The 72,089-nt window shown below is 35.4% G+C and overlaps 1 protein-coding gene, 1 long non-coding RNA gene and 1 pseudogene across 3 annotated transcripts; 2 read left to right on the top strand and 1 right to left on the bottom strand.

Annotated features, from left to right (window-relative positions):
- Positions 1–2,068, top strand: part of LOC116146572 — a 6,292-nt pseudogene extending 4,224 nt beyond the window's left edge.
- A 12,856-nt stretch (positions 2,069–14,924) lies between these two features.
- Positions 14,925–55,587, top strand: LOC116146558. Of its 2 annotated transcripts, none has more exons than XR_004130525.1 (3): positions 14,925–15,059; positions 15,355–15,462; positions 55,261–55,587. It is a non-coding gene; the product is annotated as an uncharacterized LOC116146558 (long non-coding RNA). The 2 variants fall into 2 exon arrangements; XR_004130524.1 differs by lacking the exons at positions 14,925–15,059; positions 15,355–15,462 and adding exons at positions 29,575–29,613; positions 29,910–30,016.
- Positions 55,588–56,544: 957 nt separating this feature from the next.
- LOC116146557 lies at positions 56,545–57,452 on the bottom strand. The gene is made up of 2 exons (XM_031431979.1): positions 57,304–57,452; positions 56,545–56,927 (listed from the first exon to the last, which is right to left on the bottom strand). The coding sequence occupies exons 1-2, from the start codon at positions 57,361–57,363 to the stop codon at positions 56,583–56,585; spliced, it is 405 nt and encodes a 134-aa protein (XP_031287839.1). The 5' UTR covers positions 57,364–57,452; the 3' UTR covers positions 56,545–56,582.
- Positions 57,453–72,089: the final 14,637 nt, after the last annotated feature.

Genomic DNA, 72,089 nt, shown 5'->3' with positions numbered 1-72,089 from the left:
TGTGAATATTTTCTATTCTAATGAGAATTTTACTAATATTTTGTATACAACATGTAAACTTACATTTGCTAAAACATCAGGGGTTATTTCTAACTTATTTGTTGATAAAAAGCGCAGTCTGTTATGTGATACGTAGAATATTTTATGTTAATACATTTATTAAGGAAATGTTCTATATATTATTTTGGAATCCCTTTCATTCCGTTCTCTTTCAGGTACCTTCATCCATATATTATGGAAGTACCCCGAGTTATGCGCAAAGACTAGGGGATCGGCTTCCTGAGTTCACACAGAGAAAGAGTTGCTTAACATGCTGTAGACTTGGTTGGCCTAACCAGTATACCTCCAGGTTCATTGCTCATGCAACCAGTCCCGAAGAAGGTGACTATATAAATCACAAGAGATGGAGAGAATTGGTATATTTTACAACAACTATTGTCAAGTTTTTCATTGAAATTTATTTCCTCTTCTAATCTTCTTCCTTGTCATCAGTTGAATGGAAGGAGGTGAAATATCGGTGAGAAGGTAATGTTTCTCTCTCTCAAGACACACCTGTCACACAAAGGCTGATGGACATCTTTACTTGCTGTCTGCTACAAGTCTTATAGATGCTAACAGTCCACAAATTTTTATACATGGCAGCAGCATCAGAATGGCTTTAGTTTGTGCCTTGGGGCATTCGGAAGGTTCTTATACATTGTCAAAACATACATGTCCCCCTATTTTGGTCACTGAAATGGTAAGCACTTAACCTTTTCCTTTGAATTAATAATTCAAATCTTCCACTGTGAGTATCTGGCAACATGCTAAAATATTTTAATTTGTGGTATACTAATAAAAGCTTTTTTTCTTTTTGCCACGGGAATACTTCTTGAGTCATAGGATAATGTATGAAAACTCTAATCATTGTAAAGTACCTCTGAATGGTAAAAATTCTTAGGTTCAGTTAAAAAAATGGTAGTGTAGGACCTTCTGCAGTCGATTTTTGAGATATTAAATTTTCCTGACTGCCAATTCTGCTCTATTTATAAGGTATGGACGACGAAGACAATGACACATCCCCACCCATAATGCTTGATGACAAATTGAGAGTTCGGTACTTTAGGAATACCTAGCTGCAGTCTCTCGGGCAATTAAGTGATCACTTAACTTTCTACTGTTTTACAATGCTCCCGGAAGGTTCATCTTTTAAAGTGCTTATATTCCCAAAGTACAAACCTTGATGCCTTGTCAATTACATGGATGTCTTTTCTGCTTGACATTCACATTTGTGTAAAATTTAGCTTTTCTACAATGATTGATCATTTAATTCCATATCTCATTGCTATGATCCCTTGTTTTTTACCGAGCTAATGGGCAATCTGTCATTTCAATTGTACCTTTAATGAATTGTTCATGTTCATGTCTGAATTGCATTTATGCACCATGCATATGTTTTCTTAGTTTGGAGCACCTCTATAATATGCATTGAACACGATCAGTCTAGTAATGAGATCTACAAATTGTATCGGTTTTAGCTCTTGATTTCCTGAGCTCCTACCGTTCCGAACATAAGGCTTCAACATTGATGAGAGGACATCATTCACATGCAGGTGCATTATTGCATAATATACTATCATTGGAGACTTTTATTTAGGATATGCCAAAAATAGTTTTTTTTCCGGGTATTGTTTTGGTGCTCATTTTGCTTCGCATTTCTTCATATGCCCATAATTTTGCAGTCATATAGTTTTCAACGTTACAACATTTGAGACTGCGCATGCATTAGGCATGCTCGTGAGTCAACTTGTATCTCGTTTTCTAAATGTGGAATTGGAGTAAATGATTTCCGTTTATTGCTTTCGTGTGCAGGGACGGAGCAGATGGGGGATACTTTGCATGGTCATTGTTAGACAACTTGAGTGGGCTCAAGGTTATACCAAACGTTTTGGGTTTGGTTTATGTTGATTACAAGAATGGTCTTGCCAGGCATCCCAAATCTTCAGCTTACTGGTTCTTGCACTTTTTGAAAGGCGGTGAAGATAAGAATGGCAAAGAAGAAATTGACTGTACTTATTATTACTGCTAGTCACCCTACTGAATAATTTGTCTTGACCAAATAAAGCCTATAACTTTCTTAGCTTTATTTATGTTTTCTCTTTAATGCCTTACCAAGTCTTTCATTTCATCTACTTCCTTCCTAGGCTCTAGCTATTGAAGTTGTTTGGTATATTTGAAAGAAGAAACCAGGTAGAATAGAGAAGTGCTTATGTCCAAAGCCCAGGAGTCATCGAGCGAGCAGTCATATCATCTATATGTTCAGAGTGTAATGGAGCACGTCTTGAGCATGCTCTTGATTTTGGCATAATCATATTCAGTGTTTACATTGTAGTAGTGCATCATGAACATGGTACTCGATTGAGCCTAATAAAAGTAGAGCGAGTCAACACAATCATGTCCATATGATAAGTACCATTTTAGTAGATTCGAGACCCAAGACGTCGTTGCTAGAGGTCAAGTATAAATCTAATCTCATGAAAGATCAATTGAATAACCATTTATTTTTTCATAATTAACAATAATTCATCCACCAAATGCTAATCCTATTTTGCTGTAAAACTAAAATACAACAATTTCATTTGCTTTGTCAAAGTCATGTCATTCTTAAGTCGTCCATAAAAACTTATCGTGTGACAACTGTTATCGAACAAGCACATAGATGACGTATACACTCGTCTTTCCAACAAAATCCAATAAACAATTTATCTAGATTGTATTAGTAATAGTTCTGGTTCTGGGAATCGAAAAATAATGTAGACAAACAATAATCATCTTCATTGAAACTGTTAAATATTATACAGATATATACATATAATTTATCATCCTATCATCCATTACAACATTTTGGCTACAATCAACAGAACAAAACCAAAAAAAGCGTAGAGTGAAAACCTGTGGCACTGATATGCTGTAAACCTACATACATCAAATAGGCATAATTAGAGCAAAAAGGAAAAAAAAAAAAAAAATAAAATCCAGTGAAGAATAATCCCGACCCAGATCAACGTCAGCCGAACTACAACTACATAATCTTTCCAGAGTACTGCCTTTCCTAGTGAGGATCAGAAATCTGTTTTATAGCTTTGCTCGCGGCTTATATTATGTTCTCCAAGCCTTCGGCTGTTCTACTGGATGAATCCTTTGTTTTCAGAACCTGACATTTGGTTAAACAGAATTCGTTATGAACGATGAACTTATCAGAGTTAGCTGTGTATGGCTAAGGAATAAAATTGCACCTCTGCCAAACCCTCATATGACTTTGCAGTTCTCTTGTCAGAAAAAACAGAGTCCATGAAAGTTTGATGACATACCAGTGTTTCGAAAAAATTCTCGAGTGCTTCCTTACAGAGTTTTACCAGCTATAATTTGTCCACAGGCAAGAACCTTTCTTCCTTGTACAGGTTCATTCTCAAATAGATGTTTGCAAGTACTTGGCACAGCCCTACGAAAGAGTACAGATCCAATAGAACAAAGTAGCTCCTAGTAAAACGGCAACTATAGCAAATATTCTAACCAATGAATTATTAATTTAAATAAAACAAAATAAAATTGACAACCCCAATAAACGTGGTGACTCATTACCTACTCAATCATCTATACAAGGCAATATTGATTTAAAAAAAACAAAAAAACAACATTGAGGGCCATCCTGGTTAAATCAAATCAACCTCATTGGAAAGAGGGTGAGGACGGGAAACCAACAGGAAAAAAAAAAAAAAGGCAAGGGATGGAGGCAACAAACAGTAAGATTCCTTCCTAGTAGTATACATGAACAGGAGAAATCAACCAGAAGACGTATACACCCTTGTGCGGGAGACCATCCACTATTCTCAGAAGGCGAGTCTTCAGGACACCCATCCCCTCATCATGATCTTCACTACTTCTCATCATCTCACATTCAGAATTCTGAAACAAAATGAAACAAAATCAGCCAACAGACTCAGCACAAACATGCACTAGAACTAGAAGACTTTCTTACTATCCTAGATCACGATTTTCAACGTCCATCACACACAGTGTCAGAATTTAGATGGTATTTCCAGTCCCAGCAAAAATGAAGCTTACAATGCACATAGAGAATAAAAACCTTTGAAAGATGTAAAAAGCCACACAATTATTTGGTTTCAGAAATTGAGAAATTATACAGGTGTCGCCTATCCCTACTCAATATTCACTCAATAAGGTAAATAAAATTTTCATAAAGCATGCACTTCATTCAGCCAACAAACTTAATGGATTTCTGTTTAAAGCTTCTCATGAGAAAAATAATTCTAGAGACTCAGAATTCCAAACAATAATTAAACAAAGAACGAGAAGCAAACCTGTATCATGCCCAACTGTGATGCCTTCAATTTCCTGTATCACAAAGCAAAGGCAATTAGGAAATACCTCAAAATTATCTATGGACCCCTCACTTCTGTCAGTAGATATAAAATTTTACAGCCGTCTTTACATCGATACGAAAGAGATTCAGAAGACCACCTGAACAAATGCATACGCTACAGAAGAAAATCCAAAAAGAAAGTCATTTGTCCACTTACACCACGATCTTCAGCAGCAGGAGGTCAACGTCTGGAAAGATTGGGTTTTCTTCCATCATCAATGAAGATCCTTCAACTCTGTATCATGTTTAACTGAATTTGTAGAATCTATTAGAGGTTCTTCACCATTCACACAGTTAGTGTTGCGTCCAACCTATCACAACCACAAGTCCCCAGACAGAACCCATCTTCATTCACACACCATTTGCAGTAAAATCTGTCAGACCACCACCTCATTTTCTACAGACACACAAATTTTGCCTCCCTCCAAAGGAAGTTCACCTTGCTTTCAATTCACTATCAATTGCAACAGTATCTTCTCCTTCAGCAGCATCAACTACTTTCCCATTGTTTGTATCCATTAAGTACACTGTCTTCAATAGATTGAAAATCCAATTTCTGCTCGTGTAGGCACGAAGCCCATCTGCAGAGAACATCCACACCATCGTTTTATGTCACTGGGCATGTTCTGATTTCTACAGGACGTCAATCTCAGATGATTTCTCAATCCCATGAACTGCAGAGCATTAGTTCTCAGCACTTCACCAGTAGCTCTGTCATGTCATTTTCAGTTACCTCGGCCAAGGTTCATTTGCACTGTTTCAAGCTCAGTGCATCAGTATAGCATTTGTACCCCCTTGAGCATCAACACATGAAATCCTAAAAGGTGGTCACTAATGGAAGTCCCGCGGCTGTGCTTCACATGAACCACAGGATCTTTGCTACCTCCTCTCCACCTTCAACATAGACCTAAAGGAGCACTCTGCATTCTTTGCTGGTTCAGAAGAACCATGATTTTCATCAGTTTCAGAAACCTGCTTTTGCTCAGATCATGTGTTTCACAGTGCAAACTCATTATTCTGCTGACATACCTGAACAATATACAAAGCCAACTGATTAATCTGAATGGATATGTTTAAACTCCTTAATTACCTGACCAAATTTGTTTCAATAAAAACAAAATGAAAACAAGATATGAACTTAGTAGAGGTATAAAAATTCCTTGGAAATTGATATTACAGTCAACAACTTTGTCACATGAATTGTCTGAATGAACTTGAATCCCGAATATCAGATCTCACATGTTTCAAGAACTATGTCAAAATTCACAGGTAGAACGCATGACGAGGATAACAATCATATTGCAAACTGTAAGTATACACACAGCAGAATGTTGAACCAAAGAACCCACTTTGTGACAAACCCTATGGGTACCATCGATATTTTTCGTCACAAATTATCCATTTTGGTATGATTCATATCAGCAGATTCCATGACACTAAGCTATCAGATATGTCGAAATCACCCCCACTAGGAAAGAAACAAGTATAAAAGAGAGGGGAAGGGGGAGACTGAGAACCCAATATCATTCAAAAACACAAATAAAGATTCTTCTATGTCAATACATTAAGCGGAAGCAGGGGCAGGGGCAGCCAGACTAGTAAACTTTTAGTCACTACCCACCTAATACAGGTTCACTAATAATTTCTCTCCTCCAAGAATGTATCTGAATCATCAAAATTTCAGGGCAAGTGCAAGGAGCTTTTTTTCGTATCCGTCGTATGTCTTTCAGTTTTTGTCATTGTTGGCGTATTATACTTCACAGATCAATGCAGATAAACTCATCAGTAATTTATCAAAGAGGCAAGGTAGCATAAGCGATAACTAAGGAACAAGCGATAAAACTCACCAGCTTGTATTGACAAAACTTTAACATTTGGATTGAAAACATTTGGAATGTACTTAAGTTATAGAGGTAAAGACAACCTAATCACTTCTTTTCCTCAGCTCCTATAAAACCACCTAATTGATATTTTTTTCTCTTGTTGGATATCCATTCTACTAATGCACTATCTCTTCTTTTTTATGTTTCTTCAAAAGTGTTAAAACATGTTTTCTTATCAAAAGAACAAAGCAATGTTCATCAGCAATTTGCAAGGGCATTGTTAAGCCAGTAATAAAATAAAATTTTTTGCTCTCCATGAAGACTGCCATTTACGAACTAAATTCCTAAACTTAAAAGCAGTATGAATAAAAAGACTTTGAAAAAAAAAGAACATATAATATATATATATGAACTCACATAATGAGAAACAAACATACTCGCCATGCAAGACCTGGTGTCATCCATAAGCACCTTTTCTCTTTAAACACTAGTGATGCAGAACGGGTTCGTTTTCTAGATGCCCTTCAGGGGCAGGTGGAGTGGGCTTCATTTTACAACTGAAGGATCTTCGTCCAACTGAAACAACATAATTCATTTCAATCATAAATTTTATTTTTTTTGTAGAGCGCATATTTACACGACATACATTGCCACAACGTACTAGTAAGGAAGGCATTCAATAATCGCCCTCTAACAACCACAACCACACCATGAATGTCATGCTCTATAATGCACATAGAACCAAATGATACCTAAATAGATGATAAAAATCATCCTCCCCCATCACAGGATGGATTCTGAGTTTCTTAGAATCGTGCCACCCCAAGGATCAGATTAGTTTAAACCTCTACGTTAGTGTACTTCTGTGTAAACTACGCTTTTTCGTCCCTGACATAAGTTGTTTTTCCGCAATCAACCCCATCATCCTCCCCTGCTAAAGCTTCTTTCTCTGGGTGTAGAATTCAACTAGCAATCATTGGGTTTTCAAACGCCCTTCTGGTACAGAAACGTACTTTTCTGGTTCGGCAACTCTGAATTGTGGAATTTATTCAATTTCTAACTGTGATAGAAATCACATTGTCCAAAAGCTCATCTGACTTATTTGTTATCTGCATGCCATTTCTCCACATACGAATAGGCCCTGATATTTGATTTTTCTCTTGATTGCATATGTCGGTCACATGGCCTCGTCACCATAAACATGTAACAGTTGATCTGGGGCCAGTCAACTTTGGCACACAAGAGAATCACTTAAATGACATGCTAAAGATCATTCTACAACCTGCACCTCAACACCCTCCCATCCGTCTGGATGTCCCTGATGAGTGCGCCTTCTACATCCTCAGATTGTAAGTTTGTAGCCAGTTGCATAGTCTGTCCTATCCATGGAGAAGACACATCAGGTTGACTCAGGTGTGAGCTGCATGGCTTTAACACGTTTGTACCACCTGGATGCATCTTCATGATCAACCGGCTTGTTGTGAAGTCAGGACTTAGACTCCTGCCCACATGGCCTTCAGCCATCCACAATCCGCAGTGAGGCAACCCAGGACATATCAGCATTTCAGCATCACTTTGAATTTGTCCCTGACTATATCTTGACCAGTCCACCAACGCCTTCTGACACGCTCATTGGTGCTATCAGGATCAAGTTCCTATGACTGCGGTTTCCTGTGCATCAGAGGTGCATGAGAGCAACTAGGGGCTGCAGCAGTTTCTTCTTCTTGACCTAACTCTTGTTTTCTACAATAACAAGATTGGAACATTCCCGCTTACACCACATTTTGCTGTTTTTTATTCTATTCTGTCTTCATCTAGTCACCAATGGTCCCCTCAGGAACACTCTGATCATAGGCTCATCTTGACAGAGTTACCAAGTGCTTTGCTTGTTTGACCTCCAGACTCTGACATGTGGCCATTCTCCTGAGGAAGCTGGCACTGAACATACACAATTTGAATTATTTTGCAAAGACAATCCATGATGCGATCTGCATGTGCAATCCCAGCTTACTTAAAGGATTTTATTGTGCTCACACGTAGCCACTAACTCATTAGAATTGCGATCTCGATTCCAAATGATCATCACAGGCCATACCTCCGCACGCAGGACCATTTGGCTCTTGTACCCAGTCCTGGAGGTAGATGGTGCTTCAGCATACTCAACAGATTCCACACGGACACCGAGTCTTTCAAGCTGGTGCACAATGGAGAGGTAGTACCTATGAGACCAAATCTAGAACACAATCATCCCGACAATATTCCAATATAGCAAGATATCTAAGTACAAATACAGAACACCTAAGACATAATATTTATGGAAATATTAAATTACCTGATTTGCAATTGTCATTCATGTTGTGGCGTTCTGAATTTCATTTATCGCTCACGTAATATTACTCGTTCCAAGCGTCATGTTTGACAGATCCCTTAGGATAGCACTGTGGAAAAAGTACATCAGAATTGTGTCCATATAATTTATAGATACATCACCATCCCCACAATCACTGACAGCCAATTACGTAACAGCCTCTCACTATCCATGATAAAATTATATCTTGCACAAAAATGAAAAGGACAAACCTTAAACTGTCCACCAAATCCTAAGAAACAGCACATTTAAAATATGTGCAACTCCGATAGACTCACACTGCATCATTTGGTGGAGTAAGTTTTCACAAGAGCAAACCTTTTCTTTCTTCCTCAAATATATAGTGTTTCTCTGTGTCATTTCAAAGCATCACCTAGCAGTACGGGGATCAATCCACGCAACGGACAAAGTAATCTTTGATATTCATTCCTTATCAGAAGCTATGTATCAAACATGCCAAAGCAATCAAGGAGAAACAGTCCGAATTGCGCTTAAGTGTTACTTATGCACACTTAGCAGTTAGGATAATTGAACCTTATGACTAATAGTGATAGCTTGCACAGACCACAACCACATACAGGTCCCACCCCTTTTCATACATAAAAATCCACTAAGACAATAGTGAAAACCGCCTATTGAAAAGAATATGGATTCTCCAACAGTGATGCATTACATAAACAGCTTACAAACAAATAATCATCAAACTCATGTAATCCAACACAGGCTACCAATGAAAACCCAAAGTGCAGCTATAGGATATAAATACTTCTTTTGAAACCGCACTATGCCCTGCCACTGTAACTTTAAAGCTCCTGTTTATGAGTAATCAAACAATATATAAATGCCAACACATAAAGTAGAAACTAATACTAGGCCAATTTAGAGCTAGTTAAAGAACGTTATCTACTACAGCTCACAACTGTACCAGGAGGCATATGAAGTATTACACCTCCATCAAGGTCTACAACCAATCTGAGATGGCATCACCATCACCAACCGCTCTGAAACAATCATAAAAATTTTTAACAAGCCAAAAAATATATGCCAACAAACAGTATTACTAGCTCAAAGTGCCCAATCCAAGCTGTGATGGGGCAGAAACAACACTACAAAAATTTTAACAAAGCCAAAATAAATTATGCCAACAACACTTATTAACTAGTTCAAAAGTGCCCCAACCAAGCTTGATGGAGCATAACCCTCCACAAGTCTGCACGCAGAAGTCCTTCCATCCACATCCAAACTGAGATGTGGATAAACCACGCCTCCAGTATGTGCAGGGTAATTTGCTCCCTTGTATGACGTGATGATCAACAATAGTTACGTGCAAAAAGATTTAGTTGTAACAGGATATAATCTTCCACTGGCACTTAACACTAAACCTTTACCATCATATAGTTACTCAACTTGCAAACACTATGATCCCTCATTAAATATACTGATCTATGAGAAGACACTTTATCCTTGGGGTTATTATGGTGCTACAACCACACATAACAGTTTAAAAACCGTCTCTCTATGCAGAACAGTGTGTTTCTTATGCAGATTAACTATTACAGAATTAGGCTCTAATTTGGAAAATCCAATGAACGATTGAAAACAAACTAGAACATTTTTGGAACAAACCCCTAAAATATCAATTATCTGGCAACTCAAATCATCAAGATCAAAGTCTCTGGCAAGGTGATGAGTGATATGGCGCAGTCGATTCTTTCTGTGCGGCAAATCACTGCATTTAGCGAAAAGCTGGCTTTTATCTTAGCAAAGCCTCACTGCAATCATCGCAAAAGTATATCTCACCTTCTAGAATATATCCTCACACCAGCACAAAGAGGCTGGAACCCTAAGCTAATCAATGTGGGACTGTCCGAAGGAAAAGAATTGAGTCTCTCAAATGAACAAAAACATTTATGCATTGATAACTATGAAAACAGTTTTTGTTAGCAGATACGGGATAGAGAGCAGAATTTAGATTTTGACATAAAAATGATTACATGAATTATTGCTTTATTTTTTTCGTGATAAAACATTCCCACAATGTGAATAAACAACAACATTAATGAAAGATCACCCTCAACTTTTGCAGCAGAAGTAACACAATCTAGAGCGTCTCTAAATAGCCATCCAACTCGTTTTATATCTTGTAGAGATAATTACACACATTACTACTTCATGATGTACCAATTAAGTATATCCAGATTAGAATCACATTTTGTATCTTTGATTTGACTGTCAGCCATCAGATAAATATGTGTGTAACATCATAATGGAAATAGAAAACAACAAATCTTTTGATCTAAGAGCAATGGTGTGTGGAAAATGAATGTAATGCTGAGCATAGTTAGGTACAGAACCAACAAAGATCATGGATTTAAACCAAAAACGCATAGCAAAATGGTGAAACTCAATCAGAATTCCAACACCTTGTGCCTGTTAATGATTTTGTCACATAAATTCATTCTATACTACTTCCAAATTCACAACTTAATTCTCGTTTCTTTTAAGTTAAATGCAGTAAATACTTAATACAGCCTAATATTATCTCTAAAACAGGAGCCATTAACAAATTCACAACAGACAATTTCAATCTGTCCTTCCTTATCTTATAAGTGCGAAATTAACATATACCAAAGAAGTCCCATAGCTGAAAGAAAATTAAAAAAAAAACAAAAAATACTAATAATCAATCATATGGCATCTTACTAAGTTCATCAGGGCACACACTAATTAAGTATCAACCATGGTTATTGTTTTCCTTCATTTTGTTTCCCGCATATTCTGCACCCTCTAGCATGAGTTTAACAACCTAGCCGTAGAAAATATCCTGTTTTCCCTCGTCCTTCCTTTAAAAGAATGAGGAATATAAAAGGAAACCAATAATACCAACTCAACCCTTAAGTAAGTCACTATCTTACACTCGTACAAAATAAATATTGCAGAATCCGACATTTAGCTTTAATGAGATAGGATTCCTTACAAAACAACAAAATTCATAATTTAGCAGACCAAAAAAAAGGCTATCAAATTGCCATAAAAGCAGTAAATTTGTAATACTAACCACTGATACGCCAGCTATCAGTAGCACCACCTGTTGCTTTCGAAGCTTCCTTTCCAAATGGTCCCAGCTGATCCATATGTTCCTAAGCCCTTTCTTGGCCAAAATACAACGTGAGTAAAACATTTCTCACCCCACACTCAAAAAAAAACCCTAGCTTTCATACACCAATAATAACCTTTATTATAAATTTAACCCCAAACGCCAGCTTCCAGCTAACACACTGTATTACTTCAGCCAGCTTAAGAAACCCCCAAGATTTCTACCTTTAAGCTTCAATTTTCTGAAAAACCAAAGATAAACACTAGACATTCACCACATAAACTGAACTCCCAAAAAAACCCTAAATTTCAACTCCTAGTCAAAACGCGAAATTCAAATTAAACCCAACAAAACTCACCCAAATTAACAACCAACCCGGAACCCTATCTTCAAATACAACACAATTCCCTACTACTATCCTCCAAAAACCCTAATTACAAAACCCAAATTCGACAAACACCCCATACGAGCTAAAAAAACGAAACCCTAATTACTCATCTCATACACCACCACCCTCTTCGAATTTCTCAGCAATTAACCTAACCAGCTCCATTTCCAACGAAATTCACCGAAACTTGCCACCCGCAGCAGATCGAATCGTGTTGAACTGAAATGAGCAGAGCTTTGACGTAAAAACCCTAGATTTAGGCCCTCAAACGACGTCTTGTAAAGCTTATACCTTTGAGCTGAGTGAGAGATCGGGAGGGACGGAGGGGAGTTGAATTGATTTGAATTTTCAGAGAATAATCTAAATAGAGAGAGAAGAGAAAGAGAAGCGCCTTAAGTTTTTTGTTTTTGTTTTTGTTTTCAGATTTTAGAATTTTTTTTTGTTTTTGTTTTTGTTTTTGTTTTCATGTTCGTGTGTAGTTAAGGTGTGTGATTGCCTTAGTTGTCACTGTTTCATACTTTCATTGGTTTGAATTTTGGGTCCCATTTTTCTTACAAATTTCAAATTTGTCAACTATTTGGCTAAATTTTGATCAATTTGGCATTTTTTTTCATCAATGATGTATTGTATGGTAATATTAATTTGTTTTAATTTTATTTTTTTCTAAACTAAAAATTATCTTTTTTTATTTTTTTATTTTAAAATAAATTAATGACGTGAGTGCGAGATCGTGAAATTCAAGTCATTTTCTTCATATTTTTCCTAAAGATTAAGAGGCCGGTTGCATTCCTTTATGAATTCATTTTGTGTTTTATGAAAATACTTCTTTAATTTTTTCAAAAGTGAGTAAGGGATTGTAAAATTCAAGTTATTTTTCAGAGGTTCGAAGAAAACTGTAATCCATAAATCATAATTCGTTTATGATTTTATCTATATTTTTATGAGAATAATGTAAATAGCAAAAAAAGATCGATTTAAATTATATATTTTGAGCGCTTGAATACTCATTTGATATATATGTTGAAATACAAAAATGAAAAAATATATTTTTTTGTTTTCGATATATTTATTTAAAAAACACAATAATGAATGAAAATGAAGAAATCTACTACAAAAGCATTTTGGTTTAAAATTGGTAATAAACATATTTAACACGTTTTCTACCTTTTTTTTTTTTTATTTCTCTCCGTGCAAGTAGCCAAATTTGTTCTTGTTATTTTATGAGAGACTTCCTATTTTGTAATTGTTAAGAATCATAATATTTAGATTGTATTATTTTGTGAAAATCAAAGATATACCCATCTGTGGGTAGTCCAAACGATTAGGACAAATAGGAGATAGTGTAGATAGACGCGCGATCTCAAATTTAATTTTCCATTTGAGCATTTATGATTTGAGTGAGGAGGTTATAACAGTGGGTTGCTACGTTAGTTTTCTTGAAAATTAGTCAAAATGCATATAAGTAAAAAATAAACAAATAAGAGTTTATGTTAAATGATTGATAAAAAAAAAAAAAAAAAAACTTCATATCATGTCTCCAATTTTGCTCACTATATCATCATTTAATAAAAAATGAAAAAAAAAAAAAAAAGCGGGAACCAATCATTTTAACAATTATCTTATTATTAACCATAGGTAATGGTGTCCACAGAGGACAGCCAAACCAAACATTGCAACCATTACGTTTGATATGCTCAAATCATACCCAATATTCACTGAATAAAGATTTTTCATCCAAGAAAATGATGATGCTAAGTCTAGAAAGTTCTTTGATATATTTTGTACTATTTCTACTCATTTGTATTGTTTTTATAAAACATCAATGAAGTTATCCTTGTATTCTCTTAAGAGAAATTGTTATATCTGGACAACTAGAATAATGACATTCTGTTGTTGCTGTTGCTACTATTATAACCTTCTTCTTCCAGGATAAGCAAGGGGGAAAAGTAGGTTTGGTGTAGACTGTGAATGGGCAGAGGCTAATTCAGATAAAATTGAAGATCTATCTGCGGCAGCAAGGCGCCTTGATTTTCAGCTTGGATGGTAATGCTTCTTGTATTCGGTCAACGTTATTAATTTTTTGATAGTTTACTAATGTTGTTATTTTTATTCCTTGGTGCAACTCATGCTCATAGCATGAGGTAGCTTATAGATTGCTGAGTCTGATCCTTTCACTGCTTTTTTCTTATCTGTACTCCTTCAATTGCATTTCTTGTTTTTGTGAATATTTTCTATTCTAATGAGATATTTACTTATTTTTTGTATACAACATGTGAAACTACATTTGCTAAAACATCAGGGGTTATTTCTAACTTATTTGTTGATAAAACCAGTCTGTTATGTGATACGTAAATAGTTTTATGTTAATACTTATTAAGAAAATGTTCTATATATTATTTTGAATCCCTTTCATTCCGTTCTTGTTCAGGTACCTTCATCCATATATATGGAGAGTATCCCGAAGTTATGCGCAAAGACTAGGTGATCGGCTTCCTGAGTTCACACAGGAGAAAGGAGTTGCTTAAGCATGCTGTAGACTTTGTTGGCCTGAACCAGTATACCTCCAGTTCATTGCTCATGCAACCAGTCCCGAAGAGTGACTATTATAAATCCAAGAGATGGGAGAGAATTGGTATAATTACAACAACTTATTGTCAAGTTTTTTCTTGTAAATTTATTTCCTCTTCTAATGCTTCTTCCTTGTCATCATTGAATGGAAGGAGGTGAAATAATCGGTGAAGGTATAATGTCTCTCTCTCAGAGACACACACTGTCACACAAAGGCTGATGGACATCTTTACTTGCTGTCTGCTACAATCTTATAGATGCTTAACAGTCCCAATATTTTTATACATGGCAGGCAGCATCAGAATGGCTTATGTTGTTCCTTGGGGCATTCGGAAGGTTCTTAATTACATTGCAAAAACATACATGATCCCCCTTTTTTGTCACTGAAAATGGTAAGCACTTAACCTTTCCTTTGAATTAATAATTCAAATCTGCCACTGTGAGTATCTGGCAAACATGCTAAAATATTTTTAAATTTGTGGTATACTAATAAAAGCTTTTTTCTTTTGCCACTGGAATACATTCTTGAGTCAATAGGGATATTTATGAAAACTCTAATCAGTTGTAAGCTACCTCTGGAATGGTAAAAATCTTATTCAGTTAAAAATGGTAGTGTAGGACCTTCTGCAGTCGATTTTTGAGATATTAAAATTTTCTCTGACTGCTCAATTCTGCTCTATTTATAAGGTATGGACGACGAAGACAATGACACATCCCCACTCCATGAAATGCTTGATGACAAATTGAGAGTTCGGTACTTTAAGGAATACCTAGCTGCAGTCTCTCGGGCATTAAGTGAGTCACTTAATCTTCTACTGTTTTACAATGCTCAGAAGTTCATCTTTAAAAGTGGCTTATATCCTCAAATGTACAAACCTTGATGCCTTGTCAAATTACATGGATGTCTTTTCTGCATTGACATTCACTTGTGTAAAATTTGAGCTTTTCTACATGATGTATCATGTAATTCCAATCTCATTGCTATGATCCCTTGTTTTTACCGAGCTAATGGGACATCTGTCATTTCAATTGTACCTTTAATGAATTGTTCATGTTCATGTCTGAATTGCATTTATGCACCAGCATTTTTTCTAGTTTGGAGCACCTCTATAATAATGCATATGAACACGATCAGTCAGTAATGGAGATCTACAAATTGATCGGTTTAGTCTCTTGATTTCCTGAGATCCTACGCTTCCGAACATAAGGCGTCAACATTGATGAGAGGACATCATTCACATGCAGGTGCATTATTGCATATATTAATCATTGGAGACTTTTATTTAGGATATGCCAAAAAATAGTTTTTTTGCCGTGTTATTGTTTTGGTAGCTCATTTGCTTCGCATTTCTTCATATGCCCATAAATGTAATGCAGTCATATAGTTCAACGTTACAACATTTGAGACTGCGCATGCATTAGGCATGCTCGTGAGTCACTTGTATAATCGGTTTCTAAATTGTGAATTGGAGTAAAATGATTTCCGTTTATTGCTTTCGTGGCAGGGACGGAGCAGATGAGGGGATACTTTGCATGGTCATTGTTAGACAACTTGATGGGCTCAAGGTTATACCAACGTTTTCGGTTTGGTTTATGTTGATTACAAATGGTCTTGCCAGGCATCCCATTCTTCAGCTTACTGGTTCTTGCACTTTTGAAAGGCGGTGAAGATAAGAATGGCAAAGAAGAGTAATTGACTGTACTTATATATACTGCAGTCACCCTACTGAAAATTGTCTTGACCAAATAAAGCCTATGAACTTTCTTAGCTTTATTTATGTTTTCTCTTTATGCCTTACAGTTTTCATTTCATCTACTTCATCTTCCTAGTCTCGCTATTGAGATTGGTTGGTATATTTGAAAGAAGAAACCAGGTAGAATAGAGAGTGCTTGATGTCTCAAAGCCAGGAGTCATCGAGCGAGCAGTCATATCATCTATATGTTCAGAGTGTATGGAGCACGTCTTGAGCATGCTCTTTGATTTGGCATAATCATATGTTCTGTTACATTGTAGTAGTGCATCATGAACATGGTACGATATAGCGTAATAAAGTAGAGCGGTCAACACAATCATGTCATATGATAAGTACCATTTATGAGATTCGAGACCCAGACGTCGTTGCAGAGGTCAAGTATAAATCTAATCTCATGAAGATCAATTGATAACCATTTATTTTTTCATAATTAACAATAATTCATCCACCAAATGCTAATCCTATTTTGCTGTCAAACTTAAAATCAACAATTTTCATTTGCTTTGTCATCATTTCATTCTTATAGTCGTCCAATAAAAACTTATCGTGTGACAACTGTTATCGAACAAGCACATAGATGACGTGATACACTCGTCTTATCCACAAAATCCAATAAACAAGTTATCTAGATTGTAATTAGTAATAGTTCTGGTTCTGGGAATCGAAAATATGTAGACAAACATAATCATCTTCAATTGAAACTGTTAAATATTATACAGATATATACATAAATTTATCACCTATCATCCATTAACATTTGGCTACAATCAACAGTATGACCTGTGGCACTGGATCTTGCTGTTACCTACCAATTACATCAACTAAATAAGGGCATAATTTGAGCAAAAAAGGGAAAAAAAAAAAAAAAATAAAATCCAGTGAGAAATAATCCCCGACCCAGATCAAGCGTCAGCCGAACTACAACTACATAAATCTTCCAGAGTATCTGCCTTTCCTATGTGAGGGATCAGAAATCTGATTTTATGGCTTTGCTCGCGGCTTTTATTATGTTCTCCAAGGCCTTCGGCTGTTCTACCTGGATAATCCTTTGTTTTCAGAACCTGACATTTGGTTAACCAAGAATTCGTTATGAACGATGAACAGTATCAGAGTTGAGCTGTGTATGGCTAAGGAATAAATTGCACACTTCTGCAAACCCTCATATGACTTTGCAGTTCTCTTGTCGAAAAAACAGAGTCCATGAAAGTTTGATGACATACCAGTGTTTCGAAAAACATTCTAGCTTCCTTACGAGTTTTACCAGCTAATAGTTGTCCAAGGCAAGAACCTTTCTTCCTTGTACAGGTTCATTCTCAATAGAGTTTGCAAGTACTTGGCAACAGCCCTACAAAAAGAGTACAGATACAATAAAACAAAGTAGCTCCTAGTAAAAACGGCAACTATAGCAAATATTACTAACCAAATGATTATTAAGTTGAAATAAACAATAAAATTGACAACCCCAATAAACGTGGTGACTCAATTACCCCAATCATCTATATCAGAAGGCAATATTGATTAAAAAAAAAAAAAAAACATTGAGGGCCAATCCTGGATTAAATCAAATCAACCTCATTTTGGAAAGAGTGTGAGACGGGAAACCAACAAAAAAAAAAAAAAAAAAAGCAAGGGATGGAGGCAACAAACGTAGAGTTTCTTCCGTGGTAGTATACATGAACAGGAGAAATCAACCAAAGAGTATACACCCCTTGTGCGGGAAGACCATCCACTATTCTCAAGAAGGCGAGGTCTTCAGGCCCCCCATCCCGCCATCAGGATCTTCACTACTTCATCATCATCCATTCAGAAATTCTGAAACAAAATGAAACAAATCAGCCAACAGACTCAGCACACATGCACTAGAACTAGAAGACTTTCTTACTATCCTAGATCACAGTTTCAACTTCATCACACACAAGTGTCAGAAATTTAGATGGTATTCCAGTCCCAGAAAATGAAGCTTACAATGCACTAAGAGAATAAAACCTTTGAAAGATGTAAAAAGCCACACAATGATTTGGTTTCAGAAATTGATAATTATACAGTGGTCGCCTATCCCTACTCAAATTCACTCAATAGGTAAATGAAATTTTCATAAAGCAGCACTTCATTCAGCCAACAAACTTAATGATTTCTGTTTAAAGCTTCTCATGAGTAAAAAATTCTAGGAGACTCAGAATTCCAAACAATAATTAAACAAAAGAACGAGAAGCAAACCTGTATCATGCCAACTGTGATGCCTTCAAGTTCCGTATCACAAAGCAAAGGCAATTAGGAAATACTCAAAATTATCTATGGACCCCTCACTTCTGTCAGTAGATATAAAATTTTACAGCCGTCTTTACATCGATACAAAGAGTCAGAAGACCACTGAACAAATGCATACGCTACAGAAGAAAATCCAAAAAGGATCAGTTGTCCACTTACACCACGATCTTCAGCAGCAGGATGGTCAACGTCTGGAAAGATTGGGTTTTCTCCATCATTCAATGAAGTATCTTCAACTCTGTATCATGTTTAACTGAATTTGTAGAATCTATTAGAGGTTCTTCACCATTCCACATGTAGTGTTGCGCCAACCTATCACAACCACGTCCCCAGACAGGAACCCTCTTCATTCACAACACCATGCAGTAAAATCTGTCAGACCACTCACCTCTCATTTTCTACAGACACACACATTTTGCCTCCCTCCAAAGGAAGTTCATCCCTTGCTTTCATTCACTATCAATTGCAACAGTATCTTCTCCTTCAGCAGCATCAACTACTTCCCATTGTTTGTATCCATTAAAGTAGCACTGTCTTCAATAATTGAAAATCCAATTTCTGCTCAGGTGTATGCACACCTCCATCTGCAGAGAAGCACCACACCATCGTTTTATGTCACTGGGCATGTTCTGATTTCTACAGGACCGTCAATCTCAGATGATTTCTCAATCCCATGAACGTGCAGAGCAATTAGCTGCTCAGCACTTCACCAGTAGCTCTGTCATGTCCATTTCAGTTACCTCGGCCAAGGTTTCATTTGGCACTGTTTCACTCAGTGCATCAGTAATAGCATTGTACCCCCTTGAGCATCACTCATGAAATCCTAAAAGGTGGTCACTAATGAATCACCTGCGGCTGTGCTTCAACATGAACCACAGGATCTTTGCTACCTTCCTCTCCACCTTCAACATTAGACCTAAAGGAGCACTCTGCATTCTTTGCTGGTTCAGAAGACCATGATTTTCATCAGTTTCAGAAACCCTGATTGCTCAGATCATGTGTTTCACAGTGCAAACTCATTATTCTGCTGACATACCTGAAACATATACAAAGCCAACTGATTAATCTGAATGGATGGTTAAACTCCTTAATTACCTGACACAAATTTGTTTCAATAAAAACAAAATGAAAACAAAGATATGAACTTAGTGAGGTATAAAAATTCTTTGGAAATTGATATTACAGTACAACAACTTATGTCACATGAATTGTCTGATGAAACTTGAATCCCGAATATCAGATATCACGTTTCAAACTATGTCAAATTCACAGGTAGAACGCATGACGAGGATAAACAATCATATTGCAAACTGTAAAGTAACACACCAGCAGAATGTTGAAACCAAAGAACCCACTTTGTGACAAAACCTTCTAGTGGGTACCATCGATATTTTCGTCACAAATTATCCATTTTTGTATGATTCATATCAGCAGATTCCATGACACTAAGCTATCAGATATGTGAATCAACCCCCACTAAGGAAGAAAACAAGTATAAAAGAGAGGGAAGGGGGAGACTGAGAACCCAATATCATTCAAAAACACAAATAAGATTCTTCTATGTCAATTACATTAAGCGGAAGCAGGGGCAGGGGCAGCCAGACTAGTAAACTTTTAGCACTACAACTCACCAGTAATACAGGTCCTAATAATATTTCATCCTCAAGAATTGTATCTGAATCATCAAATTTCAGGCAAGTGCAGAGCTTTTTTTCGTATCCGTCGTATGTCTTCAGTATTTGTCCATTGTTGGCGTATTATACTTCACAAGATCTGCAGATAACTCATCAGTAATTTATCAAGAGGGCAAGGTTACATAAGCGATAACTAAGAGAACAACTATAAACTCACCATGCTTGTATTGCACAAACTTTAACATTTGGAATTGAAACATGTGGAATGTACTTAAGTTATGAGGTAAAGACAACCTAATCACTTCTTTCCTCCTCCTATAAAACCACCTATTGATATTTTTTCTCTTTGTGGATATCCATTCTACTAATGCACTTATCTCTTCATTTTTTATTTCTTCAGAAAGTTTAACAGTTTTCTTATCAAAAGAAAAGCAATGTTCAATCAGCAATTTGCAAGGCATTGTTAAGCCAGTAATAAATAAAATATTTTTGCTTCTCAATGAAGACTGCCAATTTACGAAACTAAATTCCTAAAACTTAAAAAGCAGTATGAATAAAAAGAACTTTGATAAAAAAAAGAAATATATATATAATATGACTCACAATGAGGAAACAGAACATACTCGCCATGCAAGACCTGGGTGTCATCCATAAGCACCTTCTCTTAAGCACTAGTTTGAGGTGCAGAACGGGTTCGTTTTCTAGATGCCACTTCAGGGGCAGGTGAGTGGGCTTCAATTTTAAACTGAAGATCTTCTTCCAACTGAAACAACGATAATTCATTTCAATCATAAATTTTTTTTTTTTGTAGAGCATATTTCACGACCATAACCATCCACAACTCTAGAAGGAAGGCATTCAAATATCGCCCTTCTAACAACCACAACCACACCAGAAATGTCATGCTCTATAATCAACATAGAACCAAATTGATACCTAAATAGATGATAACAAATCATCATCATCAGGATGGATTCTGAGTTTTCTTAGATCTTGGCCACCCCAAAGGATTCAGATGAGTTTAAACTCTCTACAGTTAGTGTACTTGCTGTGTAACTACGCTTTTTCTCCCTGACATAAGTTTTTTCCGCATCAACCCCATCCTCCCCTGCTAAAGCTTCTTCTCTGGGTGTAGAATCAACTAGCAATCAGTTGGTTTTCATACGAAGCCCTTCTGGTACAGAAGTATCTTTTCTGGTTCAGGCAACTCTGAAATTGTGGAATTATTCAAATTTTCTAACTGGTGATTAGAAATCACATTGTCCAAAAGCTCATCTGACTTATTGTGTTATCTTCATGATTTCTCCACATACAAAGGCCCTGATATTTGATTTTTCTCTCTGATTGCATATGTCTGTCACATGGCACTCTTCACTATAACAATGTAAACATTGATCTGGCCAAGTCAACTTTATCAACAAGAGAATCACATTAAATGACATGCTAAAGATCATTCTACAAACCTTGCACCTCAACACCTCCCCATCCCTATCTGGATGTCCCTGATGAGTGCGGCTTCTACATTCCTCAGATTGTAAGTTTGTAGCCATTGCATTCATGTCCTATCCAGGAGAAGACACATCAGGTTGACTCAGGTGTGAGCTGCATGGCTTTAACACTTTGTACCACTGGATGCATCTCTTCATGATCACCAGGCTTGTTTGAAGTCAGGGATCATTAGACTCCTGCCCAGCATGGCCTTCAGCAGCATCCACAATCGCCAGTGAGGCAGACCCAGTACAATATCAGCAATTTCAGCATCACTTTGAATTTGTCCTGCTTTAATCTTGACCATGCCATCAAACGCCTTCTGACACAGCTCATTGGTGCTATCAGGACAAGTTCCTATGACTCGGTTCCTGTGCATCAGAGGTGGCATGAGAGCACTAGGGGATGCAGCAGTTTCTTCTGACCTAACTCTTGTTCTACAGATAACATATTGGAACATTCCCGCTTACACCAGCATTTTGCATGTTTTTTATTCTGTCTTGACCATCTAGTGCACCATGGTCCCCTCTGAACACTCTGATCATAGTCATCGAATTGACAGAGTTACCAAGTGGCTTTGCTTGTTTGACCTCCAGACTCTGACATGGTGGCCATTCTCCTGAGGAAGCGCGCACTGAACAATATCACAATTTGAATTATTTTGCAAAGACCAATCCTGCATTGCCGTCTGCATGATGCAATCCAGCTTACTTAAAGGATTTTATTGTGCTCACCGTAGCCACTAACTCATTAGAATTGCGATCTCGATTCCAAATGATCATCACAGGCCAAGCCTCCTGCACGCAGGACAAATTGGGCTCTTGTACCAGTCCTGGAGTAGATGGTGCTTCAGCATACTCAACAGATTCCACACGGACACCGAGTCTTTCAAGCTGGTCACAATGGAGAGGTAGTAACTATGAGACCAAATCTAGAACACAATCATCCCCACAATATTCAAATAAGCAAGATACTAAGTAACAAATACAGAACAACCTAAGACATATATTTATGGAAATATTAAATTAACCTGATTTGCATTGTCATTATGTTGTGGCTTCTGAAGTTTCATTTATCGCTCCAGTAATATACTCGTTCCAAGCTGTCAATGGTTTGACAGATCCCTGAGGACAGCACTGTGGAATAAAGTTACATCAGAATTGTTCCATATAATTTATAGATAATCACATCCCCACAATACTGACAGCCAATTAGTAACAGCCTCTCTATCCATGATAAAAATTATATCATTGACAAAAAATGAAAAGGAAAAACCTATAAACTTCCACCAATCCTAAGAACAAGCACATTTAAAATATGTGCAACCCGATAGACTCAACTGCATCATGTGGTGGAGTGTTTCACAGAGAAACCTATTTCTTCCTCAAATATTATGTTTTCTCTGTGCATTTCAAAGCATACACTAGCAGACGGGATCAATCACCAACGAGACAAAGTAATCTTTGATTATTATTCCTTATCAGAGCTATTATCAAACATGGCCAAAAGCAATCAAGAGAAACAGTCCTGAATTGCGCTTAATGTGTTACTTATGAAGCACTTAGCAGTTAGATAATTGACTTATACTAATAGTGATAGCTTAGCACAGACCACAACCACATCACCAAGGTACCAACCACCTTTCATACTAAAAATCCAACTAATGAACAATAGGTGAAAACCCATATTGAAAAGAATATGGATCTCCAACATGTGATGCATTACTAAACAGCTTACACCAAATAATCATAAAATCAGGTATCCAAACAGGGCATGACCAATGAAAACCAAATAGTGCAGCTATAGATATAAAGACTTACTTTGAAACCGCACTATGCCCTGCAGCTGTAACTCCTTAAAGCTCCTGTTTATGATAATCAAACAAATAATAAATGCCAACACATAAAAGTAGAAACTAAATACTGGCAATTTAGAGCTAGTCTAAGAACTTTATCACTACCAGCTACAACTGTACCGGAAGCATATGAGTAATTACCTCATCAAGGTCTAAACCAATCTGAGATGCATCACCATCACCAACCGCTCTGAAACAAATCATAAAATTTTTAACAAAGCCAAAAAATTATGCCACAAACAGTATTAACTAGTCAAAGTGCCCAATCCAAGCTGTGATGGAGGAAAACAATCATAAAAAATTTTAACAAAGCCAAAATAAATTATGCCAACAACCATTATTAACTAGTCAAAGTGCCCAATCCAAGCTTTGATGGGCAGTAACCCTCCACAACTGACACGCAGAAGTCCTTCCATCCACATCCAAACTGAGATGTGGATAAACCACGCCATCCAGGTATCTTGCAGGGTAATTTTGCTCCCTTGTACTGACGTGATGATCAACATAGATTACTGCAAAAAGATTTAAGTTAGTAACAGGATATGAATTCTTCCACTGGGCATGCTTAACACTAAACTTTACCATCAATATGAGTTATCAATTTGCAAACTATGATCCCTCATTATAATAAATGATCATATGAGAAAACATTTAATACTTGTGGTTATTAATGGTGCTACAACCCAACATAACATTTAAAAACTCTCCTATGCAGAACAAAGGTGTTTCTTATGCAGATTAAAATTACAGAATTAGCTCTAAGTTTGGAAAATACCAATGAAATTGAAAACAAACTAGAACATTTTGGAACAACCCCTGAAAATATCAGTTATCTGGCAACTCAAATCATCAAGATCAAAAGTCTCTGGCAAGGTGATAGAGTGATATGGCGGCAGTCGATTCTTTCTGTTGCGGCAAATCACTGCATTGAGCGAAAGCTTGCTTTTATCTTAAGCAAAGCCTCACTGCAATCATCGCAAAGGTAATATCACCTTCTAATATATCCTCCCACCCACAAAGAGGGCTGCACAACTAATGCAATGTACTTCAGGCAAAAGATGAGTCTGCTCAAAATGAACAAAAACATTTATGCATTATCAACTAGAAACAGTTTTGTTAGCAGATACGGGATAGAGAAGCACATTTAGATTTGACATAAAAATATGACATGGAATTATTGCTTTATTGTTTTTCTGTGATAAAACATTCCCACAATGTAATAAACAAAATTAATGAAAGATCAACCTCTCAACTGCAGCGATACATCTAGAGGCAAATATCCATCCACTCTTATATCTTAGAGATAAATTACACACATAATACTTCATGATGTACCAATTATAATATCCAGATTAGAATCACATTTTATCTTTGATTTGACTGTCATGCATCAGATAAAATTGTGTGTAACATCATAGAAATAGTAAAACAACAAATCTTGATCTAAGAGCAATGGTGTGTGAGAAATGAATGTAACATGCTGAGCAAGGTTAGGTTACAGAACAACAAAGATCATGGAGTTTAAACCAAAAACGCATAGCAAAATTGGTGAGAACGTCAATCAGAATTCAACACTCTGTGCCTGTTCAAATGATTTTGTCACATAAAATTCATTCTATAACTACTTCCCAAAATTCAAAACCTTAATTCTCGTTCTTAAGTCTAATAATGACAGTAACAATACTTAAAAGCCTAATATTACTCTAAAACAGGGAGCCTAACAAATTCACAACAGACAATTTCAAGTCTGTCCTTCCTGATATTATAAAGTGCGAAATTACATATACCAAAAAGATCTCCATAGCTGAAGAAAATTAAAAAAAAAAAAAAAAATACTAATATACAATCATAGGCATCTATGACTTAAGCTTCATCACGGGCAACACACTAATTAAGTATGTCAACCATGAGTTATGTTTTCCTATCATTTTGTTTCCGTGCATATTCTGCACCTCTAGATGAGTTTAACAACCTAGCCGTAGAAATATCCTGTTTCTCTCATTCCTTCCTTTAGAAAAGAATGGGAATATAAAAGGTAAACCAATAATACAAACTCTAACCCTTAATGAAGTCACTATCTTACACTCAGGTACAAATAAAATTAGCAGAATCCGACAATTTAGCTTTAATGAGATAGGATTCCTTACAAAACAACAAAATTCAATTAATTTAGAGACCAAAAAATAAGGCTATCAAATTGCTAAAAGCAGTAAATTTGTAATACTAACCTACTGATACTCCGCTATCATAGCAGCCACCTGGTTCTTTCGAAGCTTCCTTTCCAAATGGCAGCTATCCATATGGTTTCCTAAGGCCCTTTCTTGGCCAAAATAAACTGTGAGTAAAACATTTCTCCCCCAACTCAAAAAAAAACCCTAGCTTTCATACACCAAATAATAACCTTTATTATAAATTTATACACCCAAAACGCAGCTTCCAGCTAAAACACTGTATTACTTCACACTTAAGAAACCCCCCAAGTCTACTTAGCTTAGTTCATGGAGAGTGTCAATTTTGATATTATAAATGATTACTTTTATTATAACTTGTTTTCAACTGTCAGATTTTAGCTTCCTAAATTTAATTAGTAATATACAGGAAGATATCGACCTCATAGCAAAGTTGGGATTTGATGCTTATAGGTTTTCTATATCATGGTCTCGTATCTTCCCTGGTATGTTTTTTTCTACTAGAGAGTATATTTTAAAATTTCTGTGTTGTACATAGCTAGTTGTGGAAAACTCTCAACTACCACTCAGCGAAAAAGCCTGCATCCACTGAATATCTTTTTCACCCTGCTTCCTTGTCAAGTTATCTCTAGACTGGATTGTAGTTTGTTCTTAAATACTGTTGTTGAGCCCTTACCTAATAGATCAAACTTTTGGATCGAGTGGTTGCTTAATATGGTATCTAAACAGGTTAATGAAGTGATCTTTTGTTCAAGTTTCTCTTGTCTATTAATTTAACAATAATGAGTTGTCATTGTGGTTATGTTGGTATTTGTTTGTTGTTGTGTTTTTCCACGTGCAAATGTAGTGCAAAAGTTATAAATATTATTGTTAGTCCATTACCTTATAGTTTAAGTTTTTAGGTCAAGCGGTTAATTAAGACAGTTGAACTGCCTTTACTGATGTGATAAATTATTTACATCGTATACTTATTCTGGAATCCAGGATATAGAAAATACTAAACAAGCTGGTATGCTACATTATTTAGTTGATTTTTAATTAGCAACTCCATAAGACATAATTGAGCAATGCTCATTAAGAATTTGATCAAGTCAATATGTTGTTCTAGTTTTATGAAGTCATTTTGATTATTGATTCCCAGTGACAGTGAAATAGATAATTTTTTCGCTTTTCTCTATGCTTGTAGATGGTTTAGGAACCAAAGTCAACGAGGAAGGGATCACTTTCTACAACAACTTCATTGATGCTCTTCTTGAAAAGGGTATGAAGCCACTTGGTTTCTTCTAGTTGCAGCAACTATACATGCTAAACTACATTTTTTAGCAGGTATTACGCCTTTTATAACTTTGTACCATTGGGATCTTCCGTTGCATCTTCATGACTCAATGGGGGGATGGGTAAATAAAGAAATTGTGTAAGTGTTATGCAAACTGTTATTTTGCTTATTTGTGAAAAAATTGTAATTAAATAATGTTTATTTTTATGTCAATCCCTTGTTAGATAAAAATATTTTCCATTTTATTGCATAATGGCTTAAATTAAAAAGGTATAAAGGCCTTATATTAGTCATAATTTTCTCATATGGCTTTCTGGTTAGGTACTCAGTAACATGTGATTTCAACTTTCTATAAAGAGAGAAATTTCATCCCTATATTATTTTCAATATTTTTGGTGCATTATGACATTTTAAAGTCTCATGAATAGTCTTGAAAGCATTTTCTTATTGTACGCTGACTATTAATGAGGCTTCTGTGTCTGGGAATATCCAGGAAATATTTTGCAATTTATGCAGATACTTGCTTTGCATGTTTCGGTGATAGAGTAAAGAACTGGATTACAATTAATGAGCCCCTCCAAACTGCGGTTAACGGGTATGACACTGGGATATTTGCCCCCGGAAGACGTCAGCATTCATCAACGGAACCATATTTGGCTGCACACCACCAGATCTTGGCCCACGCAACAGCATTTTCAATTTATCAAAGCAAGTACAAGGTATAATATCCAAATTTCTACAATACTGTTTATGCTCTTATTTTGTTATTTTTACTGCATTTTGTCCACAATGTGCTGAAGATCACTGTGGAGTAACATAATACATTTGCAAAGAAAATTATAGATGCTAGAATATTGTATATCTATCAACTTGTATTCCGAATATTCCATTTTCTAGGTTTTGGTTACCAGTTTATCTTTGCCACTCTAATAAACTACGTTGGATTCATGTAACTAGCTTACTAAAATTTCTGCTAGCAATATTAACAAAGAATCTGATCTTATTACTGCTGTTATTAAAGTGAATTTCGGAAACAACACTCTCTGCTAGTTTTGCTTCATATCATGTCTCCAATTATTGCTCACTAATCATCATTTAATAAAAAATGAAAAAAAAAAAAAAAGCGGGAACCAATCATTTTAACAATTATCTTATTATTAACCATAGGTAATGGTGTCCACAGAGGACAGCCAAACCAAACTGCAACCATTACCGTTTGATATGCTCAAATCATACCCCAATATTCACTGAATAAAGATTTTCATCCAAGAAAATGATGATGCTAAGTCTAGAAAGTTCTTTGATATATTTTGTACTATTTCTACTCATTTGTATTGTTTTTATAAAACATCAATGAAGTTATCCTATGTATTCTCTTAAGAGAAATTTTATATCTGGACAACTAGAATAATGACATTCTGTTGTTGCTGTTGCTACTATATAACCTTCTTCTTCCAGGATAAGCAAGGGGGAAAAGTAGGTTTGGTTGTAGACTGTGAATGGGCAGAGGCTAATTCAGATAAAATTGAAGATCTATCTGCGGCAGCAAGGCGCCTTGATTTTCAGCTTGGATGGTAATGCTTCTTGTATTCGGTCAACGTTATTAATTTTTTGATAGTTTACTAATGTTGTTATTTTTATTCCTTGGTGCAACTCATGCTCATAGCTGAGTAGCTTATAGATTGCTGAGTCTGATCCTTTCACTGCTTTTTTCTTATCTGTACTCCTTCAATTGCATTTCTTTTTTTGTGAATATTTTCTATTCTAATGAGATATTTACTTATATTTTTGTATACAACATGTGAAACTACATTTGCTAAAACATCAGGGGTTATTTCTAACTTATTTGTTGATAAAAACCAGTCTGTTATGTGATACGTAAATAGTTTATGTTAATACATTATTAAGAAATGTTCTATATATTATTTTGAATCCCTTTCATTCCGTTCGTTCAGGTACCTTCATCCATATATATGGAGAGTATCCCGAAGTTATGCGCAAAGACTAGGTGATCGGCTTCCTGAGTTCACACAGGAGAAAGGAGTTGCTTAAGCATGCTGTAGACTTTGTTGGCCTGAACCAGTATACCTCCAGTTCATTGCTCATGCAACCAGTCCCGAAGAGTGACTATTATAAATCCAAGAGAGGGAGAGAATTGGTATAATTACAACAACTTATTGTCAAGTTTTTTCTTGTAATTTATTTCCTCTTCTAAGCTTCTTCCTTGTCATCATTGAATGGAAGGAGGTGAAATAATCGGTGAAGGTATAATGTCTCTCTCTCAGAGACACAACACTGTCACACAAAGGCTGATGGACATCTTTACTTGCTGTCTGCTCAATCTTATAGATGCTTAACAGTCCCAATATTTTTATACATGCAGGCAGCATCAGAATGGCTTATGTTGTTCCTTGGGGCATTCGGAAGGTTCTTATTACATTGCAAAAACATACATGATCCCCCTTTTTTGTCACTGAAAATGGTAAGCACTTAACCTTTCCTTTGAATTAATAATTCAAATTCTGCCCTGTGAGTATCTGGCAAACATGCTAAAATATTTTTAAATTTGTGGTATACTAATAAAAGCTTTTTTCTTTTTGCCACTGGAATACATTCTTGAGTCAATAGGGATATTTATGAAAACTCTAATCAGTTGTAAGCTACCTCTGGAATGGTAAAAATCTTATGTCAGTTAAAAATGGTAGTGTAGGACCTTCTGCAGTCGATTTTGAGATATTAAAATTTTCTCTGACTGCTCAATTCTGCTCTATTTATAAGGTATGGACGACGAAGACAATGACACATCCCCACTCCATGAAATGCTTGATGACAAATTGAGAGTTCGGTACTTTAAGGAATACCTAGCTCAGTCTCTCGGGCATTAAGTGAGTCACTTAATTTCTACTGTTTTACAATGCTCCAGAAGTTCATCTTTAAAAGTGGCTTATATCCTCAAATGTACAAACCTTGATGCCTTGTCAAATTACATGGATGTCTTTTCTGCATTGACATTCACTTGTGTAAAATTTGAGCTTTTCTACATATGTATCATGTTAATTCCAATCTCATTGCTATGATCCCTTGTTTTTACCGAGCTAATGGGACATCTGTCATTTCAATTGTACCTTTAATGAATTGTTCATGTTCATGTCTGAATTGCATTTATGCACCAGCATTTTTTCTAGTTTGGAGCACCTCATATAATAAGGCATATGAACACGATCAGTCAGTAATGGAGATCTACAAATTGATCGGTTTATCTCTTGATTTCCTGAGCTCCTACGCTTCCGAACATAAGGCGTCAACATTGATGAGAGGACATCATTCACATGCAGGTGCATTATTGCATATATTAATCATTGGAGACTTTTATTTAGGATATGCCAAAAAATAGTTTTTTTGCCGTGTTATTGTTTTGGTAGCTCATTTGCTTCGCATTTCTTCATATGCCCATAAATGTATGCAGTCATAATAGTTCAACGTTACAACATTTGAGACTGCGCATGCATTAGGCATGCTCGTGAGTCACTTGTATATATCGGTTTCTAAATTGTGAATTGGAGTAAAATGATTTCCGTTTATTGCTTTCGTGGCAGGACGGAGCAGATGAGGGGTACTTTGCATGGTCATTGTTAGACAACTTGATGGGCTCAAGGTTATACCAACGTTTTCGGTTTGGTTTATGTTGATTACAAATGGTCTTGCCAGGCATCCCATTCTTCAGCTTACTGGTTCTTGCCTTTTGAAAGGCGGTGAAGATAAGAATGGCAAAGAAGAGTAATTGACTGTACTTATATATACTGCTAGTCACCCTACTGAAAAATTGTTCTTGACCAAATAAAGCCTATGAACTTTCTTAGCTTATTTATGTTTTCTCTTTATGCCTTACATTTTCATTTCATCTACTTCATCTCCTAGTCTCGCTATTGAGATTGGTTGGTATATTTGAAAGAAGAAACCAGGTAAATAGAGAAGTGCTTGATGTCTCAAAGCCAGGAGTCATCGAGCGAGCAGGTCATATCATCTATATGTTCAGAGTGTATGGAGCACGTCTTGAGCATGCTCTTTGATTTGGCATAATCATATGTTTCTGTTTACATTGTAGTAGTGCATCATGAACATGGTACTCGATATAGCGAATAAAGTAGAGCGCGTCAACACAATCATGTCATATGATAAGTAACCATTTATGAGATTCGAGACCCAGACGTCGTTGCAGAGGTCAAGTATAAATCTAATCTCATGAAGATCAATTGATAACCATTTATTTTTTCATAATTAACAATAATTCATCCACCAAATGCTAATCCTATTTTGCTGTCAAAACTTAAAATCACAATTTCATTTGCTTTGTCATCATTTCATTCTTATAGTCGTCCAATAAAAACTTATCGTGTGACAACTGTTATCGAACAAGCACATAGATGACGTGATACACTCGTCTTATCCACAAAATCCAATAAACAAGTTATCTAGATTGTAATTAGTAATAGTTCTGGTTCTGGGAATCGAAAATATGTAGCACAAACATAATCATCTTCAATTGAAACTGTTAAATATTATACAGATATATACATAAATTTATCATCCTATCATCCATTCAACATTTGGCTACAATCAACAGTATGACCTGTGGCCTGGATCTTGCTGTTAACCTACCAATTACATCAACTAAATAAGGGCATAATTTAGAGCAAAAAAGAGGAAAAAAAAAAAAAAAATAAAATTCCAGTGAGAAATAATCCCCGACCCAGATCAAGCGTCAGCCGAACTACAACTACTAAATCTTTCCAGAGTATCTGCCTTTCCTATGTGAGGGATTCAGAAATCTGATTTTATGAGCTTTGCTCGCGGCTTTTATTATGTTCTCCAAGGCCTTCGGCTGTTCTACCTGGATAATCCTTTGTTTTCAGAACCTGACATTTGGTTAAACAAGAATTCGTTATGAACGATGAACATATCAGAGTTGAGCTGTGTATGGCTAAGGAATAAATTGCACACTTCTGCAAACCCTCATATGACTTTGCAGTTCTCTTGTCGAAAAAACAGAGTCCATGAAAGTTTGATGACATACCAGTGTTTCGAAAAACATTCTAGCTTCCTTACGAGTTTTACCAGCTAATAGTTGTCCAAGGCAAGAACCTTTCTTCCTTGTACAGGTTCATTCTCAATAGAGTTTGCAAGTACTTGGCAACAGCCCTACAAAAAGAGTACAGATCACAATAAAACAAAGTAGCTCCTAGTAAAAACGGCAACTATAGCAAAATATTACTAACCAAATGAATTATTAAGTTGAAATAAACACAAATAAAATTGACAACCCCAATAAACGTGGTGACTCATTACCCCAATCATCTATATCAGAAGGCAATATTGATTAAAAAAAAAAAAAAAACATTGAGGGCCAATCCTGGATTAAATCAAATCAACCTCATTTTGGAAAGAGTGTGAGACGGGAAACCAACAAAAAAAAAAAAAAAAAAAGCAGGATGGAGGCAACAAACAGTAGAGTTTCTTCCGTGGTAGTATACATGAACAGGAGAAATCAACCAAAGAGTATACACCCCTTGTGCGGGAAGACCATCCACTATTCTCAAGAAGGCGAGGTCTTCAGGCCCCCATCCCGCCATCAGATCTTCACTACTTCATCATCATCACATTCAGAAATTCTGAAACAAAATAAACAAAATCAGCCAACAGACTCAGCACAACATGCACTAGAACTAGAAGACTTTCTTACTATCCTAGATCACAGTTTTCAACTTCATCACACACAAGTGTCAGAAATTTAGATGGTATTCCAGTCCCAGAAATGAAGCTTACAATGCACTAAGAGAATAAAACCTTTGAAAGATGTAAAAAGCCACACAATGATTTGGTTTCAGAAATTGATAAATTATACAGTGGTCGCCTATCCCTACTCAAATTCACTCAATAGGTAAATGAAATTTTCATAAGCAGGCACTTCATTCAGCCAACAAACTTAATGATTTCTGTTTAAAGCTTCTCATGAGTAAAAAATTCTAGGAGACTCAGAATTCCAAACAATAATTAAACAAAAGAACGAGAAGCAAACCTGTATCATGCCCAACTGTGATGCCTTCAAGTTCCGTATCACAAAGCAAAGGCAATTAGGAAATACTCAAAATTATCTATGGACCCCTCACTTCTGTCAGTAGATATAAAATTTTACAGCCGTCTTTACATCGATACAAGAGAGTCAGAAGACCACTGAACAAATGCATACGCTACAGAAGAAAATCCAAAAAGGATCAGTTGTCCAACTTACACCACGATCTTCAGCAGCAGGATGGTCAACGTCTGGAAAGATTGGGTTTTCTCCATCATTCAATGAAGTATCTTCAACTCTGTATCATGTTTAACTGAATTTGTAGAATCTATTAGAGGTTCTTCACCATTCCACCATTAGTGTTCGCGCCAACCTATCACAACCACGTCCCCAGACAGGAACCCATCTTCATTCACAACACCATGCAGTAAAATCTGTCAGACCACCACCTCTCATTTTCTACAGACACACACATTTTGCCTCCCTCCAAAGGAAGTTCATCCCTTGCTTTCATTCACATCAATTGCAACAGTATCTTCTCCTTCAGCAGCATCAACTACTTCCCATTGTTTGATCCATTAAAGTAGCACTGTCTTCAATAGATTGAAAATCCAATTTCTGCTCAGGTGTATGCACATCCTCCATCTGCAGAGAAGCCCACACCATCGTTTTATGTCACTGGGCATGTTCTGATTTCTACAGGACCGTCAATCTCAGATGATTTCTCAATCCCATGAACGTGCAGAGCAATTAGCTGTCTCAGCACTTCACCAGTAGCTCTGTCATGTCCATTTCAGTTACCTCGGCCAAGGTTTCATTTGGCACTGTTTCACTCAGGTGCATCAGTAATAGCATTGTACCCCCTTGAGCATCACTCATGAAATCCTAAAAGGTGGTCACTAATGAATCACCTGCGGCTGTGCTTCAACATGAACCACAGGATCTTTGCTACCTTCCTCTCCACCTTCAACATAGACCTAAAGGAGCACTCTGCATTCTTTGCTGGTTCAGAAGACCATGATTTTCATCATTTCAGAAACCCTGATTTTGCTCAGATCATGTGTTTCACAGTGCAAACTCATTATTCTGCTGACATACCTGAAACATATACAAAGCCAACTGATTAATCTGAATGGATGTTAAACTCCTTAATTACCTGACACAAATTTGTTTCAATAAAAACAAAATGAAAACAAAGATATGAACTTAGTAGAGGTATAAAAATTCTTTGGAAATTGATATTACAGTACAACAACTTATGTCCATGAATTGTCTGATGAAACTTGAATCCCGAATATCAATATCACATTTCAAACTATGTCAAATTCACAGGTAGAACGCATGACGAGGATAAACAATCATATTGCAAACTGTAAGTAACACACCAGCAGAATGTTGAAACCAAAGAACCCACTTTTGACAAACCTTCTAGTGGGTAACCATCGATATTTTCGTCACAAATTATCCATTTTTGGTATGATTCATATCAGCAGATTCCATGACACTAAGCTATCAGATATGTGAAATCACCCCCACTAAGGAAGAAAACAAGTATAAAAGAGAGGGAAGGGGAGACTGAGAACCCAATATCATTCAAAAACACAAATAAGATTCTTCTATGTCAATTACATTAAGCGGAAGCAGGGGCAGGGGCAGCCGACTAGTAAACTTTTAGCACTACAACTCACCATAATACAGGTCCCTAATAATATTTCATCCTCAAAATTGTATCTGAATCATCAAATTTTCAGGGCAAGTGCAGAGCTTTTTTTCGTATCCGTCGTATGTCTTCAGTATTTGTCATTGTTGGCGTATTATACTTCACAGATCAATGCAGATAACTCATCAGTAATTTATCAAAGGCAAGGTTAGCATAAGCGATAACTAAGAGAACAACGTATAAACTCACCATGCGTTGTATTGCACAAACTTTAACATTTGGAATTGAAACATTTGGAATGTACTTAGTTATGAGGTAAAGACAACCTAATCACTTCTTTCCTCAGCTCCTATAAAACCACACTATTGATATTTTTTCTCTTTGTGGATATCCATTCTACTAATGCACTTATCTCTTCATTTTTTATTTTTCAGAAAGTGTTAACAGTTTTCTTATCAAAAGAAAAGCAATGTTCAATCAAGCAATTTGCAAGGGCATTGTTAAGCCAGTAATAAATAAAATAATTTTTGCTTCTCAATGAGACTGCCAATTTACGAACTAAATTCCTAAGACTTAAAAGAGTATGAATAAAAAGAACTTTGATAAAAAAAAAAATATATATATAAATGACTCACATATGAGAAACAAACATACTCGCCATGCAAGACCTGGTGTCATCCATAAGCACCTTTCTCTTTAAACACTAGTTTGAGTGTGCAGAACGGTTTCGTTTTCTAGATGCCCTTCAGGGGCAGGTGAGTGGGCTTCAATTTTAAAACTGAAGATCTTCTTCCAACTGAAACAACGATAATTCATTTCAATCATAAATTTTTTTTTTTTGTAGACGCTAATTTCACGCCATACAATCCACAACTCTAGAAGGAAGGCATTCAAATATCGCCCTTCTAACAACCACAACCCGCCATAAATGTCATGCTCTATAATCAACATAGAACCAAATTGATACCTAAATAGATGATAAACAATCATCATCATCAGATGGATTCTGAGTTTTCTTAGATCTGGCCACCCCAAAGGATTCAGATGAGTTTAAACCTCTACAGTTAGTGTACTTCTGTGTAACTACGCTTTTTTCCCTGACATAAGTTTTTTCCGCATCAACCCCATCTCTCCCCTGCTAAAGCTTCTTTCTCTGGGTGTAGAATCAACTAGCAATCAGTTGGTTTTCATACGAAGCCCTTCTGGTACAGAAGTATCTTTTCTGGTTCGGCAACTCTGAAATTGTGGAATTATTCAAATTTTCTAACTGGTGATTAGAAATCACATTGTCCAAAAGCCATCTGACTTATTTGTTATCTTCATGAATTTCTCCACATACAAACGCCCTGATATTTGATTTTTCTCTCTGATTGCATAATGTCTGTCACTGGCACTCTTCACCTATAACAATGTAACATTAATCTGGCCAAGTCAACTTTATCACACAAGAGAATCACATTAAATGACATGCATAAAGATCATTCTACAAACCTTGCACCTCAACACCCCCCATCCCTTCTGGATGTCCCTGATGAGTGCGGCTTCTACATCCTCAGATTGTAAGTTTGTAGCCATTGCATTCATCTGTCCTATCCAGGAGAAGACACATCAGGTTGACTCAGGTGTGAGCTGCATGGCTTTAACACTTTGTACCACTGGATGCATCTCTTCATGATCACCAGGCTTGTTTGAAGTCAGGGATCATTAACTCCTGCCCAGCATGGCCTTCACAGCATCCACAATCCGTCCAGTGAGGCAGACCCAGTACAATATCAGCAATTTCAGCATCACTTTGAATTTGGTCCTGCTGTTATCTTGACCATGCCATCAATCGCCTTCTGACACAACTCATTGTGCTATCAGGACAAGTTCTATGACTCGGTTCCTGTGCATCAGAGGTGGCATGAGAGCACTAGGGGATGCAGCAGTTTCTTCTGACCTAACTCTTTGTTCTACAGATAACATATTGGAACATTCCCGCTTACACCAGCATTTTGCATGTTTTTTATTCTGTCTTGACATCTATTCACCAATGGTCCCCTCTAACACTCTGATTCATAGTGCACTCGAATTGACAGAGTTACCAAGGGCTTTGCTTGTTTGACCTCCAGATCTCTGACATGGTGGCCATTCTCCTGAGGAAGCAGCACTGAACAATATCACAATTTGAATTATTTTGCAAAGACCAATCCTCATTGCCATCTGCATGATGCAATCCAGCTTACTTAAAGATTTATTGTGCTCACCGTAGCCACTAACTCATTAGAATTGCGATCTCGATTCCAAATGATCATCACAGGCCAAGCCTCCTGCACGCAGGACCAAATTTGGCTCTTGTACCAGTCCTGGAGTAGATGGTGCTTCAGCATACTCAACAGATTCCACACGGACACCGGTCTTTCAAGCTGGTCACAATGGAAGAGGTAGTAACTATGAGACCAAATCTAGAACACAATCATCCCCACAATATTCACAATAAGCAAGATACTAAGTACAAATACAGAAACACCTAAGACATAATTTATGGAAATATTAAATTAACCTGATTTGCATTGTCATTCATGTTGTGGCTTCTGAAGTTTCATTTATCGCTCCAGTAATATATCTCGTTCCCAAGGCTGTCAATGGTTTGACAGATCCCTGAGGATCAGCACTGTGGAATAAAGTTACATCAGAATTGTTCCATATAATTTTATAGATAATCACATCCCCACAATACTGACAGCCATTAAGTAACAGCCTCTCTCTATCATGATAAAATTATATCTTGACAAAAAATGAAAAGGACAAAACCTTAAACTTCCACTCAATCCTAAGAACAAGCACATTTAAAATATGTGCAACTCGATAGACTCAACTGCATCATGTGGTGGAGTGTTTCACAGAGAAACCTTTTCTTCTCAAATATTATGTTTTCTCTGTGACATTTCAAAGCATACACTAGCATGACGGGGATCAATCACCACGAGACAAAGTAATCTTTGATTATTATTCCTTATCAGAGCTATTATCAACATGCCAAAAGCAATCAAGAGAAACAGTCCTGAAATTGCGCTTAATGTGTTACTTATGAAGCACTTAGCAGTTAGATAATTGACTTATACTAATAGTGATAGCTTGCACAGACCACAACCACATACCAGGTACCAACCACCTTTTCATACTAGAAAATCCAATCTAATGAACAATAGGTGAAAACCCATATTGAAAAGAATATGGATCTCCAACATGTGATGCATTACTAAACAGCTTACACAAATAATCATAAAATCAGGATATCCAAACAGGGCTGACCAATGAAACCAAATAGTGCAGCTATAGATATAAAACTTACTTTGAAACCGCACTATGCCCTGCAGCTGTAACTCCTTAAAGCTCCTGTTTATGATTAATCAAACAAATAATAAATGCCAACACATAAAGTAGAAACTAAATACTGCAATTTAGAGCTAGTTAAGAACTTTATCACTACCAGCTACAACTGTACCAGGAGAGCATATGAGTAATTACCTCATCAAGGTCTAACACCAATCTGAGATGCATCACCATCACCAAACCGCTCTGGAAACAAATCATAAAAATTTTTAACAAGCCAAAAAAATTATGCCACAAACTATTACACTAGTCAAAGTGCCCAATCAAGCTGTGATGGGAGGAAAACAACATAAAAAATTTTAACAAGCCAAAATAAATTATGCCAACAACTTATAACTATGTCAAAGTGCCCATCCAAGCTGTGATGGGCAGTAAACCCTCCACAACTGACACGCAGAAGTCCTTTACCATCCAATCCAAACTGAGATGTGGATAAACCACGCCATCCAGTATCTTGCAGGGTAATTTGCTCCCTTGTACTGACGTGATGATCAACATAGTTTACTGCAAAAAGATTTAAGTTGTAACAGGATATGAATTCTTCCACTGGGCATGCTTAACATAAACTTTACCATCAATATGAGTTATCAATTTGCAAACTATGATCCCTCATTATTAATAGATCATATGAGAAAACTTTAATACTTGGTGGTTATTAATGGTGCTACAACACAACATAACATTTTAAAACGTCTCCTATGCAGAACAAAGTGTTTCTTATGCAATTAAAATTACAGAATTAGCTCTAAGTTTGGAAAATACAATGAATTGAAAACAAACTAGAACATTTTGGAACTAACCCCTGAAAATATCATTATCTGGCAACTCAAATCATCAAGATCAACAAGTCTCTGGCAAGGTGATGAGTGATATGGCGGCAGTCGATTCTTCTGTGCGGCAAATCACTGCATTGAGCGAAAGCTTGCTTTATCTTAAGCAAAGCCTCACTGCAATCATCGAAAGGTAATTCACCTTCTAGAATATATCCTCACCAACCACAAAGAGGGCTGCCAACTAATCAATGGACTTCAGGAAAAGAATTAGTCTTGCTCAAATGAACAAAACATTTATGCATTGATAACTAGAAACAGTTTTGTTAGCAGATACGGGATAGAGAAGCACGATTTAATTTGACAAAAAATATAGACATGGAATTATTGCTTTATTTTCTTTCTGTGATAAAACATTCCCACAATGTAATAAACAAAAATTAATGAAGATCAACCTCTCACTTTTGCAGCAGAGTATAACAATCTAGAGCGTCTCTAAATATCCATCCACTCTTTATATCTGTAGAGATAATTACCACATTAATATCTTCATGATGTACCAATTAGTAATATCCAGATTAGAATCACATTTTTATCTTTGATTTGATGTCAGGCATCAGATATAAATATGTGTGTAACATCATAGAAATAGTAAAACAACAAATCTTATCTAAGAGCAATGGTGTGTGAGAAATGAATGTAATGCTGAGCAAGGTTTAGGTACAGACCAACAAAGATCATGGAGTTTAAACCAAAAACGCATAGCAAAATTGGTGAGAACGTCAATAGAATTCAACACCTGTGCCTGTTAAATGATTTTGTCACATAAAAATTCATTCTATAACTACTTCCAAAAATTCAAACTTAATTCTCGTTTCTTAATGTATAATAATGACAGTAACAATACTTAATAGCCTAATATTACTCTAAAACAGGGAGCCCTATACAAATTCACAACAGACAATTTCAAGTCTGTCCTTCCATGATATTATAAAGTGCGAAATTAACATATACCAAAAAGATCTCCATAGCTGAAGAAAATTAAAAAAAAAAAAAAAAATACTAATATACAATATATGCATCTTGATTAAGCTTCATCCGGGCACACACTAATTAAGTAAGTCAACCATGGTTATGTTTTCCTTCATTTTGTTTCCGGCATATTCTGCAACCTCTAATGAGTTTAACAACCTAGGCCGTAGAAATATCCTGTTTCTCATCCTTCCTTTAAAAGAATGGGAATGATAAAAGGAAACCAATAATACAACTCTAACACCTTAATAAGTTCACTATCTTACACTCAGGTACAAATAAAATTAGCAGAATCCGACAAATTTAGCTTTAATGAGATAGGATTCCCTTACAAAACAAACAAAATTCATTAATTTAGAGACCAAAAAAAGGCTATCAAATTGCATAAAAGCAGTAAATTGTAATACTAACCTACTGATACTCCGCTATCAGTAGCAGCCACCTGTTGTCTTTCGAAGCTTCCTTTCCAAATGGGCAGCTATCCATATGGTTCCTAACGGCCCTTTCTTGGCCAAAATAAACTGTGAGTAAAGACATTTCTCACCCCAACTCAAAAAAAAACCCTAGCTTTCATACACCAAATAATAACCTTTATTATAAATTATAAACCCAAACGCCAAGCTTCCAGCTAAAACACTGTATTACTTCACAGCTTAAGAAACCCCCCAAGTTCTACCTTTAAGCTTCAATTTTCTGAAAACCCAAGATAACACTAGACATTCACCACATAACTGAACTCACCAAAAAACCCTAAAATTGTCAACTCCTAGTCAAAACGCGAAATTCAATTAAACCCAACAAAATCACACCCAATTAACAACCCACCCGGAACCCTATCTTCAAATACAACACAATTCTCTACTACTATCCTGCCAAAACCCTAATTACAACCCAAATTTCGACAAACACCCCTACGAGCTAAAAAAAACGAAACCCTAATTACTCATCTCATACACCACCACCCTCTTCAATTTCTCAGCAATTACCTAACCAGACTCCATTTCCAACGAAATTCACCAGAAACTTGCCACCCGCAGCAGATCGATCGTGTTGAACTGAAATGAGCAGAGCTTTGACGTAAAACCCTAGATTTAGGCCCTCAAAACGACGTCTTGTAGGCTTATACCTTTGAGCTGATTGGAGATCGGGGACGGAGGGGAGTTAATTATATTTGAATTTTCAGAGAATAATCTAAATAGAGAGAAAGAGAAAGAGAAGCGCCTTAAGTTTTTGTTGTTTGTTTTTGTTTTCAGATTTTAGAATTTTTTTTTGTTTTTGTTTTTGTTTTTGTTTTTCATTGTGTGTAGTTAAGTGTGTGTGATTGCCTTAGTTGTCACTGTTTCCTGACTTTCATTGGTTTGAATTTTGGTCCCCTTTTTCTTACAAATTTCAAATTTGTCAACTATTTGCTAAATTTTGATCAATTTGGCATTTTTTTTCATCAATGATGTATTGTAGGTAATATTAATTTGTTTAATTTTATTTTTTCTAAACTAAAAATTATCTTTTTATTTTTTTTATTTTAAAATAATTATGACGTGAGCGAATCGTGAATTCAAGTCATTTTCTTCTCTTTTTTCCTAAAGATTAGAGCCGTTGCATTCCTTTAGATTCATTTTGTGTTTTATGAAAATACTTCTTTAATTTTTTCAAAAGTGAGTAAGGGATTGTAAATTCAAGTTATTTTCAGAGGTTCGAAAAAACTGTAATCCATATCATCATTCGTTATGATTTTATCTATTTTTTATGAGATATTTAATAGCAAAAAAAGATCGATTTAATTATATATTTTGAGCGCTTGAATACTCATTTGATATATATGTTGAAATACAAATGAAAAAATATATTTTTTGTTTTCGATATATTTATTTAAAACACAATAATGAATGAAAATGAAGAATCTACTACAAAGCTTTTGGTTTAAAATTGGTAATAACCATTTTAACACGTTTTCTACCTTTTTTTTTTATTTCTCTCCGTGCAAGTGCCAATTTGTTCTTGTTATTTTAGGAGAGACTTCCTATTTTGTAATGTTAAGAATCATAATATTTAGATTGTATATTTTGTGAAAATCAAAGATATACCCATCTGTGGGTAGTCCAACGATTAGGACAATAGGAGATAGTGTGATAGACGCGCTCTCAAATTTAATTTTCCATTTGAGCATTTATGATTTATAGTGAGGTTATAAACAGTGGTTTGCTACTAGTTTCTTGAAAATTAGTCAAAATGCATATAAGTAAAAAAAACAAATAAGAGTTATGTTAAATTGATTGATAAAAAAAAAAAAAAAAAAAACAAAAAATAAGTAAGCAAGAATCTCACTTTAACTTGAATAAATATTTTGAACAAAATTCAACAAATTAAACAATATAATTTACTAATTTATATAACTCTAAGTCATAAGTTAAAAATTTAAATTGAAATCTTAATAAACACAAAGTATAAAATTCCCAAGGCTCATAATATGCAAACCTATTGAAATGTTTCTTTATTTAAATGAAAAAAAAATTAAAGAAAATTATTGTACCTTGAATTATTCTTTCGTTTGGATGTAAAATTAAGGGTAAACTAAAATACAAATCAAAATTTTTATTTGTATTTTAATATTTTTAATATTTCAAAATGCGTTTGATATAACAGTCAAAAACTGTTTTTATATTAAAATTATGCAAAATCATGAAAATGGTTTTTGATCATTTTTCTAGTTTTACATTAATTCGTAAGATTGTATTCAAAAAACCGTTTTAAAAAATATGTCTACTCATTTTTACCAACACTATTTCATAAATTTTTTTTTTTTGAGAAATCTACTTAATAAGCCCTTTTTGAAGGATCAAAATAAAAAATAATAAACTTTTAATTACATTGGTAAATAAATCATTTTTGAAGATTTTTGAACAATAACACCTTTACAGTTCACTCGTGCATAAAGAAACTTATAATAAAATGGAGAGGCTAGAAACCGGAGAAGGAAAAGAAGAAAGAGGTTATGAAAAGGGCAGTTTTGTCTAAAAATCTGATGAGAGATCTACCTAATCTTCTACTAATTTAGTTACACGTGGATTAGTTTTAATTTTAGACAAGAGAAGTCATGTACTTATGTCTAAAAACCTGATAAGAGATATTACCTACTAATGTAGTTACACGTGGATTAGCTTTCATTTTGATCCTTAAAAAAGATCCCGTTAGTCATCACCCCATCATTATTGAATTTATTTGATGGTGTGTACAAAATGACTCCATTTTCGTCAATTTATTGAAAAAGTTTTTGAGGTCTTCCAATATCACTAGATTTATTTTTTGTTTTTTTGGTATCTAATGACATCCAGACCAATTTACGTATATTTCAACTAGTTCTTCGAGACCTTAAAGTTAACAATATTAATAGTCTTTAATGACTACTTCTTATTAATAGTCGTAATTTGCACGTTAGTATCGTTGCGAGCCTTCAACAGAGTTTCCTTTGGCTTTGCCCCGCTCATGCATAGTTCACCACCTTTTGGGTCCCAACAGACATGCTCACACTTGAATCTTTCATAGAAGATCAAGGTTGATCGACAATGCAACCTGTGAGGGATCCAGCCAATCAGCTTCTTTATGGGTTTATTGACCCGTTGACTTGTACACATGTTAGATTCCTTGGTCTGTGTTTCAAGATGGGTTGAATGGGGAGCTCATGGTGTCGTAGCATGCCTTAGGGTGTGTGCTGCTAGCCACGATTGTGACAACGACGTCTCTGCAAGCGTATCATCGGCCCGTGTTTCAAATTTAGGACCTCTTGAGTAATACATCCAAGAGTCTCAAACAAACCGTCAAACTACCTAGAGGTAGTTACCAATATCACTAGATTGATTGCTTGGTTCATATATCTTGTAAAAAGAAAAAAAATATTTTGGAAAACTTTTTTTTTTTTTTTGAATCTAAAGTGGAAGAAAGTATTTGAGTTTTCTTAATAAATAAAAATGTATCATTATTGTATCGAATTGGGGTTTGCGGTGGTGAAGGAACTAGTTCATAGAAAAAAAAAATTTAATTTAATTTATACATATTGATCCTTCATATATATACATTAATATTCATATAAAAATTTATTTTAAATCTTTAAAATAAATTTCTGATTTCGTCACTGCATTTGTAATCGTATTGCATGTTGAATGAAATTTTTTATAATGTGGAGACTCCATCCTGTTATTTAATTGGGTCCAACCCCTTTGAGAGCAACCTTGTACTGTTCCTGATATTGAGCTCTCTTGCAATCCTTGTGAATTTCCTTTTTTGGGCTTTCTTGGGATTTTCCGAGTTGAGCCCAGATAGCCCCATTTCCCCTTATTACTCATATTGGACCTTTGGGAATAATGATCAATTTTTTATTTGACTTTTATTTTTTTTTTTTTTTTTTTATTTTGTTTAAAAGCAAAAAAGGGAAAAAAAAAAAAAAAAAAGTAAAAATCCAGTGAAGAATAATCCCCGACCCAGATCAAGCGTAGCCGAACTACAACTACATAAATCTTCAAGAGTATCTGCCTTTCCTATGGGAGGGATCAGAAATCTGATTTTATGAGTTTGCTCGCGGCTTTATATTAATGTTCTCCAAGGCCTTCGGCTGTTCTACCTGGATGAAACTTTGTTTCAGAACCTGACATTTGGTTAAACAAGAATTCGTTATGAAACGATGAACAGTATCAGAGTTGAGCTGTGTATGGCTAAGAAAAAAAATTGCAAATTCTGCAAACCCTCATTAGACTTTGCAGTTCTCTGTCAGAAAAAACAGAGTCCATGAAAGTTTGATGACATCCAGTGTTTCGAAAAACATTCTCGATGCTTCCTACGAGTTTTACCAGCTAATAAGTTGTCCAAGGCAGAACCTTTCTTCCTTGTACAGGTTCATTCTCAAATAGAGTTTGCAAGTACTTGGCAACAGCCCTACAAGAAAGAGTACAGATACAATAAGAAACAAGTAGTCCTAGTAAAAAACGGCAATATAGCAAAATATTACTAACCAAATGAATTATTAAGCTTGAAAATTAAAACAAAATAAAATTGACAACCCCATAAACGTGGTGACTCAATTACCCCAATCATCTATATCAGAAGGCACAGATTGATTTAAAAAAAAAAAAAAAACATTGAGGGCCAATCCTGGATTAAATCAAATCAACTCATTTTGGAAAGAGTGTGAGACGGGAAACCAACAGGAAAAAAAAAAAAAAAAAAAAAAGCAAGGGATGGAGGCAACAAACAGTAGAGATTCTCCATAGTAGTATACATGAACAGGGGAGAAATCAACCAGAAGAAGTATACACACCTTGTGCGGGAAGACCATCCACTATTCTCAAGAAGGCGAGGTCTTCAGGACACCCATCCCCGTCATCATGATCTAACTACTTCATCACTCTACATTCAGAAATTCTGAAAACAAAATGAAACAAAATCAGCCAACAGACTCAGCACAAACATGCACTAGAAACTAGAAGACTTTCTTACTATCCTAGATCACAGATTTTCAACGTCATCACACCAAGTGTCAGAAATTTAGATGGTTATCCAGTCCCAGCAGAAAATGAAGCTTACATGCACATAAGAGAATAAAAACCTTTGAAAATGTAAAAAGCCACACAATGATTTGGTTTCAGAAATGATAAATTAACAGTGGTCGATACCCTATCTCAAAATTCACTCAAAAGGTAAATGAAAATTTTCATAAAGCATGCACTTATTCAGCCAACAAACTTAATGGATTTCGTTTTAAGTTCTCATGAGGAAAAATAATTCTAGGAGACACAGAATTCCAAAACAATAATTAAACAAAAAGAACGAGAAGCAAACCTGATCATGCCAACTGTGATGCCTTCAAGTTCCTGTATCACAAAGCAAAAGGCAATTAGGAAATACCTCAAAAATATCTATGGGACCCCTCACTTCTGTAGTAGATATAAAATTTTACAGCCGTCTTTACATCATACGAAGAGAAGTCAGAAGACAACTGAACAAATGCATACGCTACAGAAGAAAATCCAAAAAGAAAGATCAGTTGTCCAACTTACACCACGATCTTCAGCAGCAGGTGGTCAACGTCTGGAAAGATTGGGTTCTCCCTCATTCAATGAAGTATCCTTCAACTCTGTATCAGTTTAACTGAATTTGTAGAATCTATTAGAGGTTCTTCACCATTACACAGTGTGTTCGCGTCCAACCTATACACAACCAAGTCCCCAGACAGGAACCCATCTTCATTCACAACACCATTTGCAGTAAAATCGTCAGACCACCACCCTCATTTCTTACAGACACACCAATTTTGCCTCCCTCCAAAGGAAGTTCATCCCTGCTTTCAATTCACTATCAATTGCAACAGTATCTTCTCCTTCAGCAGCATCAACTACTTTCCATTGTTTGTATCCATTAAAGTAGCACTGTCTTCAATAGATTGAAAATCCAATTTCTGCTCAGGTGTAATGCACGAAGCTCCATCTGCAGAGAAGCATCCACACCATGGTTTTATGTGCACTGGACTGTTCTGAATTTCTACAGGACCGTCAATCTCAGATGATTTCTCAATCCCATGAATGCAGAGCAATTAGCTGTCTCAGCAACTTCACCAGTAGCTTGTCAATGTCCATTTCAGTTACCTCGGCCAGGGTTCATTTGGCACTGTTTCAAGCTCAGGTGCCATCAGTAATAGCATTGTACCCCTTGAGCATCAACATCATGAAATCCTAAAAGGTGGTCACAATGGAAGTCACCGCAGGCTGTGCTTCAACATGAACACAGGATCTTTGTACCTTCCTCTCACTTCAACAGTAGACCTAAAGGAGCACTCTGCATTCTTTGCTGGTTAGAAGAACCATGATTTTCATCAGTTTCAGAAACCCTGATTTTGCTCAGATCATGTGTTTCACAGTGCAAACTCATTAATTTGCTGACATACCTGAAACATATACAAAAGCCAACTGATTAATCTGAATGGATATGTTAAAACCCTTAATTACCTGACACAAATTTGTTTCAATAAAAAACAAAATGAAAACAAAGATATGAACTTAGTAGAGGTATAAAAATCCTTGGAAATTGATATTACAGTACAACAACTTATGTCACATGAATTGTCTGATGAAACTGAATCCCGAATATCAGATCTCACATGTTTCAAAACTATGTCAGAAATTCACAGGTTAGAACGCATGACGAGGATAACAATCATATTGCAAACGTAAGTATACACAACAGCAGAATGTTGAAACCAAAGAAACCCACTTTGATGAAAAACCTTCTAGGATGGGTAACATCGATATTTTCGTCACAAATTATCCAGTTTTGGTATGATCATATCAGCAGATTCCATGCACTAAGCTATCAGATATGTAGAAATCACCCCACTAAGGAAAGAAAACAGTAATAAAAGAGAGGGGAAGGGGGAGACTGAGAACCCAATATCATTCAAAAACACAAATAAGTTCTTCTATGTCAATTACATTAAGCGAAGCAGGGGCAGGGGCAGCCAGACTAGTAAACTTTAGCACTACAACTCACCAGTAAATACAGGTTCACTAAATATTTCATCCTCCAAGAATTGTATCTGAATCATCAAAATTCAGGGCAAGTGCAAGGAGCTTTTTTTCGTATCCGTCGTATGTCTTCAGTATTGTCAATTGTTGGCGTTTATCTTCACAGATCAATGCATAAACTCATCAGTAATTTATCAAAGAGGCAAGGTTAGCATAAGCGATAACTAAGAGAACAAGCGTAAAACTCCCATGCTTGTATTGACAAAAATTTAACATTTGGAATTGAAAACATTTGGAAATGTACTAGTTATGAGGTAAAGACAACCTAATCACCTTTTCTCAGCTCCTATAAAACCACCTAATTGATATTTTTCTCTTTGTGGATATCCATTCTACTAATGCACTTATCTCTTCATTTTTTATTTTTTCTTCAATAAGTTAACAGTTCTTATCAAAAAGAAAAAGCATGTGTCAAGTCAAGCAATTTGCAAGGGCATTGTAAGCCAGTAATAAATAAAATAAATTTTTGCTTCTCAATGAAGAATGCCAATTTAAGAAACTAAATCTAAGAAACTTAAAAAGAAGTATGAATAAAAGAACTTTGATAAAAAAAAAGAAAATATATATATATATGAACTCAAGATAATGAGGAAACAAGAACATATCGCCATGCAAGACCATGGTGTCATCCATAAGCACCTTTCTCTTTAAAGCACTAGTTTGAGGTGCAGAACGGGTTCGTTTTCTAGATGCCACTTCAGGGGCAGGTGGAGTGGGCTTCAATTTTAAAACTGAAGATCTTCTCCAACTGAAACAACGATAATTCATTTCAATCAAATTTTTTTTTTGTAGAAGCATAATTTACACGACCATAAAATTCCACAACTCTAGAAGGAAATGGCATTCAATATATCGGCCCTTCTAACAACCACAACACACCAGAAATGTCATGCTCTATAATCAACATAGAACAAATTGTACCAAAATAGATGATACAAATCATCATCATCAGGATGGATTCTGAAGTTTTCTTAGATCTGGCCACCCCAAGGATTCAGATGAGTTTAAACTCTTACAGTTAGTGTACTTTCTGTGTAACTACCTTTTTCCCTGACATAAGTTGTTTCCAGCATCAACCCCATCTCTCCCTGCTAAAGCTTCTTTCTCTGGTGTAGAATCAACTAGCAAATCAGTTGGTTTATCAAGAAGCCCTTCTGGTACAGAAAGTAGCTTTCTGGTTCAGGCAACTCTGAAATTGTGGAATTATTCAAATTTTCTAAGGTGATTAGAAATCACATTGTCAAAAGCTCATCTGACTTATTGTTATCTGCATGAATTTCTCCACATACAGAAGGCCCTGATATTTGATTTTTCTCTGATTGCTAATGTCTGTCACATGGCACTCTTCACTATAACAATGTAAACATTTAATCTGGCCAAGTCAAACTTTATCAAACAGAGAATCACATTAAATGACATGCATAAAGATCATTCTACAAACCTTGCACCTCAACACAGCCCCATCCCTTCTGGATGTCCCTGATGAGTGCGGCTCTACATCCTCAGATTGTAAGTTTGTAGCCATTGCATTATCATGTCCATATCCAGGAGAAGACAATCAGGTTGACTCAGGTGTGAGCTGCATGGCTTTAACACGTTTGTACCACTGGATGGCATCTCTTCATGATACCAGGCTTGTTTGAAGTCATGGGATCATTAGACTCCTGCCCAGCATGGCCTTCAGCCATCCACAATCGCCAGTGAGGCAGACCCAGGGACACTATCAGCAATTTCAGCATACATTGAATTTGGTCCTGATTATATCTTGACCATCCATCAAATCGCCTTCTGACACAAGCTCATTGGTGCTATCAGGACAAGTTCTATGACTCGGTTCCTGTGCATCAGAGGTGGCATGAGAGCAACTAGGGGATGCAGCAGTTTCTTCTGACCTAATCTTTGTTCTAAAGATAACATATTTGGAACATTCCCGCTTACCCAGCATTTTGATGTTTTTTATTCTGTCTGAACATCTAGTGCACCAATGGTCCCCTCTGAACACTCTGATATCATAGGCCACGAATTGACAGAGTACAAGTGGCTTTGCTTGTTTGACCTCCAGTCTCTGACATGGTGGCCATTCTCCTGAGGAAGCATGCACTGAACATATCACAATTTGAATTATTTGCAAAGACCAATCCATAGCATTGCCATCTGCATGATGCCAATCCAGCTACTTAAAGGATTTATTGTGCTCACCGTAGCCACTAACTCATTAGAATTGCGACTTCTGATTCAAATGATCATCAAGGCCAGAGCCTCCTGCACGCAGGACAAATTTGGCTCTTGTACCAGTCCTGGAGTAGATGGTGCTTCAGCATACTCAACAGATTCCACACGGACACCGAGTCTTCAAGCTGGGACAATGGAAAGAGGTAGTAACTATGAGACCAAATCTAGAACACAATCATCCCCACATATTCAAATAAGCAAGATACTAGTAACAAATACAGAAACAACCTAAGACATATATTTGGAAATATTAAAATTAACCTGATTTGCATTGTCATCATTGTTTTGGCTTCTGAAGTTTCATTTATCTGCTCAGTAATATTATCTTGTTCCCAAGGCGTCAATGGTTTGACAGATCCCTGAGGATACAGCATGTAGGGAATAAAGTTACATCAGAATTGTTCCATATAATTAAGATAAATCGCATCCCCACAATACTGACAGCCAATTAAGTAACAGCCTCTCTATCATGATAAAAATTATATCATTGACAAAAAATGAAAAGGAAAAACCATTAAACTTCCACTCAAATCTAAAGAACAAGCCATTAAAATATGTGCAACTGATAGACTCAACTGCATCATGTGGTGGAGTAAGTTCACAGAGCAAACCTATTTTCTTCCTCAAAATATTTGTGTTTCTTGTGTACATTTCAAAGCATACACTAGGCAGACGGGGATCAATCACCAACGAGACAAAGTAATCTTTGATTATTATCCTTATCAGAGCTATTATCAAACATGCCCAAAAGCAATCAAGAGAAACAGTCTGAATTGCGCTTAATGTGTTACTTATGAAGCACTTAGAGTTAGATAATTGACTTATGACATAATAGGTGATAGCTTAGCACAGACCACAACCACATAACAAGGTACCAACACCTTTTCATACCATAAAAAATCAAGCTAATGAACAATAGGTGAAAACACGTATTGAAAAGAAAATGGGATCTCCAACAGTGAGCATTACTAAACAGCTTACACCAAATAATCATAAAATCAGGTATCCAACAAGGCATGACCAATGAAGAAACCAAATAGTGCAGCTATAGATATAAAGAGCTTACTTTGAAACCGCACTATGCCCTGCAGCTGTAATCCTTAAGAGCTCCTGTTTATGATTAATCAAACAATAATAAATGACCAACACATAAAGTAGAAACTAAATACTGGCAATTTAGAGCTATTTCTAAGAAACTTTATAACTACAGCTACAACTGTACCAGGAAGCATATGAAGTAATTACCTCATCAAGGTCTAAACCAATCTGAGATGCATCACCATCACCAAACCGCTCTGGAAACAAATCAAAAAATTTTAACAAAGCCAAAATAAATTATGCCAACAAACATTATTAACTAGTCAAAGTGCCCAATCAAGCTGTGATGGGGAGGAACAAATCATAAAAAATTTTAACAAAGCCAAAATAAATTATGCCAACAAACATTATTAACTAGTCAAAGTGCCCAATCCAGTGGGATGGGCAGTAAACCCCCACAGCTGACACGCAGAGTCTTCCATCCAATCCAAACTGAGATGTGGAGTAAACACGCCATCCATTGTATTTGCAGGGTAATTTGCTCCCTTGTACTGACGTGATGATCAACATAGTTACTGCAAAGAAAGATTTATTGTAACAGGATAGAATTCTTCCACTGGGCAGCTTAACTAAAAATTACCATCAATATGAGTTATCAATTTGCAAACTATGATCCCTCATTATATTAAATAGATCATATGAGAAGAACATTAATACTGGGGTTATTAATGGTGCCTACAAACAACAAAACATTTTAAAAACGTCTCCTATGCAGAAAAAGGTGTTTCTTATGCAGATAATAATTACAGAATTAGGCTCAAGTTTGGTAAAATAACAATGAAATTGAAAACAAACTAGAACATTTTGAACTAACCCCTGAAAAATATCATTATCTGGCAACTCAAAATCATCAAGATCAAAGTCTCTGGCAAGGGATAGAGTGATGGCGCAGTCGATTCTTCTGGCGGCAAATCAACTGCAGTTGAGCGAAAAGCTTGCTTTATCTTAAGCAAAGCTCACTGCAATCATCGAAAGGTAATTCACCTTTCTAGAATATATCCTCACCACACCAAGCAAAGATGGCTGGACAATCTAGTGCAATTGGTACTTCAGGAAAAAGAATTGAGTCTGCTCAAATGAACAAAAACATTTATGCATTAGATAACTAGGAAAACAGTTGTTAGATACGGGATGAGAAGCAGAATTTAGATTGACATAAAAATGATAGACAGGAATTATTGCTTTATTTTCTTTCTGTGATAAAACATTCCTCACAATGTAATAAACAAAAATAATGAAAGATCAACCTCTCAAGCTTTTGCAGCAGAAGTAAACAATCTAGAGCGTCTCTAAATATCCATCCAATCTTTTATATCTTTAGAGATAAATATACACACATTAATATCTTCATGATGTACCAAGTATTAATATCCAGATTAGATCACATTTTTATCTTTGATTTGACTGTCATGGCAATCAGATAAAATATGTGTGTAAACATCATAGAAATAAAGGAAAACACAAATCTTATGATCTAAGGCAATGGTGATGTGAGAAAGGAATGTAAATGCGAGCAAGGTTGAGGGTTACAGAACAACAAAGATCATGGAGTTTAAACCAAAAACAGATAGCAAAATTGGTGATAACGTCAATAGAATTCAACACTGTGCCTGTTAAATGATTTTGTCACATAAAATTCATTCTATAACTACTTCCAAAAATTCAAAACTTAATATCTCGTTTCTTTATGTATAAATGACAGTAAAATACTTAATAAGCCTAATATTAGCCTAAAAACAGGGAGCCTATTACAAATTCCAACAGACAATTTCAAGTCTGTCCTTCCATGATATTATAAAGTGCGAAATTACATATACAAAAAGATCCAATAGCTGAAGAAAAATTAAAAAAAAAAAAAAAAAATACTAAATTAATACAATAAATGCATCTATGACTTAAGCTTCAGCAAGGGCAACACACTAATTAAGTAAGTAACCATGAGTTATTGTTTTCTTCATTTTGTTTCCGCATATTCTGCAACCTCTAGATGGAGTTTAACAACTAGGCCGTAGAAAATATCCTTTTCTCATTCCTTCTTTAAGAAAAAGAATGGAAGATAAAAGGAAACCAATAATACAAACTCTAACACCTTAAGTAAGTCACTATCTTACACTCAGGTACAAATAAAATTAGCAGAATCCGACAATTAGCTTTAATTAGATAGGATTCCTTAAAACAACAAAATTCAATTAATTTAGAGACCAAAAATAAGGCTATCAAATTGCATAAAGCAGTAAATGTAATACTAACCTACTGATACTCCGATATCAGTACAGCCACCTGTTCTTTCGAAGCTTCTTTCCAAATGGGCAGCTATCCATATGGTTCCTAAAGGCCCTTTCTTGGCCAAAAAACTGTGAGTAAAACCTTCTCACCCCCACTCAAAAAAAACCCTAGCTTTCATACACCAATAATAACCTTATTATAAATTTAAACCAAACGCAAGCTTCCAGCTAAAACACTGTATTACTTCAGCCAGCTTAAGAAAACCCCCAATTCTACCTTTAGCTTCAATTTTCTGAAAACCAAAGATAACACTAGACATTCACCACATAACTGAACCCCAAAAAACCCTAATTTCAACTCCTAGTCAAAACGCGAATTCAAATTAAACCCAACAAAACTCCCAAATTAACAACCAACACCGGAACCCTATCTTCAATACAACACAATTCCCTACTACTATCCTCCAAAACCCTAATTACAAACCAAATTCGACAAACACCCCATACGAGCTAAAAAAACGAAACCCTAATTACTCATCTCATACACCACCCTCTTCGAATTTCAGCAATTAACAACCAGCTCCATTTCCAACGAAATTCACCGAAACTTGCCACCCGCAGCAGATCGAATCGTGTTGAAGAAATGGCAGAGCTTTGACGTAAAAACCCTAGATTTAGGCCCTCAAACGACGTCTTGTAAGCTTATACCTTTGAGCTGAGTGAGAGATCGGGAGGGGGAGGGAGTTGAATGATTTGAATTTTCAGAGAATAATCTAAATAGAGAGAGAAGAGAAAGAGAAGCGCCTTAAGTTTTTTGTTTTGTTTTTGTTTTCAGATTTTAGAATTTTTTTGTTTTGTTTGTTTTTGTTTTCATGTTCGTGTGTGTTAAGGTGTGTGATTGCCTTAGTGTCACTGTTTCATACTTTCATTGGTTTGAATTTTGGGTCCTTTTTCTTACAAATTTCAAATTTGTCAACTATTGGCTAATTTTGATCAATTTGGCATTTTTTTCATCAATGATGTATTGTATGGTAATATTAATTTGTTTTAATTTTATTTTTTTCTAAACTAAAAATTATCTTTTTTTTTTTTTATTTTAAATAAATAATGACGTGAGTGCGAGATCGTGAAATTCAAGTCATTTTCTTCATATTTTTCCTAAAGATTAAGAGGGGTTGCATTCCTTTGAATTCATTTTGTGTTTTATGAAATACTTCTTTAATTTTTTCAAAAGTGAGTAAGGGATTGTAAAATTCAAGTTATTTTCAGAGGTTCGAAGAAAACTGTAATCCATAATCATAATTCGTTTATGATTTATCTAATTTTTATGAGAAAATGTAATAGCAAAAAAGATCGATTTAAATTATATATTTTGAGCGCTTGAATACTCATTTGATATATAGTTGAAATACAAAATGAAAAAATATATTTTTTTGTTTTCGATATATTTATAAAAAACACAATAATGAATGAAAATGAAGAAATCTACTACAAAAGCCTTTTGGTTTAAAAATTGGTAATAAACATATTTAACACGTTTTCTACCTTTTTTTTTTTTATTTCTCTCGTGCAAGTAGCCAAATTTGTTCTGTTATTTTATGAGAGACTTCCTATTTTGTAATGTTAAGAATCATAATATTTAGATGTATTATTTGTGAAAATCAAAGAATACCCATCTGTGGGTAGTCCAAACGATTAGGACAAATAGGAGATAGTGTAGATAGACGCGCGATCTCAAATTTAATTTCCATTTGAGCATTATGATTTGAGTGAGGAGGTTATAACAGTGGGTTGCTAAGTTAGTTTTTGAAAATTAGTCAAAATGCATATAAGTAAAAAAAACAAAATAGAGTTTATGTTAAATGATTGTAAAAAAAAAAAAAAAAAAAAAAAAGAAGTAGAAGAGTGTATTGTTTTGGTAGCTCATTTTGCTTCGCATTTCTTCATATGCCCATAAATGTAATGCAGTCATATAGTTTCAACGTTACAACATTTGAGACTGCGCATGCATTAGGCATGCTCGTGAGTCAACTTGTATAATCGGTTTCTAAATTGTGAATTGGAGTAAAATGATTTCCGTTTATTGCTTTCGTGTGCAGGGACGGAGCAGATGTGAGGGGATACTTTGCATGGTCATTGTTAGACAACTTTGAGTGGGCTCAAGGTTATACCAAACGTTTCGGTTTGGTTTATGTTGATTACAAGAATGGTCTTGCCAGGCATCCCAAATCTTCAGCTTACTGGTTCTTGCACTTTTTGAAAGGCGGTGAAGATAAGAATGGCAAAGAAGAGTAATTGACTGTACTTATTATATACTGCTAGTCACCCTACTGAATAATTTGTCTTGACCAAATAAAGCCTATGAACTATCTTAGCTTTATTTATGTGTTCTGACTCTTTAATGCCTTACTAAGTCTTTCATTTCATCTACTTCATCTTCTAGGCTCTAGCTATTGAGATTTGGTTGGTATATTTGAAAGAAGAAACCAGGTAGAATAGAGAAGTGCTTGATGTCTCAAAGCCCAGGAGTCATCGAGCGAGCAGGTCATATCATCTATATGTTCAGAGTGTAATGGAGCACGTCTTGAGCATGCTCTTTGATTTTGAGCATAATCCATATGTTCAGTGTTTACATTGTAGTAGTGCATCATGAACATGGTACTCGATATGAGCGTAATAAAAGTAGAGCGAGTCAACACAATCATGTCATATGATAAGTAACCATTTTATGAGATTCGAGACCCAAGACGTCGTTGCTAGAGGTCAAGTATAAATCTAATCTCATGAAAGATCAATTGAATAACCATTTATTTTTTCATAATTAACATTAAATTCATCCACCAAATGCTAATCCTATTTTGCTGTTAAAAACTTAAAATACAACAATTTCATTTGCTTTGTCAAAGTACATGTCATTCCTATAGTCGTCCAATAAAAACTTATCGTGTGACAAACTGTTATCGAACAAGCACATAGATGACATGATACACTCGTCTTATCCAACAAAATCCAAATAAACAAGTTATCTAGATTGTAATTAGTAATAGTTCTGGTTCTGGGAATCGAAAAATAATGTAGACAAACAAATAATCATCTTCAATTGAAACTGTTAAATATTATACAGATATATACATATAATTTATCATCCTATCATCCATTACAACATTTTGGCTACAATCAACAGTATGACCTGTGGCACTGGATCTTGCTGTTAAACCTACCAATTACATCAACTAAATAAGGGCATAATTTAGAGCAAAAAAGGGAAAAAAAAAAAAAAAAAAATAAAAATCCAGTGAGAAATAATCCCCGACCCAGATCAAGCGTCAGCCGAACTACAACTACTAAATCTTCCAGAGTATCTGCCTTTCCTATGTGAGGGATCAGAAATCTGATTTTATGGCTTTGCTCGCGGCTTTTATTAATGTTCTCCAAGGCCTTCGGCTGTTCTACCTGGATAATCCTTTGTTTTCAGAACCTGACATTTGGTTAACAAGAATTCGTTATGAACGATGAACAGTATCAGAGTTGAGCTGTGTATGGCTAAGGAAATAAATTGCACACTTCTGCAAACCCTCATATGACTTTGCAGTTCTCTTGTCGAAAAAACAGAGTCCATGAAAGTTTGATGACATACCAGTGTTTCGAAAAACATTCGTCTAGCTTCCTTACGAGTTTTACCAGCTAATAAGTTGTCCAAGGCAAGAACCTTTCTTCCTTGTACAGGTTCATTCTCAAATAGAGTTTGCAAGTACTTGGCAACAGCCCTACAAAAAGAGTACGATACAATAAAACAAAGTAGCTCCTAGTAAAAAACGGCAACTATAGCAAAATATTACTAACCAAATGAATTATTAAGCTTGAAAATTAAACAAATAAAATTGACAACCCCAATAAACGTGGTGACTCAATTACCCCAATCATCTATATCAGAAGGCACATATTGATTTAAAAAAAAAAAAAAAACATTGAGGGCCAATCCTGGATTAAATCAAATCAACCTCATTTTGGAAAGAGTGTGAGACGGGAAACCAACAAAAAAAAAAAAAAAAAAAAAAGCAAGGGATGGAGGCAACAAACAGTAGAGTTTCTTCCTAGGTAGTAATACATGAACAGGAGAAATCAACCAGAAGAGTATACACCCTTGTGCGGGAAGACCATCCACTATTCTCAAGAAGGCGAGTGTCTTCAGGACACCCCATCCCGTCATCAGATCTTCAACTACTTCATCATCATCTACATTCAGAAATTCTGAAAACAAAATGAAACAAATCAGCCAACAGACTCAGCACACATGCACTAGAACTAGAAGACTTTCTTACTATCCTAGATCACAGTTTTCAACGTTCATCACACACAGAGTGTCAGAAATTTAGATGGTATTCCAGTCCCAGAAAATGAAGCTTACAATGCACATAAGAGAATAAAACCTTTGAAAGATGTAAAAAGCCACACAATGATTTGGTTTCAGAAATTGATAATTATACAGTGGTCGCCTATCCCTACTCAAAATTCACTCAATAGGTAAATGAAATTTTCATAGCATGCACTTCATTCAGCCAACAAACTTAATGGATTTCTGTTTAAAGCTTCTCATGAGGAAAATAATTCTAGGAGACATCAGAATTCCAAAACAATAATAAACAAAAAGAACGAGAAGCAAACCTGTATCATGCCAACTGTGATGCCTTCAAGTTCCGTATCACAAAGCAAAGGCAATTAGGAATACCTCAAAAATTATCTATGGGACCCCTCACTTCTGTCAGTAGATATAAAATTTTACAGCCGTCTTTACATCATACAAAAGTCAGAAGACCACTGAACAAATGCATACGCTACAGAAGAAAATCCAAAAAGAAGATCAGTTGTCCAACTTACACCACGATCTTCAGCAGCAGGATGGTCAACGTCTGGAAAGATTGGGTTTTCTCCATCATTCAATGAAGTATCCTTCAACTCTGTATCATGTTTAACTGAATTTGTAGAATCTATTAGAGGTTCTTCACCATTCACACAGTTAGTGTTCGCGCCAACCTATCACAACCAGTCCCCAGACAGGAACCCTCTTCATTCACAACACCATTGCAGTAAAATCTGTCAGACCACCACCTCATTTTCTACAGACACACATTTTGCCTCCCTCCAAAGGAAGTTCATCCTTGCTTTCAATTCACTATCAATTGCAACAGTATCTTCTCCTTCAGCAGCATCAACTACTTCCCATTGTTTGTATCCATTAAAGTAGCACTGTCTTCAATAATTGAAAATCCAATTTCTGCTCAGGTGTAATGCACACCTCCATCTGCAGAGAAGCACCACACCATCGGTTTTATCGTCACTGGGCATGTTCTGAATTTCTACAGGACCGCAATCTCAGATGATTTCTCAATCCCATGAACGCAGAGCAATTAGCTGTCTCAGCAACTTCACCAGTACTCTGTCATGTCCATTTCAGTTACCTCGGCCAAGGTTCATTTGGCACTGTTTCACTCAGGTGCATCAGTAATAGCATTGTACCCCCTTGAGCATCAACTCATGAAATCCTAAAAGGTGGTCACTAATGAAGTCACCGCGGCTGTGCTTCAACATGAACCACAGGATCTTTGCTACCTTCCTCTCCACCTTCAACAGTAGACCTAAAGGAGCACTCTGCATTCTTTGCTGGTTCAGAAGACCTGATTTTCATCAGTTTCAGAAACCCTGATTGCTCAGATCATGTTTTCACAGTGCAAACTCATTATTCTGCTGACATACCTGAAACATATACAAAAGCCAACTGATTAATCTGAATGGATGTTAAACTCCTTAATTACCTGACACAAATTTGTTTCAATAAAAACAAAATGAAAACAAAGATATGAACTTAGTGAGGTATAAAAATTCCTGGAAATTGATATTACAGTACAACAACTTATGTCCATGAATTGTCTGATGAAACTTGAATCCCGAATATCAGATTCACGTTTCAAACTATGTCAGAATTCACAGGTAGAACGCATGACGAGGAATAAACATCATATTGCAAACTGTAAGTAACACACAGCAGAATGTTGAAACCAAAGAAACCCACTTTGATGAAAAACCTTCTAGTGAGGTAACATCGATATTTCGTCACAAATTATCCAGTTTTGTATGATTCATATCAGCAGATTCCATGCACTAAGCTATCAGATATGTAGAATCACCCCCACTAAGGAAAGAAAACAAGTAATAAAAGAGAGGGAAGGGGGAGACTGAGAACCAATATCATTCAAAAACACAAATAAGATTCTTCTATGTCAATTACATTAGCGGAAGCAGGGCAGGGGCAGCCAGACTAGTAAACTTTTAGCACTACAACTCACCAGTAAATACAGGTCACTAAATATTTCATCCTCCAAGAATTGTTCTAATCATCAAATTTCAGGGCAGTGCAGAGCTTTTTTTCGTATCCGTCGTATGTCTTCAGTATTGTCATTGTTGGCGTATTATACTTCACAGATCAATGCAGATAACTCATCAGTAATTTATCAAAGAGGCAAGGTTAGCATAAGCGATAACTAAGAGAACAACGTAAAACTCACCATGCTGTATTGACAAACTTTAACATTTGGAATTGAAACATGAGAATGTACTTAAGTTATGAGGTAAAGACAACCTAATCACTTCTTTCCTCAGCTCCTATAAAACCACCTATTGATATTTTTTCTCTTTGTGGATATCCATTCTACTAATGCACTTATCTCTTCATTTTTTATTTCTTCAAAAGTTTAACAGTTTCTTATCAAAAAGAAAAGCAATGTGTCAAGTCAAGCAAATTTGCAAGGGCATTGTTAAGCCAGTAATAAATAAAATATTTTTGCTTCTCAATGAAGAATGCCAATTTAGAAACTAAATTCCTAAGAAACTTAAAAGAGTATGAATAAAAAGACTTTGATAAAAAAAAGAAAATATATATATATATGAACTCAAATGAGGAAACAAGAACATACTCGCCATGCAAGACCTGGTGTCATCCATAAGCACCTTTCTCTTTAACACTAGTTTGATGCAGAACGGGTTCGTTTTCAGATGCCACTTCAGGGGCAGGTGAGTGGGCTTCAATTTTAAACTGAAGATCTTCTCCAACTGAAACAACGATAATTCATTTCAATCATAAATTTTTTTTTTTGTAGAGCATAATTTCACGACCATAAACCACAACTCTGAAGGAAAGGCATTCATATATCGGCCCTTCTAACAACCACAACCACCCAGAAATGTCATGCTCTATAATCACATAGAACCAAATTGATACCTAAAATAGATGATAAACTCATCATCATCAGGAATGGATTCTGAAGTTTTCTTAGATCTGCCACCCCAAGGATTCAGATAGTTTAAACTCTCTACAGTTAGTGTACTTTCTGTGTAACTACGCTTTTTCCCTGACATAAGTTTTTTCCAGCATCAACCCCATCCTCCCTGCTAAAGCTTCTTTCTCTGGTGTAGAATCAACTAGCAAATCAGTTGGTTTATCAAGCCCTTCTGGTACAGAACGTACTTTTCTGGTTCAGGCAACTCTGAAATTGTGGAATTATTCAAATTTTCTAACTGGTGATTAGAAATCACATTGTCCAAAAGCTCATCTGACTTATTGTTATCTGCATGATTTCTCCACATACAGAAGGCCCTGATATTTGATTTTTCTCTGATTGCATAATGTCGGTCACATGGCACTCTCACCTATAACAATGTAAACATTAATCTGGCCAAGTCAACTTTATCAAACAGAGAATCACATTAAATGACATGCATAAAGATCATTCTACAAACCTTGCACCTCAACACCCCCATCCCTTCTGGATGTCCCTGATGAGTGCGGCTCTACATCCTCAGATTGTAAGTTTGTAGCCATTGCATTCATGTCCATATCCAGGAGAAGACACATCAGGTTGACTCAGGTGTGAGCTGCATGGCTTTAACACGTTTGTACCACTGGATGGCATCTCTTCATGATCACCAGGCTTGTTTGAAGTCATGGGATCATTAGACTCCTGCCCAGCTGGCCTTCAGCATCCACAATCGCCAGTGAGGCAGACCAGACACTATCAGCAATTTCAGCATCACTTTGAATTTGGTCCTGTTTATCTTGACCATCCATCAAACGCCTTCTGACACAAGCTCATTGGTGCTATCAGGACAAGTTCTATGACCGGTTCCTGTGCATCAGAGGTGGCATGAGAGCAACTAGGGGATGCAGCAGTTTCTTCTGACCTAACTCTTGTTCTACAGATAACAATTTGGAACATTCCCGCTTACACCAGCATTTTGCATGTTTTTTATTCTGTCTGAACATCTAGTGCACCAATGGTCCCCTCTGAACACTCTGATCATAGCATCGAATTGACAGAGTTACCAAGGGCTTTGCTTGTTTGACCTCCAGATCTCTGACATGGTGGCCATTCTCCTGAGGAAGCGGCACTGAACAATATCACAATTTGAATTATTTTGCAAAGACCAATCCATAGCATTGCCATCTGCATGATGCAAATCCAGCTTACTTAAAGGATTTATTGTGCTCACCGTAGCCACTAACTCATTAGAATTGCGATCTTCTGATTCCAAATGATCATCACAGGCCAAGCCTCCTGCACGCAGGACATTGGCTCTTGTACCAGTCCTGGAGTAGATGGTGCTTCAGCATACTCAACAGATTCCACACGGACACCGAGTCTTTCAAGCTGGTCACAATGGAGAGGTAGTAACTATGAGACCAAATCTAGAACACAAATCATCCCCACAATATTCAAATAAGCAAGATACTAAGTACAAATACAGAAACAACCTAAGACATATATTATGGAAATATTAAAATTACCTGATTTGCATTGTCATTCATTGTTGTGGCTTCTGAAGTTTCATTTATCTGCTCGTAATATACTTGTTCCCAAGCTTCAATGGTTTGACAGATCCCTGAGGATCAGCACTGTGGAATAAAGTTACATCAGAATTGTTCCATATAATTTATAGATAATCCCATCCCCACAATACTGACAGCCATTAGTAACAGCCTCTCTATCATGATAAAAATTATCTCATTGCAAAAAATGAAAAGGAAAACCATTAAACTCCACTCAAATCCTAAGAACAACACATTTAAAATATGTGCAACCCGATAGACTCAACTGCATCATGTGGTGGAGTAGTTTCACAGAGCAAACCTATTTCTTCCTCAAAATATTAGTGTTTTCTCTGTGTACATTTCAAAGCATCACTAGGCAACGGGGATCAATCACCAACGAGACAAAGTAATTTTGATTATTATTCCTTATCAGAGCTATTATCAAACATGCCAAAAGCAATCAAGAGAAACAGTCCTGAAATTGCGCTTAATGTGTTACTTATGACACTTAGCAGTTAGATAATTGCTTATGACTAATAGGTGATAGCTTAGCACAGACCACAACCACATACAAGGTACCAACCACCTTTCATACCTAAAAATCAGCTAATGAACAATAGGTGAAAACACACTATTGAAAAGAAATATGGATCTCCAACATTGATGCATTACATAAACAGCTTACACCAAATAATCATAATCAGGTATCCAAACAAGGGCATGACCAATGAAGAACCAAATAGTGCAGCTATAGATATAAAACTTACTTTGAAACCGCACTATGCCCTGCACTGTAACTTTAAAGCTCCTGTTTATGATAATCAAACAAATAATAAATGACCAACACATAAAAGTAGAAACTAAATACTGGCAATTTAGAGCTATCTAAGAAACTTATCACTACCAGCTACAACTGTACCAGGACATATGAAGTAATTACCTCATCAAGGTCTAAACCAATCTGAGATGCATCACCATCACCAACCGCTCTGGAAACAAATCATAAAAATTTTTAACAAAGCCAAAATAATTATGCCAACAAACATATTACCTAGTCAAAGTGCCCAATCAAGCTGTGATGGAGGAAACAACATAAAAAATTTTAACAAAGCCAAAATAAATTATGCCAACAACTTATTAACTATCAAAGTGCCCAATCCAAGCTTGATGGGCAGTAACCCTCCACAACTGACACGCAGAAGTCCTTACCATCCAATCCAAACTGAGATGTGGAGTAAACCACGCCATCCATGGTATCTGCAGGGTAATTTGCTCCCTTGTACTGACGTGATGATCAACATAGTTACTGCAAAAAGATTTAGTTAGTAACAGGATATGAATTCTTCCACTGGGCACTTAACACTAAACTTTACCATCATATGAGTTATCAATTGCAAAACTATGATCCCTCATTAATTATAGATCATATGAGAAAACATTTAATTTGGGGTTATTATGGTGCTACAAACCCACATAACATTTAAAAACTTCTCTATGCAGAACAAGTGTTTCTTATGCAGATAATAATTACAGAATTAGGCTCTAAGTTTGGTAAAATACCAATGAATTGAAAACAAACTAGAACATTTTGGAACTAACCCCTGAAAATATCATTATCTGGCAACTCAAAATCATCAAGATCAAGTCTCTGGCAAGGTGATAGAGTGATATGGCGCAGTCGATTCTTCTGCGGCAAATCAACTGCAGTTGAGCGAAAAGCTGGCTTTATCTTAAGCAAAGCCTCACTGCAATCATCGAAAAGGTATTCACCTTTCTAGAATATATCCTCACCACACCACCAAAGAGGGCTGCCAACTAAGTGCAATGGGTACTTCAGAAAAAGAATTAGTCTCTCAAATGAACAAAACATTTATGCATTAGATAACTAGGAAAACAGTTGTTAGCAGATACAGGGATAGAGAAGCAATTTAGATTTGACATAAAAATGATAGACATGGAATTATTGCTTTATTTTTTTCTGTGATAAAACATTCCTCACAATGTAATAAACAAAATTAATGAAAGATCAACCTCTCAAGCTTTTGCAGCAGAAGTTAAACAATCTAGAGCGTCTCTAAATATCCATCCATCTTTTATATCTTAGAGATAATATACACACATTAATATCTTCATGATGTACCAATTATAATATCCAGATTAGATCACATTTTATCTTTGATTTGACTGTCATGCAATCAGATAAAATATGTGTGTAAACATCATAGAAATAAGAAAACAACAAATCTTGATCTAAGAGCAATGGTGATGTGAGAAAAGAATGTAATGCTGAGCAGGTTGAGGGTACAGAAACAAAGATCATGGAGTTTAAACCAAAAACAGCATAGCAAAATTGTGATAACGTCAATAGAATTCAACACTGTGCCTGTTATGATTTTGTCACATAAAATTCATTCTATAACTACTTCCAAAATTCAAAACTTAATATCTCGTTTCTTAATGTATAATATGACAGTAAATACTTAATAAGCCTAATATTACTCTAAAACAGGGGAGCCTAACAAATTCACAACAGACAATTTCAAGTCTGTCCTTCCATGATATTATAAAGTGCGAAATTACATATACCAAAAAGATCTCCATATCTGAAGAAAATTAAAAAAAAAAAAAAAAATACTAAATTATACAATATAGGCATCTATGACTTAAGCTTCACAGGGCAACACACTAATTAAGTATTCAACCATGAGTTATTGTTTTCTTCATTTTGTTTCCGCATATTCTGCAACCTCTAGATGGAGTTTAACAACCTAGCCCGTAGAAAATATCCTGTTTCTCATTCCTTCCTTTAGAAAAGAATGGGAATATAAAAGGAAACCAATAATACAACTCTAACACCTTAAGTAAGTTCACTATCTTACACTCAGGTACAAATAAAATTAGCAGAATCCGACAATTTAGCTTTAATTGAGATAGGATTCCCTTACAAAACAACAAAATTCATAATTTAGAGACCAAAAAAAGCTATCAAATTGCATAAAAGCAGTAAATTTAATACTAACCTACTGATACTCCGTATCAGTACAGCCACCTGGTTCTTTCGAAGCTTCCTTTCCAAATGGAGCTATCCATATGGTTCCTAAAGGCCCTTTCTTGGCCAAAATAAACTGTGAGTAAAACATTTCTCACCCCACACTCAAAAAAAAACCCTAGCTTTCATACACCAAATAATAACCTTTATTATAAATTTAACCCCAAACGCAGCTTCCAGCTAACACTGTATTACTTCAGCCAGCTTAAGAAACCCCCCAATCTACCTTTAAGCTTCAATTTCTGAAAACACCAAAGATAAACACTAGACATTCACCACATAACTGAACTCCCAAAAAACCCTAAATTCAACTCCTAGTCAAAACGCGAAATTCAAATTAACCCAACAAAATCACCCCAATTAACAACCACCCGGAACCCTATCTTCAATACAACACAATTCCTACTACTATCCTCCAAAACCCTAATTACAAACCCAAATTCGACAAACACCCCATACGAGCTAAAAAACGAAACCCTAATTACTCATCTCATACACCACCACCTCTTCAATTTCTCAGCAATTACCTAACCAGCTCCATTTCCAACGAAATTCACCGAAACTTGCCACCCGCAGCAGATCATCGTGTTGAACTGAAATGAGCAGAGCTTTGACGTAAAACCCTAGATTTAGGCCCTCAAACGACGTCTTGTAGCTTATACCTTTGAGCTGATTGAGAGATCGGGGACGGAGGGAGTTGAATTTGATTTGAATTTTCAGGAATAATCATAATAGAGAGAGAAGAGAAAGAGAAGCGCCTTAAGTTTTTGTTTTTGTTTTTGTTTTCAGATTTTAGAATTTTTTTTTGTTTTTGTTTTTGTTTTTGTTTTCATTGTGTGTAGTTAAGGTGTGTGATTGCCTTAGTTGTCACTGTTTCTACTTTCATTGGTTTGAATTTTGGGTCCCTTTTTCTTACAAATTTCAAATTTGTCAACTATTTGGCTAAATTTTGATCAATTTGGCATTTTTTTTCATCAATGATGTATTGTAGGGTAATATTAATTTGTTTTAATTTTATTTTTTCTAAACTAAAAATTATCTTTTTATTTTTTTATTTTAAAATAAATTATGACGTGAGTCGAATCGTGAATTTCATCATTTTCTTCATATTTTTCCTAAAGATTAAGAGCCGTTGCATTCCTTTAGAATTCATTTTGTGTTTTATGAAATACTTCTTTAATTTTTTCAAAAGTGAGTAAGGGATTGTAAATTCAAGTTATTTTTCAGAGGTTCGAAGAAAACTGTAATCCATAATCATATTCGTTTATGATTTTATCATATTTTTTATGAGATATTTAATAGCAAAAAAAGATCGATTTAAATTATATATTTTGAGCGCTTGATACTCATTTGATATATATGTTGAAATACAAAATGAAAAAATATATTTTTTGTTTTCGATATATTTATTTAAAACACAATAATGAATGAAAATGAAGAATCTACTACAAAGCTTTTGGTTTAAAATTGGTAATAACATATTTAACACGTTTTCTACCTTTTTTTTTTATTTCTCTCCGTGCAAGTGCCAATTTGTTCTTGTTATTTTAGAGAGACTTCCTATTTTGTAATGTTAAGAATCATAATATTTAGATGTATATTTTGTGAAAATCAAAGATATCCCATCTGTGGGTAGTCCAAACGATTAGGACAAATAGGAGATAGTGTAGATAGACGCCGCTCTCAAATTTAATTTTCCATTTGAGCATTTATATTTGAGTGAGGAGGTTATAACAGTGGGTTGCTACGTTAGTTTTCTTGAAAATTAGTCAAAATGCATATAAGTAAAAAAACACAAATAAGAGTTATGTTAAATGATTGATAAAAAAAAAAAAAAAAAAAAAAAAGAAGTAAGCAGAATCTCACTTTAACTTGAATAAATATTTTGAACAAAATTCAACAAATTAAACAATATAATTTACTAATTTATAACTCTAAGTCATAAGTTAAAAATTTAAATTGACTCTTAATAAACACAAGTATAAATTCCCAAGGCTCATAATAGCAAACCTATTGAAATGTTCTTTATTTAAATGAAAAAAAATTAAAGAAAATTTTTATCCTTGAATTATTCTTTCGTTTATGTAAAATTAAGGTAACTAAAATACAAATCAAAATTTTTATTTGTTTTAATATTTCTAATATTTAAAAATGTGTTTGATATAATAGTCAAAAACTATTTTTATATTAAAATAGGAAAATCATGAAAATGGTTTTTGATCATTTTTCTAGTTTTACATTAATTCGTAAGATTGTATTCAAAAAACCGTTTTAAAAAATAGTCTACTCATTTTTACCAACACTATTTCATAATTTTTTTTTTTTTGAGAAATCTACTTAATAGCCCTTTTTGAAGGATCAAAATAAAAAATAATAAACTTTTAATTACATTGGTAATAAATCATTTTTGAAGATTTTTGAACAATAACACCTTTACAGTTACTCGTGCATAAAGAAACTTATAATAAATGGAGAGCTAGAAACCGGAGAAGGAAAAGAAGAAAGGGTTATGAAAAGGGCAGTTTTGTCTAAAAATCTGATGAGATCTACCTAATCTTCTACTAATTTAGTTACACGTGGATTAGTTTTAATTTTAGACAAGAGAGTCATGTACTTATGTCTAAAACCTGATAAGAGATATTACCTACTAATGTATGTACACGTGGATTAGCTTTCATTTTGCCTAAAAAAGATCCCGTTAGTCATCACCCATCATTATTGAATTTATTTGATGTGTGTACAAAATGACTCCATTTTCGTCATTTATTGAAAAAGTTTTTGAGGTCTTCCAATATCACTATTAATTTTTTTGTTTTTTGGTATCTAATGACATCCAACCAATTTACGTATATTTCAACTAGTTCTTCGAGACCTTAAAGTTAACAATATTAATAGTCTTTAATGACAACTTCTTATTAATAGTCGTAATTGCACGTTAGTATCGTTGCAGCCTTCAACAGTTTCCTTTGCTTTGCCCCGCTCATGCATGTTCACAACCTTTTGGTCCCAACAGACATGCCTCACACTTGATCTTTCATAGAAGATCAAGGTTGATCGACAATGCAACCTGTGAGGGATCCAGCCAATCAGCTTCTTATGGGTTTATTGACCCTTGACTTGACACATGTTAGTTCCTTGTCTGTGTTTCAAGATGGGTTGAATGGGGAGCTCATGGTGTCGTAGCATGCCTTAGGGTGTGTGCTGCTAGCCACGATTGTGACAACGACGTCTCTGCAAGCGTATCATCTCGGCCCGTTTCAAATTTAGGACCTCTTGAGTATACATCCAGAGTCTCAAACAACCGTCAAACTACCTAGAGTTAGTTACCAATATCACTAGATTGATTGCTTGGTTCATATATCTTGTAAAAGAAAAAAAATATTTTGGAAAACTTTTTTTTTTTTTTTGAATCTAAAGTGGAAGAAATATTTGAGTTTTCTTAATAAATAAAATGTATCTATTATTATCGAATTGGGGTTTGCGGTGTGAAGAACTAGTTCATAGAAAAAAAATTTAATTTAATTTATACATATTGATCCTTCATATTATATATATATATATATATATATATATGTATGTCATTAATTCATATAAAATTTATTTTAAATCTTTAATAAATTTCTGATTTCGTCATGCTTTCGTAATCGTATTGCATGTTGAATGAAACTTTTTGTAATGTGGAGACTCCTCCTGTATTTAATTGGGCCCAACCCTTTGAGAGCAACCTATACGGTTCATGATATGAGCTCTCTTGCAATCCTTGTGAATTTCCTTTTTGGGATTTTCAGAGTTGAGCCCAGATAGCCCATTTCCCCTTATTACTCATATTGGACCTTTGGGAATAATGATCAAAGCCCCCACTATTGGCCCATGGCTTTCTATATAGAAAATTTGAAAAGGCCGTCTAAATCCACGCATTTATCGGATCGTTTACAATAGCAAGGTAACGTTACCCCTAGTGTTACAGATGGAGCTACCAAAGGACAAGGAGGGGCAATTGAAAAATCATTAACGTAATTTGTATACATCCATATATATAAAAGGATATAAGATAATATTGATGGTCATACAATATTTTAAGTACAAATTATTAAATAAGACCCCATTGTTGCTGTTAGTAATGATACTCGAATCTTAGTTGTACCACCAGAGCAATTATATATATATATATATTAAATACAAAATTATAAAAGAATATCATGAACATAATATCTTAATTGTTTTTGTTTAATATTTTTAATTTTATTATTTAATTTGCCCCTCCTCGGATAATTTCTCTGCTACCCCATGATATGAATTCATGCAACCTCAATTCATATATCACTATATTTCACCAATTTCAACTCGACCTAAGCTAGACTTCATTTGCAACACCCTACCAACACAATTCGGCTACATTCTACAAGTACACACAACCATTATAACACTTTAGAACAACACTTTTTATCTAGCCTCAATCAACACAACCTCATTCCACTTTGAAATGCCACACAAACTTGGAACAACAAATAACACCAACCCAAAAAGTGAGATGAATGATATTTAAGTGAGATTAACTTACAGATAGATGACCAAGATCGATCAATCAGACCTAAGGACTTCCACTAGCTTGAAAGATCAATCACCACGAAGTTTGGCCGAATTTGGGTAAAGGAACTCAAAGAGAAAACATTCTCCAGGGAAAACACTATTCATGGCAATATTCAATGTCTAACTTCATATATGATAGATTGACCTTTAAATATGCTTACAAAACCTGGAATTACCCTACAAATATTACATGATATTACAACCAATATTAAGAGATATTCCCCATCATACAATATCAAAGTGTAAGCCATACCCATTTAATGATATGGACAACATTTCCTTAATTGGATCTATGTCCCTAATAACAATTTCTTGATTTTCCTTCAACATTTGACCAAATAACATCCACACCTTGGGCTTGGACCAATGAAGCTTTTTCCCACTTGATCTCCCCGGCTTGGGCTACAAAAAGGGCTTGTGCCATGTCTTGGACCCTTAACACCTCTTGGACAAGCTTGGGAGCTTCCTTGAGTGCTTGGGTCAAGGTTGTCCTTCTTGGGGTCCTTGAATCTTCAGTGAATACTCTTGTAAGTTTAAAGAACATGAGGACTTAGATTCTCATCACTCCATGCCTAAATCTTAGTATTTTTCATTGTTTTGATAAAGTGTTTAATATAAATTCGTAATATTTTATCAATGTGGAATGTTCGATCTTGTTACGACCTCTATTTTTAAAGGTCGTTGTTCACTGTTATAAGTTTATGAATAAACGTTATGTTCACATTACTTCCAATGGTCCCAATTCCATTGAGTCCAGATTCACTTCAAAACATACTATATGTAATTGTCTCTTGTGTATGAAAGGACACAATGTTGCTTTCTACTATATCAATTTTATAAATGTTAGGATGATTACTATGCAGGTAACCTTTACCTCTCATTTGTACCATTGGATAAACTCAGACAAAGCTATAGCGCTACGAGGGTCTGATCGTAAAAATAAGTGATAATCTCACCTAATTACAATATTACCCAGAAATTTTATATGAGGGAATTGCATCTAATTTAGCCACATTAGAGGATTACTATAATGTTTTCTTCTTCATTTCACATGTTATGTTTTTATTGAGAAATAATTTATAATTAAGCATTAGTATGTTATTAGAAATACATTAACTAAATGAAGGAGATGACTTAGTCGCCATGCCCTGCCAATGAAATCTCAACTATAATTAGGTATTACTGGGAAGTGTAGTAATGAATGTGGAATTGGAGAGATAATTGAAGATCATTTTGACCTTTTTATGCATTAACAATGATTCAATAGTGGAGGCAGAGGCATTGAATAGTGCGGTACCTGAGAATTAAGTTATTGCATTACAAGGTAGGCGCAAAGCAATGTTATGAATCAATCTGAATCCCACTTGGTAATGTGAAGGTCGGTCTATTTCAATTAATAAGTGTTCAATTGATTTCATACATTGCTTAAGGGGTTTCCCATATAATTTGATGGAGTGGTTGAGAAAGGAGTAACCTTTGCCTTAATGACACTTTCCCACCCAAAAAGTTTCAAAATACCACTTACATATTCAAAGCACAGTTTCTTTTAATAGATTTGCATTGGTATATTAGATAAGGATGTGACACTATAATGTGCGTTGTGCAACTTCCAAAGACAATTATCACTTAAACTGTAACAGTTCCTTCAAGGCAGCTACTGCAGATAAGAAAGTTTTCTTTGAGGAAACAAAACACTCTTTTTATATACCAAGAGTTATTCACTATGGTTTACAAATTACAATAGTTTTATCTGGAATTCTCTCAATCTGTGCTTGTGCTTCAATTTGGTTGACAAAAAGAGTATTTTATGTTGTGATTTTTTTTTTTTTTTTTTTATTGCAGTTCATTATTTTTAATATGATTACAATGATGAACATTTGATATGATTAAAAGAAGTAGCAACAAACTCATCAAAATTAGAACCGAATTTGCAAAATCGGAAGAGAAGAGGCAAAAGCGTTTAAATTTACACTAATTTCCTTCTTATTTCATTGATATAAAATTTTATCCAAGTGATCAGCTATACCCTTGGAACTTTTTTTCCTATGTTATGTTTATTTAACTTTTGTCTAAATGCTTTTGATTTGCAGGAGAATGGGTGAGATTGCTACCAAACCGGCCATGAATAGATTAATGGTCTAGTTTCAGAGAAGATTTACATGTGAGATGGAGAATCCCCTCTCAGAGAAGTTTTAGACAATTTCATATTTTCTAGTCAACTTGATCACGACTATTAATCAAAGTTGACTAGTAATTTTCCCATATTTAATAGAGATGAACCGTATTTCCTTTATTTATTTTTGCGAATATTTATATTTAACTCGAAAACCAAGTGAAGTAGTACAATTTGATATAAATAGACTACTTAAACATTTTAATATCATAAATTTAAGATAAAAGAATATTAATTTAAGAGTATTTAATGT

The sequence above is a fragment of the Pistacia vera genome, unplaced genomic scaffold (assembly GCF_008641045.1).
Source record: "Pistacia vera cultivar Batoury unplaced genomic scaffold, PisVer_v2 Contig479, whole genome shotgun sequence".
Classification (NCBI taxonomy): domain Eukaryota; kingdom Viridiplantae; phylum Streptophyta; class Magnoliopsida; order Sapindales; family Anacardiaceae; genus Pistacia; species Pistacia vera.
This window is presented reverse-complemented; position numbering and strand designations above follow the sequence as displayed.

What these genes read in the sequence shown, in the direction of transcription:
- LOC116146557 (XM_031431979.1), bottom strand. Translation starts at nt 57,363, where the DNA reads ATGGGGTGTCCTGAAGACACTCGCCTTCTTGAGAATAGTGGATGGTCT. An exon ending in GATGGTCTTCCCGCACAAGG is followed by an intron (nt 56,928 to 57,303) that starts GTGTATACTCTT and finishes TCTTTTTGTAGG; the next exon opens with GCTGTTGCCAAGTACTTGCA.